This window comes from Lactuca virosa, chromosome 7 (genome assembly GCF_052849685.1).
Source record: "Lactuca virosa cultivar CGN04683 chromosome 7, Lactuca_virosa_CGN04683_v6, whole genome shotgun sequence".
NCBI lineage: Eukaryota > Viridiplantae > Streptophyta > Magnoliopsida > Asterales > Asteraceae > Lactuca > Lactuca virosa.
This window is the reverse complement of record NC_136432.1, coordinates 9,684,997-9,757,085: the sequence shown is the minus strand read 5'-3', so window position 1 is coordinate 9,757,085 and position 72,089 is coordinate 9,684,997. Positions and strand designations below refer to the sequence as shown.

General features: G+C 37.9%; 4 protein-coding genes and 1 non-coding gene across 6 annotated transcripts; 3 read left to right on the top strand and 2 right to left on the bottom strand.

Moving 5' to 3' along the window:
• The first annotated feature begins 2,152 nt into the window (after positions 1-2,152).
• TRNAG-GCC (transfer RNA glycine (anticodon GCC)) lies at positions 2,153-2,223 on the top strand. Its single transcript has one exon. It is a non-coding gene; the product is annotated as a tRNA-Gly (tRNA).
• An 851-nt stretch (positions 2,224-3,074) lies between these two features.
• On the bottom strand, positions 3,075-6,483 carry LOC145124626 (E3 ubiquitin-protein ligase At1g63170-like). The gene is made up of 5 exons (XM_079060034.1): positions 5,619-6,483; positions 5,396-5,515; positions 5,162-5,294; positions 3,758-3,922; positions 3,075-3,618 (listed from the first exon to the last, which is right to left on the bottom strand). The coding sequence occupies exons 1-5, from the start codon at positions 6,218-6,220 to the stop codon at positions 3,442-3,444; spliced, it is 1,197 nt and encodes a 398-aa protein (XP_078916160.1). The 5' UTR covers positions 6,221-6,483; the 3' UTR covers positions 3,075-3,441.
• A 46,717-nt stretch (positions 6,484-53,200) lies between these two features.
• Positions 53,201-55,873, top strand: LOC145124447 (Tetratricopeptide repeat (TPR)-like superfamily protein). Its single transcript, XM_079059767.1, has one exon. It carries the CDS (start codon positions 53,379-53,381, stop codon positions 55,812-55,814), a length of 2,436 nt encoding a protein of 811 aa, XP_078915893.1. The 5' UTR covers positions 53,201-53,378; the 3' UTR covers positions 55,815-55,873.
• Positions 55,874-56,485: 612 nt separating this feature from the next.
• Positions 56,486-60,611, bottom strand: LOC145124448 (shaggy-related protein kinase epsilon-like). 2 transcript variants are annotated; one of them, XM_079059769.1, is made up of 12 exons: positions 60,286-60,611; positions 59,192-59,380; positions 59,019-59,117; positions 58,609-58,941; positions 58,449-58,523; positions 58,306-58,362; positions 58,000-58,140; positions 57,832-57,882; positions 57,664-57,759; positions 57,466-57,549; positions 56,968-57,070; positions 56,486-56,874 (listed from the first exon to the last, which is right to left on the bottom strand). In XM_079059769.1, exons 1-12 carry the CDS (start codon positions 60,343-60,345, stop codon positions 56,807-56,809), a joined length of 1,356 nt encoding a protein of 451 aa, XP_078915895.1. In that variant the 5' UTR covers positions 60,346-60,611; the 3' UTR covers positions 56,486-56,806. The 2 variants fall into 2 exon arrangements, with proteins under 2 accessions (XP_078915895.1, XP_078915894.1); XM_079059768.1 differs by lacking the exon at positions 60,286-60,611 and adding an exon at positions 60,009-60,170.
• Positions 60,612-69,392: 8,781 nt separating this feature from the next.
• Positions 69,393-70,055, top strand: LOC145126388 (uncharacterized). The gene has a single exon (XM_079061766.1). The coding sequence runs from the start codon at positions 69,393-69,395 to the stop codon at positions 70,053-70,055; it is 663 nt and encodes a 220-aa protein (XP_078917892.1).
• Positions 70,056-72,089: the final 2,034 nt, after the last annotated feature.

The following is a 72,089-nucleotide window of genomic DNA, read 5'->3' as shown; positions in this document are numbered from 1 at the left end:
GCTGAAGCAATTTTCATTCATGTGGGGGATTGTTGGAAAATTAGTTTTATTAATTTCCAAAAATGGATTTTCTCCATTTCTTAGCACAAATTTTGGACTCTAAATATAATCAAAACGAGTTATTGATTATATATTCGTGTTCTCCTCCGTGATATCTTCGTTTTGGTATATCACACGTCCAAAATGGATTAAAAGTGAATGAGAACTTACTTGTCAAAGTAGGGCAATTGGAAGAGAAAATAAAGGAGTTAAGTGGGTTTTAAAACTCGTCCCACATTGGTGGGAGAATGAAAAGGAAATTGGTTTATAACTACAAAGACCAGCTACATTTGTAAGACTTATTAGAACCAATGCTCACTCTTGCGCGCGCACGTAGGGGGGGGTGCAAATGCGAGCCAAATTGGCTTCGGGCCACTGAACTTGTGTGCGGGCACGAATGCACCACCGGTCGACCAGAAAAGTTTAAGGACCTTTTTTTCCTTTTGATTAACAGTTACAAAAACGAATTACGAGCAATTAATCATCGGTTTTGATTTCTTGATTAATTTTCTTATTTAATTGTGACAGTTCGTTTTAATTACATCAGTTACACTGGGTAGTATATATACAACGCCTATGTGACTGATTCAATACACCGGATGAAACGAAATCACTCTCTTCCTCTCTTACGCTTCTACCTTTTTTGCATTTTTTTCATTTTGGTTAACAGTTACAAAAACAAATTAAGAGCAATTAATCATAGATTTCGGTTTTGATTTCTTGATTAATTTTCTTATTTAATTATGACAGTTACGATTTCGTTTTAATTACATCAGTTACATTGGTTAGTATATATACAACGCCCATGTGACTGATTCAATACATCAGATGAAACGAAATCACTCTTTTCCTCTCTTACTCTTTTGCTTCATCTTTTCTCTCGTGCTGCAACCAAGGTATAATCCGGGCCAAGTGACGGTTCGGGCAATCTAGAAGAATTGCTTTCTACTGTTGTATCCTGGGAAACAAACACCCATATATGGTGAATTTGTTTTAAGGAAACTGTGTTAAACATATGTCTCAGTCAAGAATTTTATGGTTTTGTTCATTCGTACAATTTATGGGTTATATTTTCCTAACAATATATTGTGAATACTGAAACATTTTAGATGACAAGAATTTCGTATATACCCTTATTAAACGATTAAATATCGTATTTGTCCGACTTAAACTTTAAATATCATATTTGTCCTTATATTAAGCTTTAAAATATCAAATTTGTCCAATTCTATTTTTTTAATAGTTTTTATTATTTAATAATTTTTTTCTATAGTTTTAAATCATTATAATTGTAAAAAACACTGTATGGACAATAATGTCCTTACCATCTAAATGACTTGGAAATGAAATAACACCATCGTAACATGTGACCTTCTTCCTTTCCCTCTTGCATCTTTCTTCTTGCAAACAACTATTCATAGTAGGTAATTGTAATTCCTCCATATTTCTATTTCGGCGGCAGTAACTCTAACTGTCCTAAGGTCCTCTCTCCATCCCATTTCATGCTTTTGATAATATTTTACTAAGCTAATAAGCAACAGGTAATTATGTTTACTATTTTTTTTTTTTGCGTTTGATCATAAACGAATGACGGGAGCTCATAAAACTTAGTGTAAAAGATTCTTGCGATTTAGAATGGAAGGGTGTTATGGACCATTTAGTTATTTTTTTTAGTTTTAATGGTTTAAAATTATAAAAAATGATTATTAAATAATAAAAATTATTAAAAAATTGATTGGGGCAAATTTGATATTTTAAAACATTAAAAATGACAAATATGATATTTAGAGTTTAGGTTTGATATATTAAGTTTTTTGCTAAAAATAAAAATGGATAATGATCATGGTGTTTTTTTTTAATATGAGTATTTTTTAGAAAAAAAAATGAATAAAACCAGCAATAGAGGTTATAATGGATGCGAAAAAAATATATCCAAACGATGAATTTTTTACAAAAAATAAAGTTAAATAGTTATTATGACAAGTGTTTTTTATGTTATCAGTTAATAATTATATGAAAATTTATTTGCTTTAAATTGTTTGAAATAAAATAATGATGTACTCCTATAATATACTGATAGTTTTAAAATATAACTTGAGGAAACAATTGTAAAGCACCAGTGGTCTAGTGGTAGAATAGTACCCTGCCACGGTACAGACCCGGGTTCGATTCCCGGCTGGTGCATATGAAGCAATGATGACAAGCCGCTTCTGATGGATGGTCCCATCAGTTTAACATGAATCTCATGTAAAGAGGCCCTTCTGAGTTTCATTTTTTTTTTTTTTTTTTATAATTTTATCAGCCTTTTTCTTTTCGATCCAACAAAAATCAAACCCAAAATTTTGATGTTGTTCCTTTTGCGTCCTATTGTTTAACAGAAGCAATGCTGTATAGTAAAATTTTATTCAAGAGGAACATACCATAATCGTGATAATCGTAATACAATTTACAAATATAATACATTTACAAATATAATATCATGTACATACCATAATCGTGATAATTGCTACTTACAGTTAAATTGTGAATACTTTTCTTTAGACTCATTCACTTGGAAATTATACAACTAATAACATAAACGTTCTTTTTGGAGTTGGACCCATTTTCAAATTTGAATCCCAAATGTTTCAAATATTTATTTAATTTTTCTTCCGATTTCTCTCTTATATTTTTTCCTACTTCAAAGTTCAAATCCTTGGATTGATTTTTTCTAATTCAGAACTTTATAAAGGTGATTCACGTCTTTGTCGATTTTACTTGTCGATATTAAAGACATTTTATTTTATAAAATAAAGTTTTTTTTTAATGTTTAAGATAACCGTTTACTTAATTATATATGTTCAATCCACTTTACGGTTGGTTTTTATCATATTTATGGTTGTTACTGTAATCAAATATACACACAAGATTTATACCAGGCATATGATCGGCTAATAAACATAGCCCAAATAGTCAATAATTGCGCCAACACAACACACTAGCAAATTAGCAAACAAGATAACTTAAAATAACACCCACTAAAAACATAAAGAAAATTTAAACTAGAAATGAAGAATCTTTATTGTAAATTGCAATCAAACGCTGTACTTTCTTCATCGAAATCCCAGAGTTTCTCCATATAGTAGACTACAACCAATATGCAAAAGCCACACTCAAGAACCTACACATAACAATGCATAGAGTACAACTCATAATGCACGTTGTACAAAGTACAAACACCATGGATGAACTAAACTACACCTTACAAGTTACAACATGCACATGTATGTCACTTTACATCTCCAAGTAAAATATGCCAAAATGGGAAGATTTTGTTGTATTAAAAATTTACACTAAATATGTATTTTATCACATACCAAAGAGATGGCTTTTAAGGATGAAGAAAAAGGTTTATTATATTTTTTATACTTCATCACTGCCACTTTGGTTAGTGTTTTTCAGTATGTTGAATTTGCAAAGAGGACAGGTGGCATTAATGTACAGCCATTTATCGATGCACGGGGCATGAAAATGGTGACAACACGGGAGCTCACGGAGTTCGGTTCCATCATCATACGAACAAAGGCAAATGCAACATTCCTGTTAAAACAAAACAAAAAAAGTTATAAATACCATACATAAAAAATTTTAAAAAAAAAGGATGGTGAACTGGACAGGCTTTGTAGGGCTATTTATGTCTTTTCACAGATAGTTTATCAGATTTGGGAAAGAAACTTACAGCATCTTCCTCAGATAAAGCGCGTTCAACGGGGGAATCGGTGTCACATTCTATCATGATTCCACCGTAACCTTTTTGAATCTCCCCATTTTGTTTCTCGAAATCATCGATTCTTTTGAATTTGTATTTAGGGAGTCGTTCAATGTCATCCTTGGTTGCACCCTCCTATTTCAAAATTCAAATAAATAAAATTACTTAGGGAAATATGAAATTTGTTTATTGTGTATTTATCACTTAGATTCATGGTAAGCTTCAATAACATACTTTTAAAGATACTATTATAAGTAGTTTTGCACTACTTTTAAGCCTGTTCACAAAAACACAAACTGTGTTTATGTTTTTTGTGCTTAAATTCATACTACATTTCAATAACATAACTATAATAAAGATATTGAAATTAATTTTGCACTATTTTATTAAGTTTGTTCATTGTGTGCAAACAATTCTACAAAAACATGAATGATTTGTTGTCACTTTACCATTCCAGTTTCTGTCCTTCTATCACAAATGAATATGCTTTTCAGTTATTTTTCGTGCTTAAATTCATAGTTAACTTCAATAACAATTAACATAGATTTAAAGATATTATGATTAGCTTCGCACAATTGTAAGTTAGTTTATTCTGTGAAAACAGTGCTACAAGTTTGTGACATATCACAAAGGAATATGTTTATCAGTTTTTGGTGCTTAAATTCATGGTAAATTTCAACAACATAATAAAGTTTACTATGTAGTATGTTTATCAGTTGTTTTTTTGTGCTTAAATTTATATTACACTTATAAAACATAGTTCTAAAGATATTAGTTTTGCACTTTTGCACTAACTTAAATTTGTTTATTGTGTGAAAGGAGTTCTACAATAACATGAATGACTTGCTACCAGTCGAACTTGTGACCTTTTATCATAAAGAAGAAAACTTATCACTTTTTTTGGTGCTTAACCTTTGAGTAAACTTCTTTAAAAATATTAAAACTAGTCTTGTACTATTTAAAGTTTGTTTGCTTAGTCAGAATGCGTGAAAACAGTGTTATAACAATTAACAACATGAAAAACTTGTCAATCGAGTTTGTGACTTATCACAAAGGAGTATGCTCATCGGTTCTTTTTGGGTTTAAATTCATAGTACATGTAATATAACATAATTTTATAGATACTGAAATTAGTTTTGCACTATTTCAAGTTTCTTTATTGTGTGAAAACAATGCCACAACAACATGAAAAGACTTGTTTCCAATTGAGTTTGTGAACTTCTATCAGAAAAAAGTATGGTTATCAGTTTTTTTGGTGCTTAAATTCATAGTAAACTTTATTAATATAACTCTAATGATATAACACTTATTCTTGTACTATTTTAAGTATGTTTATTGTGTGAAAACAGAAACAGCGCTACAACAAGAAATTACCTGATCAGCCACTGCATACAAGATGGCAATAATACAAGGTAGACAGCAGCAAACAGCAATTCCAACAACACATGCCACAGCAACGCAGATGACCACAAAAAACACATCAAATGCCAAGAATGTAATACACAACCTGAAAAAGAAGCCATGTATAAATCATCATGAAGAAAAAAAAAAACATTAATTTTCACATTGAACTTTATTTGGATGAAAAAGGATTAGGAAAAGGCAAACCAGTATAATTGAGGTGCATTCAGAGTAAGATGTTGACCACCGGAAGACACCCAATAGAATCCAACAATCCACCAAATGAACGAAAACATTGTATTAGCAGACTCCAAATGCTTTGCCACACTGCCACAGGTAAATACTTGAAGTGTTATGCTAGAAGTAACTCATAGAAAACTGGTGTTTGTGTTTCTTAAACACAATAGGAAAACTTGGTTGAAGATTGTACCTGGTATCATCATCATTCTGCAAACTATTTGATGGAAAATCTGCATTCTCCCCTTCATCGCTCCCTGAGCTCGAAGAGTTGGAACTCGAATTTGGAATTCGATTTCCGTTATTAACTTCCGATCTCAAATTGCCACCATAATCCGATGAACGTTGCTGGTATCTGTGCTTGTACTCAACACACACACAAATCATATGAAGCAAACACTGGCACGCGTATCCAACAATCCAAAGCCTCAAAGGCCTCTTTGGATTCTCCTTTCGGCTCATAATCAGTACAGAAATCGAAACAACAATAAACGCAAGGTTCCAAATTAGGTCTAGGATCACAATCGGGCGTGAGTAAGCCCAATCGGTCTGCCGTTCTTCGATTTGCTCAGCCGCCGATTCCCTCACACGCATCGACGGCTCACGGAGCATCCGTCGGCTACTTGCGCGGCGGAGGAATCTCGCGGCGCCACGGAGGGAGGGAGTGCCTCTGACGAATTGGCGGCTGCGGAAGATGCCGTCGGAAGTTGGGCTGAGCAACGGCGTCGAATCGATGGTGGTGGAGGTGTCTTCGGAGGAAGATGACGGAGATTGAGATGGCATCGTGGTCGACATGGTGAAATTGACAGAAAGGGTTATCGATTGGATCGATGGATCGAGTAACGGAGATTGTAGAAAAACCCCAGTTGTAGTTAGAAAGTTATCGATGAGGACAGTTGGTTGATGAAACGGACGGCCATGGATTGGGTTGTTGGGTGAAATGGGGCACGGCGGTTGATTGGAGAGTTGGAAGAATACCTCTCAATGTGTCATGGATTGGAGGTGCATCACAGTTTCGATATTCCAATAATCACTAAAAATTATTACAAGGAAATTGGTTTGTTAATCCTAAAAACTTATATATAGAAAATAAAATTGGTTTTTAATGACTTTAAGATAATAAATTTCGTCTACTGTATGTAGTCGGTTGCTTTTTTTTTTTTAATGGGATGATTAATTTATAAAGTAAGATAGTTTAAAGTTTTGTTTATATTTAATTTTTTTTTTTTTTTGTCTATATATTACCATTGAATTTGTTTAGACAGCTCATTTTACATTTTTATGATTGGTTTATATTTAATCTTTTAAGTTTTTTTTTATTATTATTCACATTACATCCTTATATACTTATTTAGATTTTTCACATTACATCCTTATGAATTCATCTTTTATGTTACCATTGAACAATATTTCTACTAAGTCCGTACGAAAGGAGTTTTAGTTTGAACGGTCCTATTAAATCTTTCATCTTTATTAAATTGTTATAACTCTTTCGTTTGAAGTTAGAATACCATGACTTTTTGTCAACACGTAGCTTGATGTGTGTACTTCATTTTAGACCATATAAACACTTTATTTTGTTAGGTATTGATTTAGTTATAGAACCTGTAACATATGGTATCAAACCTAAATTTATGTTGTTTCAACATTGAGTTTGCTGATTGTACTTCATTTTAGACTATATAAACACTTTATTTCTTTATAAATTAGGTTAGTTTTTGTTGGTTGATGTGGTATATTCTAATTATTTGGGTTCAAAGCAATAACTAGTTGTACAAACTCCATAAGAACATGTACCAGTTCCAATCGAGTATTTGACCGAAAACTGGACCGGCATCGACGTAGTTAACTAGTCCAATTATCGATTCTCATTATTGGTGTAAAACGGTCCAGTTCCAAATCGAGTTCAGATCGGTTCCTCACCCTAATTCCAACTAAGCATTATTGCATTCGTCAGCATTTACATGACCAACTACCTAATACTATGCATGCTCGTCAAATAGCGAGTCTGGTCCCAAAAAGATTGGACTATTTTGTTAGTGATATGCAGGGGCGGAACATGACCACTACAAGTACGGGGGCCGAAACCAGAACATTAAACGGAATTATATAAACAATTTTTTCGATTGGCTCTTAATAACATGTTAACTAAACTTAGGGATATTTCCATCCAAAAACATTGTTGATGGCTATTTGGGATATTGAAAGAAAGTTTGCATGTGTTTTCTTATAAAAACCTTTCAAGAGTTGCATTGCTTTTTTTTTTTAAATGTTTGTGCAATACATAACAAAATCAATTGACAATTAAAAGGTAGTAAATAAAGGTTACTAACAAATACATTTTGACAAGTAACTAAGGTTTTTAAGAAAATACAAGCTCCATCAACATAATTAAAAAAAATAAAATTTGTGACATGAGTTTCCAACTTATGCTCTAAACTTGTAATTATAACATATTATAATAAATTCTTTTATTTATTTGCTTCTATACGTTATACAACTTATTTTAGTGTTAAAAACACAATATGATTTTAATGGTTTCACTTTCTTACGAATAAATTTAATATGAATTTTAGTTATTTTTTTATTAATTTCAGAACTCTTTGTTACATTTAGTTACTAGATTAAAAAAAATTGTTTTTCAGCTCTTGCAGCCTTTCATCTTTTGTAGCCTTTTGAAGTTTTCAAGTATAGTATTTTCAAGTATAGTCTTAGGCCTCGTTTGATAGTTGCTGACCGAGAAAGTGCTATCTGAGAAAGGTCTGTCTGAGTAATAAATTCTGACTGAGTAAGAAACCATGTTGTTTGACTGTACATCTGACTGAATATGATGACCTATGCAAAATGACCATTTTACCCTTCTATTCTATACAACCATTTTAAATATTCGTTTTTATTAATTTACCATTATACCCTTATTATAATTTTAAGTTAATATTATATATATTCTTCAAAAACTTTCAAAATATGATAAAACACATGAAAGCATAGGTTGTATAATTAAATCCTATTAACGATTATATAATTAATTGTATAATTAAGTTAATAAATTTTAGTAAGCTAAAACCTGTAATTAATTATATAATTAAATCCTATTAACGATTTTACAAACACATGAAAGCATAGGTTGTACAAGAAACTTTTCCATGGATATAAAACGTATAAATTAAAATGAAAACCACTTCAGCAAAGCACAAAAATATGAAAATTTCATTGAGGCATTTTGACGAACACTTACAGTGCAACAATTCATATCAACCTTAAGGATGGGTATCTAAAAAAGGAACACTCCTGGTTCATTTTGTTTTGTTTCTTCAAGTGACAGACGATTAAAGTATCAATCAAAGGCTAGGAGAAACTTTTTTTAACAAGTAGGAAAAAAAAAGATGTAGGAAGAAAATCATAAGCTTTTTTTGCTTGATGGAGAAGACGAAGTCGAAGGAGAATCTGCGAATTTGATGGGAGTGTGATCGATTTAGAGGAAGAAAAATGGTGTGGCTTTTTGCAGAAAGCATACCTGATGAGAAGAGGCTGAAAGATGAGCGGTAGAACAAGGGCACAATTGGAAGAAGTTTTTCCCTTTTTCAGTCAGCTAATTCAAGATTTCTTACCGAGTCAAACGTTATTTTCCGAGTCAGACACCCAAAATTGGTTTACCAAACACTTTTAGCTGACCGAGTCAGCCAAAAATGTCTGACCCCGACTCGGTCATATGCAAATCAAACACAGCCTTATAGATATGTTCGATATCCCATTACAATATTATTTATTAGTAGTGAGAGAAAGAAAGATACAGAGAGGGGAGAAAGACAACGTACATCCTATGAGAGAGGAGACAAGAGAGAAAGTGGCAGCAGGCAGAGCTTCAAGATGAGGGGAGAAAGACAACGTACTCAGTAAACCGGTGACCGCCGGAGTGGAGAAAGGGCGTACAGAGAAGGAAATCGATCCGGCGACCAACAGAGAGGAGAGAAAGAAGATTTTGGTTTGAGAAATTCTTTCCGACGAACGGCGACCGACACATGGAGAAAAATTAGGAGATGAACTGCTCTACAACCGTGCTATTCTTCACGTAGGTTTGAGAAATTAGTTTTTGACGGTAGCATTGATTTTTTAGGGTTTACTGATTTCAAAAACTCAAAGTTTGATTTAAATGTAAATTAAGATTTTGGTTTTTCATAGAGTTTGATATTTAAATAGTTCCCTTAAATAGTTGAAAGAAATATAGTTTTGATTTAGTTACTGATTTTCCGATTTTATTGTAATTTTGTTAATGAGTTATATATATTCTACTGATTTGGTTGATAACTTACATATATATGCCGGTAAAGCTTAAAATCAAGGGGCCATTACTAATTTTTAGGAATATTTTGTTGCTAAATAACCATATACGTAGGTATTGGAACCCTTAAAACCAGGGGGGCCATGGCCCCCCCGACCCTTTAGAGCATCCGCCACTGATGATATGAATAAACAATTGGTGAAAGGGTTAATGATTTATAAGGGTAATATAGTTTAGGTTTGTTTACATTTAGTACCTTATGTATTTTTTTCCATCTATTATCGTTGAACTGTTTGTATTGTTTTATTTGTATTGTTCACATTACATCCTTATGACGGACTTAAACATATATCAACCGGTTATAAGGATGTAATATAAACAATCCAAACAAGTTCAGTGGTAATATGTGGATAAAAGGTAACTTAAACAACTAAATGTGAACAATGCCTAAAATATATTACACTTATAAGTCATTATCCTTTTTTGTATATGTGTATCATTATTGAAATTGTTTGTCGTGTTTAAAAACATCTTTATAACCGATTATTACAGACTTAGCCGCCTAGCCGGCAAACATCATTGTGCAGGTCAAAACACTTGAAAATACACATTCAATAACACACACTTAAGAAAATACACCCAAATTATTGTTAAAATCAAGGTTTAAAAAAAAAAAAAAAAACTAGTCTCGTAACACGTCATGTCATGCGTTACCATGCGTCATGCCTAACAACACCATCATAAGGCTTATTGAAACGGCGGAGTAGCGCCTCACGCCATGACGCCTTGTAGAACACTAATTACATGTCACAAAGATATAACTTAATGCAAACTTTTAAATTATATGACTAGGCGTATGAAACATTCCATAACGACTAAACGAGTGCATGATAAATAGTTTGAGGTCAAACCATAAAGCCATTAAAAATCAATATTAGTTTTTACATTATCATCAACAAAATTTCATTTTCAACTTTTATGTTTTAAAATAAACATTTTTTTATTTTTTGATGGACAATGATTACATTTTATGTGTTATCATAAATAATTTCATTTTAATGTTCTCATCATCAAACATTCAAACGAAAAAAAGATGAGGGCCATATTTTGGACTATTTTGATGAGATTTTATGTAGATGATGTGACTTCCAAATTTGATGGTTTCTTTTAGACTATTTAAAACTTTTGAAAACTACATGAGATACACATTTTTTCATTATAAATTTAAACTTTTTTTTTTTGTCTAAAATAATTAAGCAAATTGTTGAATGTCAAACCATTAAATGAATAAGTGGTATAATAATAAAATCATATATCTAGATAGTATACCGAAAACATGTGTTGAATATAAGAGGATACAAATACATTGTTAAATACCTCTTTACGTAAGGTATATTAGAATCGTTTTCATACGATGCTAAAACGTAGTTAAATATATCAATATTTATAATTGTACCTTCAGCTTTAATGCGTTGAGAATACCAACGTTCTATCGTCCCACAACAAACGTCAATGAGCGACCATATTAGTACATCCGGATCGATAACTTATACATGACATTGGGAAGATTAACAGTCAATATATTGAAACACATATTAGGGAATCATGCCCTTGCTTATTTTTTATTAACAATATTATGAAGCTAGTCACGTTAATTAGAAATTACACGTTTAAGGATAGATAAATTGTCATCAAATTTAGACATTGTGTATGAGTTGCATGCCTTCCAAAACAAACTTCCCGCCTAACAATTTCTTCCTCTCCTAGATCTTAAGTTCATAAGCAAATTCCGACAAAGAAACCCATAATATGCGTTTGGGAAGATATGTTTGATGGCAATATCATTGGAATTAGCTATTTGAGATATAATGACTAGATTTCAAGCATCCCAAAGGTGTTTCTTCAGCCTCATTAAGAACTAAGACCATTATTCACTACTTTGTGTTATTTGTACTCCATGTGCTAGGGGCATGAGTTGGTTGTTTTCGTCAATGGACACTACTAAAACATGATGCATGTGGACTATTACACAAATAGGAAAGTGCACTCAATCGTTTAAACACTAGAGCTCCGACGATTTCAGAATTCTCGTCGTTGAAATTTCCGGTAAGTGATTTCTCGTCTGTTCGCTCCAATTGGAGTTCATGTCTTGATTGAATGGGATTGAAAAATAAGGATGAAGGTTGGCAGTGGAAAATTGGGAGACATCAAATTTGATTTGATGAGCAGTGTGAGAAAAGCTCTGGTGTTGGATACATGAAATCGAATTTAAAGAATATCGATAATCTATATGTTAATGTGTATGTTACGAATTTCCCAGATACAATAACTGTGAATGATATTTGGCAACTTTGTGATCAACATGGTGCAGTGGTTGATGTGTATATTTCCCGGAAGCTCTTAAAGATTGGGAAACGATTTGTGTTTGTTAGATTCCTTAAGTAAAAGGAGTACAAACATGTTGTAGAAGATTTGAGGAAGAGTGTGAGGGGTGTTGACAATATCTGGGTGATAGTGGATCGTTTGAGGAAGAGTGCTCACTTCTTAGCCATTAGTGAGAACTCTTCTATAGAGAAGTTGGTCGAGATTTATGTTCGCGAGTTGGTGGCTCGGCATGGGGTGTCGACGTTTATTCTGTATGACCGGGATGTGCGCTTTACTTCCAGATTCTAGAAGAGATTTCATGAAGAGTTGGGTACCCGACTACACTTCAGTACCGCGTACCATCCATAGACGGACGGGAAGAGTGAGCGGACGATTTAGACGCTTGAGGATAGGTTGTGTGCTTGTGTTATTGATTTTGGTGGGAGTTGGGACTCCTATCTTCCGTTGGCTGAGTTCTCGTATAACAACACCCATCATGCTAGTATTGGTATGCCCCCGTTCGAGCTCCTTTATGGTCGGGTATGTCGGACTCCTATTTATTGGGGCGAGGTGGGACAGAGGTTCATGGGGAGCACGGAGGTCGTGCTCAGAATGACTGAGCTTATACAACAGGTTCGATAGAGGCTATTGACAGCGCAGAGCCTTCAGAAGAGTTATGCGGATCGTTGATGCTTTGAATTAGAGTTTCAGGTGGGGGATCTAGTGCTCCAGAGGGTTTAAGTTATCCTTTCGTGCATATTAAGACATCTAGATTGATAAAAATGCTTGTTTGATCTTCCTTTTTGACTCATGCATTAGTAAAGTAGATTAGAATGGATGAAATGATGCTTTGAGCCTCTCCTAGCCATGCAATGGCTTAAAGCCCACGACTTTATGGATTAAGAGGTTTTAAATTAGTCAGGTCTGTAGTTGGGATGGTTGTCTTAACGGATTAAGACGTCAAATGATAGATTGGGAGATTTGTGGAGTACACCGTGCGTACTCCTGACTATGCACAACGTAGTCTGATTTTCCCCCGATGCATGCTGATCCAGTTATACGCCCAGCGTAAAGTGTGGTACGCCCAGTGTACTCGTCGGATGTTGACTTTTGTTGACTTTGACCTTTGGTCAAACTTTAGGGTTTTTGGACCAAGGGAAGGGCAAAATGGTCCTTTTTCCCTTAGTAGGTTTGGTCGTGGGATTTGAACTCGTGAGTGGTTTTGGACCTTAATTATTAATTAAGGTTAATTATTTTGTGACTAGGCGGAGTCTAGATCAAGCAATTCGGGTGCTAGGTTTTTCGTGTCATTAGTATCAGGTGAGTCTCCTCACTCACTCTTACCTGTATGGTAGGCTTGTTGTATTATGATGACCAGCTGGGTCTAGCTATTATGTTATGTTATGATATGATAATTATATGTGACTGAGGCTGCTGATAACCAACCAGGGTTGCTGATAACCCTTCGAGCGTGTTGTTAGCTCACCGGGACTGCTGATAGCCCTAGGGTTGCAGATAACCCATAGTTGTTTATTTATGTTGTGTTATATGTGGTATCTTGGGGTACTCACTAAGCTTTGTGCTTACAGTTGTTGAATTATATGTGACATGTACTTCGCAGGACCGCGGGGAGGCGATGGGCTGATTGTACACACGCGCTGGGGAATTTACTACTAGGACATGTTTTTATGTACTCTGATAATTATGATACTTGTTGCTTTGGGATGATCCTGTATTTGATAACTTGGTTGTGAAACTATGTTTTTTTGGTAATTTAAAAATGAAAATTTTGGTCTAAAATTTGAGGTGTTACAATTTGGTATCAGAGTCCTGGTTTGAGAGATTTGGATAAACCTTTGGATGATTCCAAACTCAAACTAAGGGTTTGAACATTTTTAAGAACTTAACAAGAAACAAAGACTTTTACAAGAGGAAAAAACCCAGAGAAGCAGTGTGTACAATCGACCAGCGCTCGAGCGACAGTTTCCCAAAATACCTCAATTTACATTTTTAGTAGTGCAGAGCAGACATGTTTATATTATGAGCTGATAGGATTTCACGCTAGCCAGGGATAGGCTAAGGAATCTTGCAGATTTAGTTTGAAAGTTTTGCCTGATTTATGATGCCTTAGCCTAGGATTTCATCCCTTATGAGATCGAATTTGTCTTTATTATTTGTTTGGTGTGTGCTACATAATTGTACATAGTTAGGATTTTATCGCCTTAGAACGTCTTATTTAGCCTTTCTTCACGTTCCTTGTTTGGTTGTGTATTTGAGGTAGGATCATTTATTCAAATGTCTATCGATTCTAGTACTATGTACAATTGGCATACGCGAAGATCTCATGAGGCAGAGCAGTGCTAGGAGCAATCTACAGCTAGTGTCTAGACGTATGGTATTGGTTCTCATGAACCAGTAGGGCGAGTCCATAGTTGATTTGAGGAGGTAGAGTTCTTGGGGTCTCGAGGGTACGACCCGAGACAAATACGGATTGGTGTGGAATGTAGTATTGGGCCCGTAATACTAAAAGCACCGGATCCATAGGGGTGTGAGTGTTGGTATATGTGTTTTAGCCTGTTGTTGATAATTTTCTTATGCATTTAAGTATGGTGATTACCCGAGGTTCAGGCTCCAGCGACCCCGAGAGGCCAAGTGTCAGTGATGATGAGATCCGCAGGATTGTTGTCCCAGAGGTGGCCGCGGCAATTCGAGAAGCTATCCTAGAGATGTTTGGGCCTGTTAAGACCATGTTGATTGAGACCTTTGATAAGTGTTATGTCGTTGTCACTGAGGCTGCTGTTGTCGCAGCCACCGCATCTCTTGCTGTTACGAGACCGCAGGGGTGATTGGTTGTGGTATCGGGAGTTCACCAACACGAAGCCACCCGAGTTTTATGGGACCCAAGATCCTATTGCTGCTATGAGATGGATCTCTGACGTTGAGGAATATTTCTATACCTGCTCCTGTCCGGAGAATTTGAGGGTTCGATTCGCATTGAACCTGCTTCGCTTGGGAGCGAAGGACTGGTGGAAGTTTGTGACAGTTGACTACACGCTTGCAGATCATGTTGTGATGACTTGGGAGAGGTTTATTGTGATGTTAAGGGATGAGTTTGTACCCGCAGTTGAGCAGGAAAGGTTAGCCTACGAGTTCCTGTCTCTCAAGCAGAAGATAGAGACGGTGACTGAGATCACCGGGATGTTTCATGAGAGGGCTTTGTTCTGCCCTGAGCAGGTATCCACACAGCAGGCCTCCAACGACCTACCACTTCCTGATTCCATGCATGTCGTGGCCTTCCCACAGTCTTACAAACTAACCCACCCTGGTCTGATCCATATGAAGAAATCCGTGACCAATCATGGATTTGCTACACCCTCACCGCTGCACAGGGACCGACGAATGCTACGGACCAACCCGTAGTCTTACAACACGCCCACACTAATTGCCAACTAGTGAATGCTACAAGATACCATGCAGTCTTACAACACTCCTATCTTTCCATGGCCACCGCTCATCTATCAATCCATCCATACTCATCCTGAGTCGATAACGCAGTAGACCAATCACTCAACCTGGGGCCCGAGTCATGCTTGGAACCCCATCCTGGGTCCATCAAAATCTTGTTATCCATCACCAAGAAGACGAGAACCAACTGCTAGAAGTTCCTTGAACTCCCAACTCACACAATCCATGATCCAGACGACCACCTAGGTCGTCTTCCCTCCCAACGAGAGTGTGAAACCCGCCTAGTTTCACGACTGATTCGGATTTCGGAAACCTGAACAATTCTCCCCCACTTGAATTTGTCGAAGCTCTGCCATCACACAAAGTTTGAAGGATTCCCAATCCATCTTACCCCTTATGATTGCATCGCTGACACCCTGCGCTTACCAATTCTAGTGTTTCATCACTAGCCAAACCCAAAGACCGCACAACTCTTGAAGACCAGATGACACTCCCCGAAATCTTAGCAAATCCGATAATCTCAATCACTTCTCAGGATACCGCACCAAATCCTTAAGCCCCTAATGTTGGAGACTAAAACCATAACCCTTACTTTGAATTGGCAAATCTTTACCCTGACATCTCGTCCTCGAAAGAACCTCTAAATTCTAACCATCTACAATCCTTGGTGATAATAACATTCCCCTGGCACTTCCAATGACATAACGACTCATGCGACTGACACCACCATCTACTTGTTACCGCTCCTTCCCTAGAAATGATAGCGATTAAAGCCAAAGGTTCTCTCATGGACCACTGCCGGTCCAACCTGAACGAATGCTATCATGCCTGAACTCCGACTTTGATGATGAACTATTCCTGCTACTTGACCATAGATCTTCCAATCCATACCCTTAAACTGTACCCTCCAGAGGAACCGTGACAATCCACTAAACCATTAAATCCCACCCAGCAAGATACGACCCATCGATGACTCTTGGCATGCAAAATGGCATATGAAGATTCACAATACATAAATCAGGCAAAACAGAGAACTAACCAAAAGATATTACTTACCAATACCCAATAAGATTCCAAGGCAGATACAACACCGATCAAGAACAATTCCACTACCAAAATCAATACATAATTGGGGTTCAAATTACATACCAGAGATTTCTTACAGCTCAACCTTAACCTCCAGAGGAATAACTAGCGTTGGCACATGAACTCCCCCCCTCCCCCCCAGCCTCAAAAGTAGGACAACTAGACTGGAAATGACCTGGCTGGTGACAGTGAAAGCATATCTGCTCCTTCTTACAATCCCATTGCACATGCCCTCTTTCCCCACACTTGAAACACCTGAACTTGTGACAAGAAAATCCATGACTTCCCCCACATTTGACACACACCTCATGATTCTCCTGACTTCCAGTACCCAGGTCAACAACCTCAGTCTCCTCATCCTCTACTGAAAGAGCCCTTATCCTTTTTCCTTGTTGTATCCCCACAACCAGATTTCCCTCAGCCATCTCATTATCAGCGCCTCTCATAGTATGCAAAGCTGCAGTTTGCTCCTCGAGCCTGGCAATTACGCTGCCAATGATCCGATTTACGACACCAGACAATTCTTCTTGCAAAATCTGAAAAACCTCCACATAAATCATCTCCCGCATCTGGTCGACAGACCACACCGGCCTATCCTAGCCACTAGCTCCCAATCCTGATCCGGATCCCGCCTCCAATCGTCTCGTCATCACCATACTGAACATAAACCAGGAAGATATCAGATGAAACGTGTACCATACCAGGGGAGCCAACTTCCAACAAAGCCCTATGGGTTGTGACTTCCCTAACACGCATATGGGTCCTGTGCTTTCAGTGGTACGGGCCCATACTACCTTCCACATCTACCCGTATTTGTCTCAAGGATCATCAAAACAACCCTAACAATACATACTAGCATACACATATACGAAATCCTCGTATCCTATAGGAAGACTACACATCTCGGGACTGGACGGCTGGCCCCACACAACTCATCCTACCACTAATTGACACACGACCCTCCATTGGAGCCAGATAACTATTGCATGAATACAATCGCATGCCGCACAACTTAAATAATCTTAGACTAAAAGATTCAATCCTACAATGGTTGGACTCAGACAAGAGCTGCACAGCAGGACCAAATCCCTTATTCTAAGATCATTTAACCCATTTAGCGTATGACTTAGCGTATTCACTCAATAGTCAGTTCACACATGAAAGAGTCATACAACAATCAATCAAGTACTCTACAAGAGATAAGGCATCATATATCAGACAATTCTATCATGCAATTCCTGAAGATCCCTATCTTGCTACTAGCATGTTGTTCTAACATATCATAACATAACCTCAATTAACTGTGTGGTAATTTGGGCTCTACTTACTGGCTCCGGCTCATCGTACACACCGCATCCTCCTGGGTTATTTTGAAAACCATTTGAAAATTGTTTTTTTTAAATCTTTTTCCTTAGTTTGAGACTGGTTTGACATGAGTGTTCCTCCAATTCACTCAAACCAAGGCTCTAATACCAACCTGTAACATCCATAAAATTCATGAAAATTTTTAAGTTTTAAAACCAGCCCAAAAATCATAATTGTTTACAATATAGTTTCCAAACATGTTTAATATCAAAGTTTTCCCAAAATCATAAGTTCAAAACACGAGTAGGTGCACGATCAGCCTTCCCCTTCCCACGATCATCTGGGGTACCTGAAACATGACCCAAAACTGTAAGCTAACGCTTAGCGAGTTTCCCCCAAAGTACCAACATGCTAATAAATAATACATATACAAACAGAGCCTTCAGCATAACTGGACCGCCTTACAGGCCTTCAGCCTATCTCAACCGCTCACAGGACCTTCAACATGACTGAACCGCTGCGTCGGGCCTTCAGCCTATCTGGACCGTCCTCCGGGCCTTCGGTCTGACTGGACCGCCTCGCATGGCCTATAGTCTATCCGGTCCGCCCTGGGTGTGTTGGCCTTCAGCACAAAGCAGAACCGCCTCAACCCAACCACACATAACATGTCGACATATACATAACATATAAACATATAACCAGTCAACAGACAAACAGGCAGGTCTACAGATCACTATCTCATGCTAACATCCCATATACCATGATACCGATCTAACAGGTCACTACAACATAATAACATCCTATATACCAGGATACAGATCTAACCGATCACTACAACATAGCAACATCCTATATACCAGGATACAGATCTAATAGATCACTACAACATAACAACATACGGTAAACCAGAATATTAATCCAAAGGGCCGTCCTTGGAGCCTTCGACCCGTAAGTATGTTGGATTAGGTGTCTACCATAACTATAATTGGTATGTATTTGATTTGATAGTAGCATGGTCCTTTTGGGTTGCCTTCACCATAGCAACTCGACAGGATGACTTTTGGAGAAAGAGGTTAATAAATGATTTATTAATATATTATAAGAATAATATATTAAGTAGAAATCATATTATTTAATTAGTATTTAATTAGAAATTAATTTGGAATTAATTTTAGTATTAAAGGAACTGATTAAAAGAACAGGGATTGGTTTTGCAAATCAATGATAGTTGCAAAGTTGGGCTGATGGACTCCGTTAGAAGGGAGTGGACGAAATCTATAGGAGGCCCTATAGAATTTCGTCCAAGGCTTCTATTGTGGAAGTCGATGGACTGCTTAAGGCCTAAGCAAGGAAATTAGAGTTTCCACCTGAAAACCCTAGCAGCCTCAGCTATATAAAGACCCCCTAGCATATGAATTTCGGCACTATGCTTTCTTAGAGAACCCGATTTTTATAGTGTTTTACCTCCTCTCCCATTCATCCTTTGCTATTGGTGTTTGTGACTCCATTAGAGGTGAAACACTTGAGGCACTAAGCTTTCAAGAGTCAAGATCATCCAAGGAATTCTTGTTATTACTAGATAGCAAGCAAGGTAATCTTCTAACCCTAGTTTTCGTATGGATTTCGAAATTGTATGCTAGTATTAGGGTTATTGCTTTGGAATTTCTATTTGCATGTATAACTAGTGAAAAACTTAGATCCAAAGCAATTAGGGTTGCATGATCACATAGGATTGTAGATATGCTCAAAACCCATCAAAGTACAGTGAGGAAAACTCACCTCGCACTGCCGAATCTCACAGAAAGGATCTCTGGCCGCTGCCTCACTAAAATCTCCGCGCTACAAATCACCAAAATAATCATCCATCAATAATAACTAAGTCCAGACTCGCCTTAAGATTCCAAATTAGGGTAAAAGACCATTTTTACCCTCCCTCTAACATGGCCCAAGTCCCAAGCCCAATCCAAAAGTCCAAAATAACACCCAAGGCCCAATTACGACCCAATTTTCCAAATTAGGCCCAATCCCTTTCATGGGCCTTCACCCAATAGAGTCCATTTAAAATCTCTATAGCCTAACCATAACATTCTAATTACCCAAAGCAATCAAGCCCAAAATTAGACCAAAACCAAAGCCCAAAAACATGAAACCCAAGTCTGTTGAGTACGCGGGGCGTACTCAGCTTGTACGCTCAGCGTACAACTTAGAGGACTTGTATGCGCCACGTATAGGCTTGTACGCCCAACATACTCACCAAATTTGGCCAACTTTCCAAATTAGCTCTTAATCCAATAAGATTTCGATCCAAACCCAAATTTGACTTCCTTAAGGTGGTTAATCACATAAAGTTGCCAACTTTATGTGCATGCATGGCTAAATGGGGCGCTGGAGCTCAAACGAGCTTAATAATTAACTTAATACATGCATGGGACCAAAACCACCATAAAGTTTGCACCTTTATGCCCAAAGAACCCATAATATATCCAAATCTATAAGATTGAGCTCCAACAACGACCCTAACTCCCAATCACCAACCAAAAGGACCGAAATGACCAAAAATTATGCCAATAAGTAGATTTATGAAATGAAATGGCAAGGTTTGAACTTTATACCTTCCAAACCACCAAAAGAAGATGCTAATGTTGGATCTCAAAGCCTTCCTCCAAAAAATGTGTCTTCAAGCTTCTTCTTCTTCTCTTGCCCAAACCACCACAAACACTCTTCCAAGCTCCAAAACTCACTCAAGGCTCTCTAGGATTTTAATATAAGCTAAAGGGGATGGAGGCTGACCTAAAATATCTAGAGGAAGGATATAATGTTGCTTATATAGAGGTACAACCTCAAAATTAGGGTTTGTGTAACATCCCAAGTCCAGGTATACCTTGTAAACCTTGATCTTTTGAGCATTTGTTCATTTTGACCCTTTTGGAGAAAAGGTGGTAAATGAGTATGCGGGGCGTACTAGAGTGTATGCTCATCGTACTCATATGCGTGCATTTGACGCGGAGACCACCTAGTACGCTGGGCGTACTAAGCCCAGAGTGGAAACCCTAATTTGGGGTGTGACCCTATATAAAGGATATGATGGCCTCATTCATGGACACCATTCCCAGACACCAAACCCTCCTAACCCTAAATCTTCGTTCTTATAGCTTGTGAGTGCATTTGAGAGCTTGTGAGTGTAATCTTGTGTTCTTGAAGTGGAGAAGAAGCCTTGGAGAAGAAGGAGTGAGAGTCCAGGCTTTTGGATCTGAGCTTAGCTGTGTGGAAAGCTTCACATAGAGGTATAAAGCTTCAAGCTTTCTCACTCTTTTGATTTGTGCATTTTTATGGAGTATTTTAGGGTTTTGTCCCAAAATATGGAGACTTTATGAGTCAATGAGCTCCAGAGACCTTGATCTACCCCTTTTAGTGTATTTTGTGGAGTAAAGTCATAAAAATCCAATCTTGGACGTGAGAAGTGAGCCATGCATGAGATATGAGCTTCATTAGGAAAGAGGATGAGTGTTTTGAGTGTTTGTGACCTAATCAGCCATGAAAAGGCTTAAAGTCACTGACTTTATGGATTAAGAGATATTAGGGAGTCCAGATTTGTGATATGAGCCAAGGTCTTAACTGATTAAGACCAAATATGTGAGGAGAGTGAAACTGGGACGTACGTTGGGCGTAATCCCAATACGCGCATCGTAGGGGTCGAGCATCCCCTATGCCTGCATGGCAGCCGAGTACGACCAACGTAGAGAGTTGGTACGCGCAGCGTACTCCCTGCCGTTGACTTGCGGTTGACTTTTAGGGTTTGGTCAATTTGTGGACTATAAGGCCATAGAGGGGTAAAATGGTCTTTTTTCCCCTTCTGTGAGTTTGTAGAAGGGTTAGTCTAGCTTCAGTGAGAGCCTTATAAATTAGGGATTATTATTGTTGTGTTAGGCCGAGGCTAGACCGGTGATTTGAGTTCGAGATTATCCAAGTTCTTACGAGGTGAGTCTTCTCACTATACCTACCTTGAGTGGTAATATATGTGTGACCGGAGGGTCTTATGTGCATATATTGTGTATTGAGATATCCTGCTTATTTGTCTTTGTGATATGTATGTTGTGTATTATATTAAATTACTGAGTTGAGGGACCGGAGGGTCCATCTGAGTTGTGGGACCAGAGGGTCCCACTGAGACACATTTGACCAGAGGGTCTTATCTAAGTATAGCCATGAGAGGCTGATGAGATATGAGTGGTATCTTGGGGAACTCCCTAAGCTTTGTGCTTACCGTGTTATGTGTTATGTGTTTCAGGTACTTCTCAGGATCACGGGAAGGCGCCGGCTTGATTGTACACACGTCAGAGATTTGAGTCATGTTTTGAGAGGATCCTGGATTGGTTATATATTCAGTTTTTGGGATATGTGTTTGATGATTTGATACTATAATACTTTTGGAAATGTTTGAATTGAGAAAAATGTGTTTTAAAATTTTGAAAAAATTTTGGTTTGAAAATTTACGATGTTAGAAGTTGGTATCAAAGCCTTGGTTTGAGGGATTCGGATGCACCTTCGGGTATGTCTGGACTCAAACTGAGGATTTGAGAAAAAATTTCAAAAGAAATGAATTTTTCTAAAAGTGAAAGAGTTTTAAGAGAAATCGAGATGGAGCAGTGTGTACAATCAGCCAGAGCCCGAACGATGATTTCCCAAAATACCCTTACTTAGTGTGTGATGAGATAATTATGAAATGATAGTGATGCATGCTAGAGAATGAGCTAGGCATTTCATATCTTAGGGCTAGGGTTGCCTGATTTGTGATGCCTTAGCTTAGGAGTCGTTGTTACCTGTTATGTGCTATGAGTATGTGCTAATGAGAGTAGTGAGCAGGAACACTTAAAGAGAGAATTCTGAGATGAGAGTAGTTTGATATTCGAGAGAGATAGTGTACTTGGGAATTAGAATCCTAGGAGGAGGACTTGGGGTGACTACAGGCCGGGTGTGGAAGGTAGTATTCGGCCCGTACTACTGAAAACACCAGATCTGTATGCAACCCAAGTAAGAATCCTTAGGAAGCTAAGGAACAAGTAGGGATGGGTGATCGAGTGCGAGTATGCTTGAGCGAGTCTCTGATGATTTTGTGTTGTGTTTCATAGGCGTCATGGTGGGTACACGCCACAACCCTGGAGGCAGTGGGACTAGTGACGATGAGATTCGGAGGATGATTCATGAGGAGGTGACCGCAGCCATCTGAACAGAGATTCCCGAGATGTTTGGGTCTATCAAGACCACCCTGATTGAGACATTTGATGAGCGATACGCTGCTGTCACTGAGGCTGTTGTTGCTCCCGCCACTGCAGCTGCCGCAACTGCTAGGCCACAGGGAGGTGACTCGTTGTTGTTCCGGGAGTTCAGCAACACGAAACCACCAGAGTTTGATGGGACACAGCATCCGATTGCTGCGATGAGGTGGATCTCTGATATTGAGGGGTGTTTTTACATATGTTCATGCCCATATCACTTGAGAGTTCGGTTTGCACTGAACTAGCTTCGCTTGGGGGCGAAGGACTGGTGGAAGTTTGTGACAGCCAACTTTACCTTTGCAGATCATGCTGCAGTGACATGGGAGAGGTTTGTTCAGTTGTTCCGAGACGAGTATGTTCCCCCGGTGGAGAGGGAACGTTTTGCACAGGAGTTTCTGTCTCTCAAGCAGAAGACAGAGTCAGTGACTGAGATTTCGAGGATGTTTCACGAGAGGGCGATATTTTCCCCTGAGCACGTGTCCACTAAGCAGGCACGTGTGAGCTGATATTTGAGCATACTGAGGAGGGATATACGAGAGTTCATGGCGAACACATCGTACAGGAAATTGGCCGAGCTTCAGGCCAATGCCAGGAGGAGGGAGATTGAGCTTGAGCTGCAGACCAGGGAGGAGGAGAAGTCCCGGGGTAGGGACCGGAGACTATTACAGTCGCAGCCGGCAACGAAGCGGGCTAAGCCCGCTGATACCAGAGCTGGGGGCCAGAAGGGCCGCACTTGTGGCAAGTGCGGTAAGAGCCATGAGGGTTCGTGTCATGCGGTAATTTGCTACAAATATGTCAAGGAGGGGCACATGGCGAAGGATTGCCCCAAGGGGTTGTCGGTTTGCTTCCATTGCAACCAGACCGGCCACCGGAAGGTCGAGTGCCCTCATCTCGTGCAGGGGTCAGCACAGGGATCCGCATCTGCTTCTTTGCGTGCTATTGAGAGTCGGCCAGCTAAGGCCGAGGCACCGAGGGTTCGTGGGAGAGCCTTTCAGCTGACAGCAGAGGAGGTCCGCGCAGAACCTGACGTTGTGGCCGGTATGTATTCTTATTATTATTCTTTTGAGATATTTTGTGCTTATACTGTGTTGTGTATAGGTACTTTTCTTGTGAGTTATGTACCTGCTTTGGTGTTATTTGACTCGGGTGCGAGTCGATCTTTTGTATCCATAGCTTTTAGTCGCCACATCAGTATTCGACGTGAGGCGTTAAGTCGACCTCTGAGGGTTTCTATAGCCGACGAGCATGCGGTTTTTGCTACTGACGTGATCCGTGAGTGTACACTGGAGATTTTTGGTGTTAAGTTTCCGATAGACCTAGTACCGATCGCTATGGGTGATGTCTGTATCATAGTGGGCATGGATTGGTTGCGTCGATTTGGAGCTATGATAGACTGCAAGCGTCAATTAGTGACTATATGAGATCCTAGTGGGGGAGTACTTACGGTGTATGGCGAGGGTACTAGGTCTGGATAAGCTTTCTGCTCTGCTGCCCGAGCGAGACAGAGTTTACAGCAGGGTTGTATGGGTTTTCTGGCGTACGTGATGGATACACGGGTTACTGCAGGGAGACCGAGTTCTATCTCTAAGGTTTCGATAGTATGTGAGTTTGAAGATGTTTTCCCCGAGGAGTTGTCGGGTGTGCCTCCCGAGAGGCAGGTGGAGTTTCAAATTGATTTGATTCCGGGTGCGGCGCCTATTACCAAGGCACCCTATCGCCTTGCACCACCAGAGATGCAGGAGTTATCCTCTCAGCTCCAGGAGCCGCTGGGAAAAGGGTTCATTAGACCGAATAGCTCACCGTGGGGAGCTCCGATCCTTTTTGTCAAGAAAAAGGATGGTTCACACCGGATGTGCATTGATTACCGGGAGTTGAACAAGTTGACGGTCAAATACCGTTATCCACTTCTGAGGATCGACGATTTATTCGATCAGTTGCAGGGGGCATCTTAGTTCTCCAAGATTGATCTGAGGTCCGAATATCATCAGATGAGAGTTTGCGAGGAGGATATTCCGAAGACGACCTTTAGGACTCGTTATGTGTCGCACCCCCAAACCAAGGATGGCGGAAACGTCCGGGGGTGGAGGACTTCATGTATAGTATCATAACCACAATGGCACTAGTAATCCAAGCAAACACAACCAACATATATATAATTGAAAGAGTTACATCATTGTATGAATTACATGTTTCCAAATCAATTACAATCTGTTGACAAAATATGAAATGTTTGACGCCTTAACGTCCCATCCTCAAAATGCACTTGGTTACCTGTTTAGTGATTTCCTGAGAATACAAGTTGTTTGAAAAAGTGTCAACACAAAGGTTGGTGAGTTCATAAGCTTTTGTTTTCTATTGATAAAAGCCTTTCTCTTGTAAATGTAATGTTTGTTCCAGAAAAATCCGATATTTTCCTTAAAATGTGTAATGTAGTCTTATATCCAAAGACCGAAATGTATACGCAACCTTTCTTACTTATAGAAAATAATGTAAGTTTAAATCGACATAAACGCGTTTGATTTCAATGAAATCCCCGTAAATTCCTATGTTTGTTAATACTTTCTGTGAGTTATTATAACCATGCTATGACCTAGTTGGCCTGAAACGACGTTCTTCAGGCGTCGGATATGTTATGACATTTGTCACCCCAGACCTGCCGGTCTAACTGTTGCATGCAGTTAAGGTGTGAGTTTGTCAGACCCAATATAGATCTATATACAACTATCACGCTCTCCCTCCAGGAGACTCTGGTTACAATACAGGACTTATTTGTAAACTGAAGCGAATGTCTCACAAAGTCATTAACGGAATTATGTGTTGTGTAATGAAAATCCTCTTTGTATAAATGTACCCTTTTGAAATGTATGTATTATGTAATGTATCATAAACTATACCTATTATAGGTTATCAAAACAAGGGTAGTAGTAGTAATGTATGTAAACTATACTTAACATAGTTTATCCAAATGTTTGTATGTAATGGATGTACTTTGATTATAACAATTTGTTATTTCTATGCTTTATCTAGCAAAATCCATTTGTTAACTGTTGTATGTCCTTATACTAAGACAACTGTCATATAATGCAATAACATATAATCACATAAAGATATACACCTTGCTCAACATGTTACAAGGTGTAATGAAATTGATAGCATTTTTCTGTTGTTAGCAATTTCTATTACTGTTCTTAGAAAATTTGTAGAAAAATCATCAAAGGTCCAAATCAGAATCCGTAAATTCTGAGAGTTTGGAAAATGAGTCTAGTTTGTTCATAAATTTTCTCACGATTTTTAGTGACCTCCAACTTAGGTGAAAACGTCCATAACCACAGACTGATCCGGATTGGTTCTTGAAATGATAGGCAGTTTTGTAAAAATCACCATAAATTGTAGAAAAATCTCATGGAGATGTGCAAGTAGCCATTTTAAAGCTAAGAACTTGGAATACTTGCAACTTGTACAGTTTTGAAAACAAAAATGTTTAAGTTGACCAAAACAGTCCGTGAATGGAGTCCAACTTTTCTGATGAAAGCTGTTAGAAGAATTTAGTTGTGTTCTTGGTGTTTTAACTTGTATTCCCCCCCTTAAAACATAAGAAAACATGAAAATGTAGGGGTATGAACTCACCTTATGTGATTTCAGTAGATGAATGTTGGAGAAGGGAAGTGTTCAACTCAAGAACACTTGAAGATGCCCTGAAGATTTTCGAGAATCTAACATCAAAGAAATGGAGTTTGTGTAAGCAATCGATGATTGGAGTAGAATGAAGTGTAATAATCACAAGGAGGGTGAATTATACTTACCAAGAGTAGAATAAAGCTTGATGATCAGCCTTGGAGTCTCGAAATAGAGAGAAAAAGTTTGAGAGAAAAGTTGTGTTTGATTTTTGGTGAAATGAGAGCAAGTGAGTGAAAATAAGGAGAGAGGTTGATTTGTTCCAGCTCTTAGAACGTGGGAGGGGCTGAAAATTGAGTGGGAAGGTACAAGGAAGTGACTAGGTATGGTGGGGAGGTGTGTGGGTTAGTCATGGAGTGGGTGTGGTGGTTGCTTGTGTCATAAATCAAAGATAAGTCAACACTCCACCTTAATTACTCCAGCCACTAAATCTTGGATAAGATTTGCATTAAAACGTGCTTAATTAAGACATATGGGTCTTAATTTGTTAAAATAAAGTTTTGGGTGGAAATCCCCCGTTAAAATAATTAAAGACGGGCTTAAAACCGAGTCGGGGTTGAAAACCGGGTAGAAAATGGCAAAATCCGAAGTCAGGAGGGTGACCTCGGCCTTAACAGCCTTAGATCCGAGGTGGGGCTTGGTCGCGGATGCGGATTCAATTAGAAAAGAAGGCTGCAGTCGGTGGCTGCGGCTGTTGGCTGCGGTCGGTGGCTGCGGCTGCTGGCTGCGGTCGGTGGCTGCGGCTGCTGGCTGCAGTCCAAGGAGGGTTTGGCCCCTATAGGGGGACTTCGGCCTCAAAAGGGGTTTTGGGTCTTTCGGGGTATTTTTCCCGTTCTAACCCCGTTTTAAGCGATTTTTGATCCGGTTATGGGTCAGGATGACCCGAATGGTTTCAAAAAGTTACGGGAACTTTTGAGAGATATTTGGGAGAGATTTCAAATAGAAGGAGATAGAGTGAAAACGATTGAGGGAGGTTTCGTTTGTGACCTTTTTGAGTGTCCGGCTTCGCAATGCAAGGTCCGTAAACCCCGTTAAGTCATGTTTTAGTGTCCTACACACTCCCGATGAGTGTGCAATAGTGTTTTATCTCTTTGGTTCATTGTTTAGCATTATCAAGGCTAAGAAAAATTAAACACACGAATTTTCCAAATGATGTTTTCTCATTAAAATAGCGAGTTGTTTAGTAATTACATAGAGTAAACCCTAACATACAAGGGTCAACTGAGTTGACCGGTTTGACTTGTTGACTTTGTTTGACTTTGACTTGACCGAAAATTGACGATTGTCACATTATGGGCACTACGAGTTCGTGGTGATGCCCTTCGGGCTCACCAACGCACCGGCGGCGTTCATCGACCTCATGAACCGGGTATGCAGGCCCATGTTGGATTGATCGGTGATCGTGTTCATCGATGATATTCTTGTGTACTCGAGGTCCAGGGAGCACCACGAGGAGCATCTTAGAGAGGTTTTGGGAGTTTTGAGATCAGAGAGGCTATATGCCAAATTCTCCAAGTGTGATTTCTGCTTACGAGAGGTCCAATTCCTAGGGCATCTCGTTAATCAGAATGGGATATTGGTCAACCCGACCAAGATTGAGGCAGTTATGCGATGGAAGGTGCCGAGATCCCCATCCGAGATCAGGAGTTTTCTGGGATTGGCCGGCTATTATCGTAGATTTATCAGAGATTTCTCCAAGATTGTCGTCCCCCTCACCAGGTTGACCCGGAAGGGCGTTACTTTTACTTGGGGTCCCGAGCAGCAGACCTCATTTGAGACTCTTCGCCAGAGATTATGCGAAGCCCCGGTGTTAGCCCTTCCTGAGGGAGTGGAGGACTTTGTGGTTTTTTGTGATGCATCTATATCCGGGTTGGGTGTGACGCTGATGCAGATAGGGCACGTGATAACATACACATCTAGGCAGTTGAAGCCTCATGAGACGAGATATCCCACCCACGATATGGAGCTGGGGGCGGTGGTGTTCGCCCTCAAGATCTGGCGCCACTATCTGTACGGGGTCCGGTGTACCATATACACAGACCGCAAGAGCCTGAAGTATCTCATGGATCAGCCCAACTTAAACATGAGACAGAGGAGATGGTTGGATGTGGTGAAAGACTACGACTTTGAGATCATGTATCATCCGAGCAAGGATAATGTGGTAGCTGACGCCCTGAGCCGCAGAGCAGAGAGCGCTCCGATCCGGGATGTATGTATAAGGATGACGGTGATGACACCAGTCTTAGATATCATCCGAGAGGCTCAGGTGGAGGCTGTGAAACCGGAGAATCGCAAGAGAGAGCGTGTGATTGGGCAGGTTTCTGAGTTTGTGACGGACAGTCGTGGGCTTATGACTTTCCGAGGGCGGATTTGGGTGCCCTTTACGGGCAGAGCTCGGCGTATACTGATGGAGGAGGCACATAGATCGAGATTCTCGATCCATCACGGGGCTACTAAGATGTATTTGGACCTGAAGAGAGATTACTGGTGGCCCTGTATGAAGCGGGATGTCGCTTGGGTAGTTGAGAGGTGCTTGACCTGCCGTCGGGTCAAGGCAGAGCACCAGCGCCCACATGGTCCATTGCAGCCTCTGGAGATTCCCCAGTGGAAGTGGGAACAGATCTCTATGGACTTTATCACCAAGTTACCGAGGACTGTGCGTGGATTTGATGCGATTTGGGTGATTGTGGACCGGCTGACGAAGAGTGCTCACATCCTTGCTATTAGTGAGAGTTCTTCTGCAGAGAAATTGGCCGAGATTTATGTGAGAGAGGTGGTATCTCGGCATAGTGTTCTGATCTCGATAGTGTCAGATCGAGACATGCGCTTTACTTCCAGATTCTGGAAGAAATTTCACGAGGAGTTGGGCACGCGCTTGCATTTTAGTACTGCGTACCACCCGCATACGGACGGGCAGAGCGAGCAGACGATTCAGACGCTTGAGGACATGCTGTGTGCCTATGTCATGGACTTCGGAGGAAGTTGGGACACCTACTTACCTGTGGCTGAGTTTTCCTACAACAACAGCCACCATTCGAGTATTGACATGCCTCCCTTTGAGCTTTTGTATGGGAGGAGGTGTCGGACTCCTATTTGTTGGGGAGAGGTGGGACGGAGAGTGATGGGTGGCACTGAGATAGTGCTAAAGACGAATGAGCAGATTCAACAGGTTAGATAGAGACTACTGACGGCCCAGAGTCGCAAGAAAAGTTATGCAGACAGGCGACGATCCAAGCTAGAATTCCAGGTCGGAGATTTTGTCCTCCTGAAGGTATCCCCATGGAAAGGGATGATCCGATTCAGGAAGCGGGGCAAACTGGGGCCCCGATACATCGGTCCTTTTAGAGTGAGCACCAGGGTAGGCAGAGTAGCCTACCGGTTGGAGCTACCTGCAGAGTTGAGTCAGATTCATAACACCTTCCACGTGTCCCAGTTGAGGAAGTGTGTAGCCGACGAGACGGCTGTGGTACCATTAGAGGACATTCAGGTGGATGCGAGCCTGAATTTTATTGAGAGACCGATTGCGATTTTGGATCGGAAGGTGAAGGTTCTGAGAATCAAGGAGGTGCCCCTAGTTCAGGTCCAGTTGCAGCATCGGAAGGGGTCCGAGTCGACTCGGGAGCTGGAGTCGGAGATGCGGGAGCAACATCCAGAGTTATTTGCGGAGCATGACTTCGAGGGCGAAGTCTGATTCTAGTGGGGGAGAATTGTAACATCCCAAGTCAAGGTATACCTTGTAAACCTTGATCTTTTGAGCATTTGTTCATTTTGACCCTTTTGGAGAAAAGGTGGTAAATGAGTACGCGGGGCGTACTAGAGTGTACGCTCGGCGTACTCATATGCGTGCATTTGACGCGGAGACCACCTAGTATGCTGGGCATACCAGAGGGTACGCTAGGCGTACTAGGCCCAGAGTGGAAACCCTAATTTGGGGTGTGACCCTATATAAAGGATATGATGGCCTCATTCCTGGCCACCATTCCCAGACACCAAACCCTCCTAACCCTAAATCTTCGTTCTTATAGCTTGTGAGTGCATTTGAGAGCTTGTGAGTGTAATCTGATGTTCTTAAAGTGGAGAAGAAGCCTTGGAGAAGAAGGAGTGAGAGTCCAGGCTTTTGGATCTGAGCTTAGTTGTGTGGAAAGCTTCACATAGAGGTATAAAGCTTCAAGCTTTCTCACTCTTTTGATTTGCGCATTTTTATGGAGTATTTTAGGGTTTGTCCCAAAAGATGGAGACTTTATGAGTCAATGAGCTCCAGAGACCTTGATCTACCTCTTTTAGTGTATTTTGTGGAGTAAAGTCATAAAAATCCAATCTTGGACGTGAGAAGTGAGCCATGCATAAGATTTGAGCTTCATGAGGAAAGAGGATGAGTGTTTTGAGTGTTTGTGACCTAATCAGCCATGCAAAGGCTTAAAGTCACTGACTTTATGGATTAATAGGTATTAGGGAGTCCAGATTTGTGATATGAGCCAAGGTCTTAACTGATTAAGACCAAATATGTGAGGAGAGTGAAACTGGGACGTATGTTGGGCGTAATCCCAGTACGCGCAGCGTAGGGTTCGAGCATCCCCGATGCATGCATGGCAGCCGAGTACGCCCAACGTAGAGAGTTGGTACGCGCAGCGTACTCCCTGCCGTTGAATTGCGGTTGACTTTTAGGTTTTGGTCAATTTGTGGACTATAAGGCCATAGAGGGGTAAAATGGTCTTTTTCCCCTTCTGTGAGTTTGTAGAAGGGTTAGTCTAGCTTTAGTGAGAGCCTTATTAATTAGGGATTATTATTGTTGTGTTAAGCCGAGGCTAGACCGGTGATTCGAGTTCGAGATTATCCAAGTTCTTACGAGGTGAGTCTTCTCACTATACCTACCTTGAGTGGTAATCAATGTGTGACCGGAGGGTCTTATGTGCATATACTGTGTATTGAGATATCTTGCTTATTTGTCTTTATGATATGTATGTTGTGTATTATATTGAGTTATTGAGTTGAGGGACCGGAGGGTCCATCTGAGTTGTGGGACCAGAGGATCCCACTGAGACACATTTGACGAGAGAGTCTTATCTGAGTATAGCCATGAGAGGCTGATGAGATATGAGTGGTATCTTGGGGAACTCACTAAGCTTTTTGCTTACCGTGTTATGTGTTATGTGTTTCAGGTACTTCTCAGGATCACGGGAAGGCGCCGGCTTGATTGTACACACGTCAGAGATTTAAGTCATGTTTTGAGAGGATCCTGGATTGGTTATATATTCAGTTTTTGGGATATGTGTTTGATGATTTGATACTATAATACTTTTGGAAATGTTTGAATTGAGAAAAATGTGTTTTAAAATTTTGAAAAAATTCGGTTTGAAAATTTACGATGTTACAGTTTGATGCTGAAGGGAGTACGCCCCGCGTACCCCTTATTACGCTTGGTGTACTCAAGGAGGACCCGCGGCCAAGTTACTCGGTACCCCCCGCCTACACGACTAGTACGCCCCACGTACTAGATAATCCTCCACTACACTTAACTTCATTTAGCCATAACTAATTCGTCTTAAGTCTGTTTCCAACGAACTTCTAACCACTCCCCCTTGCCTTAAAACTTCCCAGACAAATACTCAAAATTCATAAAGGCCCGAACTGTCAAAATTATGACTATACCCTTGAGCTCCAGAACACGAACGAACACGTGGATCACTCAAACTACATTATCCCCACCCAAAGGGGCCTAATTCTCTTTTCCCCAAGGCCCAAACCCTTATGATAACCGACAATTAGGCCACAACCCGAATAATTAAAACGATTCAAAACCGGGTGTTACAGCAACTTGTAACATCCATACAATTCATGAAAAAATTAAACTTTTAAAACAACCCACAAAAGATCATTGTTTATAATTTAGTTTTCAAAACAAGTTTAATATAAGAGTTTTCCTAAAATCATGAATCAAAACACGAGGAGGTGCACGATCATGCCATCACCTTCCCGCGATCATCTGAGGTACCAGAAACATAACCAAAAACTGTAAGCCAATGCTTCGTAACCATTTCGTCGATGATGCTTGGGAGTTTGTCAATGCAGATAAAACGTATAATTTCGTAGGCCATGTCTAACATTTTCGCAAGTGATTATTTCATAGTTGTCATTTTTTGTCGACGTTTGACCATTTAACTTGTTTTTTGTCCACATTCAGTCATTATAACCGGCTACTCCTGGTTAAACCGGAAAAATGACTTAATATGGTAATATATTTTCTAGTTTGTACACATTTAGTCCTTAATGTTTTTGTACACATTTAGTCCTTATGACTTATTTCTTTAGATTTTGCTCACGACATCCTGCATGAGACAATCATTAACGATGTTTTCTCATACGTGGTTTGTCCTTCACTTATATCTGTAACCTAATTCACGAATCGGTCAAATAATGTTGGTGCCCTAGTTTTCTCCAAGCAGAAGATGTATTCGGCTTCGGTTTCATCTATCTCCATAGCAGACAACGAGATTATTTGTGATTGCATCCACCCAACTCGAATTTTCACTTCCAAGACAAAAAACACTTTAGCAAAAAGGTTCATCTATCTCTATAGCAGACAACAAGATTCTTTGTGATTGCTTCCTCCCAACATGAATTTGCACTTCCAAGACAAAGAATATCGTTTTCTCCTATGGAGATAGATGAAACTGAAGTCAAAGACATCTCCTGCTTGGAGAAATCTAGGGTACTAACATTATTCGATCGCTTCATGAGTTAGATTCTTGATATAAGTGAATGAAGAGTCACGTATGAGAATACCTCATTAATGATTTTCTCACGTAGGATGTCGTGAGCAAAATCTAAAGACATTGGTCATAAGGACTAAATTTGTACAAAAACATTAATGACTAAATGTGTACAAACTGAAAATTATATTACCCTATTATGTAGTTTTTTTTCGGCTTAACATGGAGTAACCGGTTATAAGGACTAAATGTGTACAAAAAAACAAGTTAAATGGTAAAATGTGGAAAAAAAAAACTCAGTGATCAAATATGTACAAATAAAAAAATATATTACATTTCTAAGTCATTATACCTTTTTTTAAATAGGCAATAATTTTCTAAATTAAAAAAAAAACTTATTACGTTTAGATATATTTTTTGTCTCAATATTTAAGGGCATAACGAGCGACATATATCGCCGCTAAAGGTATCAAGTGTAACACCCATAAAAAATCATGCCAAATTTGAACCTTTTTTAAATATTCAAAATCATTAAATCATTACAACTTGTTTTCAAAATGTTTAATATCAGAGTTTTCATAGAAACATAAACAAAACATGAGGAGATGTACGATCCCGCCTTCGCCTTGCCGCGATCCCCTGATGTACCTGAAACAATAAACTGAAACTGTAAGCCCGAAAGCTTAGTAAGTTCCCCCAAAATACCGATACACTGCACATACCACATATACAAATAACAGCATGTACTGGGTCCACAACTTTACAGACTGGATTACCCCTGGGCCCACAGTGTGAGTCTGGATTGCCTTCCGGGCCCACAGCTCACATCTGGATTGCCACCGATCCCACAGTACCAGTCTCCCTTAACTCGTATTTGGAATGCTCCCGAGCCCTCAGTACGAGTCTGGCATGCCCTACCTAGCCCTCAGCTCGTATCTGGAATGCTCCCGGGTTTGTTGGTTACCGCATGGAGCAATATCACCTCAACCCACCCCACATAATATGTCGATATATAACACAACTAATTCACATACAGATGATCACATAATACTACAGGTTGTCCTACAGATCTACCTAACTGGCATAACAACTAGCATGAAACACTACATCATACTCAACATACTACCACTGCCAGGATATCATATCCAATGGGCCGACTTTGGTGCCTTAGACCCCTTAGTATAGTAAGGATAACTCACCTCGCAAGTAGTGTCGAAGTACCGAAAACCTCTGATCGCTGTCTCACCGGAAATCCCGAACTATCACATAATAAATGTCAAGTTAATACCCAAAATAACCTTCTTGACTAAGTGTCCACACAACTCATTAAATCTATTCTCTTTATTGGGCCAAGGCCCAATACCAAGTCCTTAACTTGGAGGTCCATATATATAAAGCCCATTATTAGCCCAATTTACTAAATTGGGCCCAACTTCCTAATTGGGCCTAATCCCATGATCTAATATCACTACTTGGCCCAAAATATCTTATTCATAAAGTCCAGCAAAAGCCCAAATCCAATTACTCCATAAACAACCCAAAACCCGAAGTCCATTTGTCAAAGGCCTAACAGAGGACATACGCGGGGCGTACTCATCCAGATGTTGACCACCATCGGGGTGGTTGACCCAGTACGCTGGGCGTACTGGATTTACGCTGGGCGTACTCGACGGTTTGCCAAAACCTTATTAAGTGCTTAATGGCTTAAGCACTTAAGCCTAAACTTCAGATCCAGAGACCTAACATGCCTAGGATCCATAAAGTCATGAACTTTATCACTTTGGACGTCCAAAAAGCTCTTAATGCTTGGTCTTAATCCATTAAGACCTTATTTTTCCATGCATGGGACACATACAGCTAATGGGACCTCATTTTTATCACTCAAGGTCCCTTCAAGAGTCTAGAAGGACAACCCTATTTGTCCAAATCACATCATGCACCACCTTATGGATTTTTGGGACAAGAAATGCTTCTATTAAAGTAAAATGGTGAGATCTATACATATATGCATAAAGTTTGGAACTTTATACTTTCTGGAGCTTCTTGGGCACAAGCTAACTTCAGATCTACAAGCTTTATCTCTTTCTATAACTCTTTGATGCAATAACTTCCTCTTAAAGCACTCAAGAACACACTCAATACGCTTAAACACACAAAGGAAAGGCTATGGTTTGGGGAAGACGAGTATAATTTATGGAGGCTGAGGTAAGGGAGGTTTTGGTGCTCATAATGTTGCTTATATAGGCCCCAAACCCTAAATATTAGGGTTTTACCCTGACATTAGTACGCCCAGCGTTCTAAGGCTGACCTTAGTACGCTTAGCGTACTCTTATGTACGCGCAACGTACTCCCTCTTGGCCCAAGTTTGCAAACTTGGCCCTTAAACTTATCTTGGCTCTTCACTTCCAACCCCAAGGACTATAAATGACAAGGTAATGATAGAAGAGGATTCGGGAATACCTGCCAAATCTCGGTATGTTACAATTCTCCCCCACTTGACTTAGAATTTTCCCTCGAAGTCTGCTGCGACAAATAGATCCGGGTAATGCTCCCGCATCTCGGACTCGGGCTCCCAAGTCCACTCGGATCCTCTCCGATGCTCCCACTGTACCTTTACCAAAGGTATCTCCTTGTTCTGCAGAACCTTCATCTTCCTCTCCAGAATGGCAACGGACCTCTCTACATAATTCAGGCACTCATCGACCTAAATATCATTCAACGATACTACTGCCTCCTGATCCATGATGCATTTTCGCAATTGCGAAACGTGAAAAGTGTTGTGTATCTAAAAGAGCTCCTCCGGAAGATCCAATCTGTATGCAACCTTGCCAACCCTAGCGATAACCCGAAATGGTACGATGTATCGTGGACCCAACTTTCCCCTCTTCCTGAAGCGAATCACACCCTTCCAGGGTGAAACCTTCAGTAACACCATGTCACCTACCTGGAACTCCAACTCAGATCGGCGTCTGTCGGCGTAACTCTTCTGCCGACTCTGAGCGGTCTGCAGTCGCTGTCTAATCTGCTGAATCTTCTCGGTAGTTTGCAAGACTACCTCTGTCCGTCCCATCACTCTGTGACCAACCTCACCCCAACAAATCGGGGTGCGACATCTCCGCTCGTACAACATCTCAAAAGGCAGGGCTCCAATGCTGGAATGGTAGCTGTTGTTGTAGGCGAACTCCGCAAGTGGTAGGTGGGTATCCTAGCTCCCACCGTAATCGATGACACAAGACCTCAACATGTCCTCGAGGGTCTGTATGGTCCGCTCGCTCTGACCGTCGGTCTGCGGATGATATGATGTGTTAAAGTGCAGCCGCGTGCCCAGTTCCTCGTGGAACTTCTGCCAGAAACGGGAGGTAAATCTAACATCTCGATCGGAGACAATGGAGACTGGAACTTCGTGGCGAGCAACGATCTCGCGGACATACACGTCGGCCAACTTCTCGGCCGATGAACTCTCCCGTATGTCCAAGAAATGGGCACTCTTGGTCAATCGATCCACGATGACCCATATAGCATTCAAAACCCCTTCGCTGTCCTCAGCAACTTGGTAATAAAGTCCATCGTGATCTGTTCCCATTTCCACATGGGAATCTCCAGGGGCTGCAGCTTGCCATGCGGCCTCTGATGCTCGGCCTTGACCATCCTACAGGTTAAGCACCTCTCGACGTACCAAGCGATTTCTCGCTTCGTGCACGACCACCAGTAACTTAAACTCAAGTCCCGGTACATCTTGGTGGCCCCCGGGTGAATAGAAAAGTGAGACTTGTGAGCCTCCTCCATAACTGTCTGTCTGACCCCACCAGACATCGGAACCCATACCCGACCGCATCGGGTCAACAATCCCCGACTATCCTGCACAAACTGGGCGTTCTCGCCCTGATCCTCTCCAGTTTCCAGTTCTCCGGTTGCATGCCCTCAACCTGAGCATCTCTGGTCAAACTCACAAGCGGAGAATCCACCGCTATCCTCATACATACCGCTGGGGTGGAAGACCCAGCGGACTTGCGGATCAGAGCGTCCAGCACCACATTCGCTTTACCGGGGTGGTAAAGGATCTCGCAATCTTAGTCCTTGACTACATCCAACCACCTGCACTGCCTCATGTTCACGTTCGGCTGATCCATGATGTGTCTCGGGCTCTTGTGATTCGTGTATATGGTACAACGGACCCCATAGAGGTAATGTCTCCAAATATTGAGAGCGAATACCACCACTCCCAACTCCAAATCATGTGTAGGGTATCTCGTCTCGTGCGGCTTCAGTTGCCGCGATGCGTAGGCTATCACCCGTCCTCTCTACATGAGGATCGCCCCTAGTCCTGTGATGGATGCATCATAGAACACCACAAAATCATCGACTCCCTCTGGAAGAGTCAATACTGGAGCCTCGCACAACTGCTGTCGGAGGGTCTCAAACGCCCTCTACTGCTCAGGGCCCCACCGAAAATCCACCCCCTTCCTCGTCAGACGAGTGAGGGGTACTGCAATCTTGGAGAAATCCCATATGAATCTCCGGTAGTACCCTGCTAATCCCAGAAAACTCCTGATGGCTGAGCGAGATTTCGAAACCTCCCACTGCATGATTGCCTCGATTTTGGCCGGGTCGACCAAAATCCCCTCCTGGTTAACGAGATGTCCGAGGAACTGGATCTCTCGTAACCAAAACTCACACTTCGAGAACTTGACATACAGTCGTTCCCGTCTCAGAACTCCCAGTAACTCCCTGAGGTGCTCCTCGTGCTGCTCTCGGGTCTTGGAATATACCAAGATATCATCTATAAACACGATGACCGAGCGGTCAAGCATCGGTCTGCAAACCCGATTCATCAGGTCCATAAATACTGCTAGCGCGTTGGTGAGCCCAAACGGCATTACCACGAACTCGTAATGTCCATAACGAGTCCGAAACACGGTCTTCTCCATGTTCTCCTCTCTGACCCGGACCTGATGATACCCAGACCTCAAGTATATCTTAGAAAACCAAGATGCACCCTGCAACAGATCAAAGAGATCATCTATTCTCCGGAGTGGATAACGGTTCTTCACCGTCAACTTGTTCAACTCCCTATAATCGATGCACATCCGGTGCGAACCATCCTTCTTCCTGACGAAGAGGATCAGTGCTCCCCATGGAGAATTGCTCGGTCGAATGAACTGCTTGCCCAACAGTTCCTGGAACTGTGATGACAGCTCCTGCATCTCGGGTGGCGCCAGTCGGTACGACGCCTTGGCGATAGGGGCCGCACTCGGCACCAGGTCGATCCGGAACTTGACCTGCCTCTCTGGAGGTATCCCAGGTAGCTCCTCCGGGAACACGTCAACAAACTCGCTAACCACTGGAACCTGTGAAACTAGAGTCTGATCCCTGACCCGCGTATCCACCACATACGCTAGATAACCCGCACACCCGTGCTGAACATACTGTCGAGCCCTGGCAGCTGAACAAAACCCTGATCCCACTCTGGTGCCCTCGCCATATACAATCAGTTCTCCCCCACTTGGGGTTCGAACCACTACCCGCTGACCCTCGCAATTAATCATGGCACCGAATCGACTGAGCCAATCCATCCCCACAATCACGCATGCATCCCTCATGGGAATCAGAATCAAGTCTATCGGGAAAGATACCCCGAAGATCTCCATCTGACATCCTCGGTAGACCGAAGAAGCAGAAACCCCGTGTTCGTTGGTGATAGAGACTCGCAACGGACACTCTAGCTCGCCTACTGACATACTGAACTCCCTACTAAATGTCTGAGATACAAATGACCGACTCGCCCCGAGTCAAATAAAACCAATGTAGGCAAGGAGTTCACTAAAAATGTACCTAACCACAGGTACAACAGATAAGTATAAAACATATATAATAAAAGGAATATATGATAGAAACATACCAGCAACCACGTCTGGCGCTTCCCTAGCCTCCTCGACTGTAAGCTGGAAGGCACGCCCCCGAGCCTTCGGAGGCTCTGCCTTAACTGGCCTCCCATCTGAAATCCTCAATGTAGCTGGAGCGGGAGCCTGTGCCGGCTTAGCAGCAAGCAACGGACAGTTGGTCTTCAAGTGGCCAACCTGATCACAGTGATAGCATAACCTCATACTCGGAACCGTGGCGACAATCCTTCACATAATGCCCCTCCTTTCTACACATGTGGCACCCACTACCAGCTCGACAAGCCCCAGAATGACCCTTGCCACACTTTCCATAAGTGCGGCTCTGCTGACCCCCGGTCCAAGAATCAGCGGTCTTAGACCGCTTCGGCGCCGACTGTGACTACGCCTGGGCCTGTCGCTGCTCCCTCGACTGCAACTCAATCTCCAACTCACGTCGCCTAGCGGCCTCCTGTAAATCCAGTAGAGTATCACATCGTTGTGTGGCAACAAACTGACGAATGACAGTCTTGAGCATGCTCAGATAACATGTCATCTGGGCCTGCTCAGAAGCAAACTCCAGGCAGAACATCGCCCTCTCAGTGAACATGCGGGTGATCTTCGTCACCGACTCTCCATCCTGTCTCAAACTCAAAAACTCCTGAGCCAACCGTTCCCGCTCAACCCGCGGAATGTATCGAGCGTGGAACATATCCCGGAACTGCTCCCAAGTAACAGCAGCTCTCTGATCATCAGTGTACGACCCTGTCGTCAATCTCCACCAGTCATTGGCCCCTAGCCTCAGCAGTTTCAGGGCACATTTGACCCTCTGGTTAGTAGGACACGAGCAAGTAAAGAAACACCCCTCCACATCAGAAATACACCTCATGGCTTTGATGGGGTCCTGAGTCCCATCAAAAGTAGGGGGCTTCGTGTTATCGAAGTCCCTGTATTGAAAAGCCCGACTGGCTCCTCCTCCTCCTGCCGCTGTTACAGCTGATGTAGCTGCAGCGGCAACCGTCTCTGCAAGGGCTGCGTAACGCTCGTCGAAGTACTCGACCATGGCGGTCTTAATAGACCCAAACATCTCCGGTAGCTGTTCCCGGAACATAGCGGCAACCTCATCATACAGGATCTCTTGAATCCTGGCATCTAGCTCCTTTGTCCCCATCTGCACCACATTCTCGGGTGTTGTTGGCCCCTCCTGGCCTCCGTCTCCTGATCCTGATCCTGACCCGGATCCAGTCACAAAGCGTCTCGTAACCACCATACTGAAAATATAACAGAAAGATATCAGACAATCTGCATAATAGCTGGGAACCAACTCCCGACTAAACCCTAGGGGTTGTGACTTCCTTGCTATGTGTATGGGTCTTGTGCTTTCAGTAGTACGTGTCCATACTACCTTCCACACCTACCCATATTTGTCTCAATTATCACCACAACACCCTAACAATATACATGCATATGGTGGTCGCTCAACCTCACTCCTAGAGGAAGGCTAACTATCCCACAACTGACCTACCGGCCTCACACAACCTACCCATCCATGAAACTTCCACCAACCCTGTAGCACTAGTGTATGCTAGCCATACATAACGCTGGACCCTATAGACTTTCGAATATCCAATCCTACCCTAAGCCCCCAATCAACAAGGACAGAACATAAGGCCAAATCAAACATTATCAGGCTATAAGATCTTAATTATGTATAATTGTGATGCATACACTAGGCAACTACAGTAATGATGTCCATTCCATATAGAGAAAACCCTAGGCTATCAGGCATCATGTAGTCAGGCAATTCTTGTTGGATTAGTGTCTAAGTCCATAACTATTTTGGTATGTACTTGACCCGATTGTGAGCATGGTCCTTTTGGGTTGCCTTCACACGGGTGACTAGACAGGATGACAGTTGAGGAGAGAGGTTGAATAGGGCATAAATATGATTTATTTATTATATTATATGATTAATATAATAATTTGGAATCATATTATTAATTCGTATTTAATCAGAAATTAATTAGGAATTAATTTCGGGATTAAAGGAATTAATTAAAAGTACAGGGGCTGTTTTGTAATTATTTGATAGTTGAGACTTTGGGCTATTGGATCACCTTTATTAAGGCTTGAACGAAAATCCTAGAAGGATCTAGGAGTTTTCGTCCAAGGGCTTAAGGAAAGGAGTCCATGGACTTGCTTAGGCCCTAAGCTAAGGGATTAGGGTTTCCACCTTGAAACCCTAGCTAGCCTCCAGTATAAATAGCACCCTAAGGCACTAGAATTCGTTGAACCCTGGGGAAACCCTAAAAGGGACGAATTTTAGGGCAAGATACCCTTTTCTCCTCTCTCCCATATTCATCCTTTCACCTAGTGTGTTTGTGAGCCATTAGAGGTACTACACTTGTGGTACTTGCTTTCAAAAGCTAAGGAAATTCAAGGAACTAGTTGTTATTGCTATATAACAACAAAAGGTATGTATTCTATTCTCCTATGTAGATTTCGAAAATTAGAGGAGCATTCCAGGTTTCTTTTTGTGTTCATAAAGTTGTATGACTAATAGTGAAAACATAGATTCAATTAGGGTTGCATGCACACATAGGATTGTTTGTATAAAACCTATCAGTGGTATCAGAGACTTAGGTTTTTGTTTTCAATTAGATTTGATGCAAATGTATGAATATGACAATTAGGGTTTATGGCTAATAAACCCTGGAGGCTTGATTTTCGAAATTAGGGTTTCTAAACCCTAGATTTCGAAATTTTGGTAGGGTTTCCTAAACCCTTTCCTTTGGCCCCAAGATTTCGATTTTAGGGTTGTCTAACCCTAGAATTTCGAAATTTGCCTTGTCCCCTAGATAGGATTCCCAAATTTTAGGGATTTGGATAATGCCATATCTTATAATTATCCTTGATTCCTTAAATAGATAATTAAAGATCTTATGGATTATCTCATTCCATAAATTTTCAAATCTTAGGGGATATAGGATTAGATTAAATTAATTGTCTAATTTAATAGATAATCCTACAAGATTTAATAATTTTAAATTAATTGTTTAATTTTGGATAATTATTAAATCAATAATTTTTAATATTTAAGAGTTTAAAATTAAAAAGTTTTAATTTTTCGAAAAAGTTAAATATGATTAAAACCCTAGTATTTTGAAAAGTTCAAATTACACCCTTATGGTTTTATTAATTAATTAAAGTGTATAATTAAAGGAGAGTTAATAATTCCATAAAGTTTTGGTTTAAATTTAATTAAATTAAAAGTATAATTTATTAAATTAGACCACCTAGTATTTTAAAAGTATAAAATACACCCTATACTATATATAACATTAAAAGTCTAAAATTATATATATGTATGAGTAAACAGTCAGTCTTACCGTTAGTAGGTCTCATTCACGAAGCTGGTCTATAAGGGGTGTTTAAGGAAATTGCCTATAAGGGGTGTTTAAGGAAATTGCCTATAAAATGGGTATCCACTCTTACCCACCGCACTCTTGACTAGTGGAGGGTCGTTAGCCGAACGGGTAGGATAGGACGAAACCTTGCATTATAATTATAATGAAGTACAAAGTAACAACATGCTTTTACAAATTCCCAAATTCTAGTTACTTTAGGCAAAATGTGAAATTGTATGCTAATCCATGGAATTACACTTCGTACTTTTGTCGAAACGTTAGTGGAGCGTGTGTGGTTAACCGGCACACTAATTTGGGTTTGGCATTGGTGGCGAAGGGTGATTCGATGTCTGTCATAGATCACTGGAGCGTGTGTGGTTAACCGGCACATTGATTAGGTGAGCATGACATTGAGTGCACCAAGTACATTCGCATGGTTATTCACACCTTATTTGTGATCCTCGGCATCCCAGTCACAAATAGAAGGGCATAATCGAGATAAAACATGCCATTGAAAAGTTCAATGAATCTCAAAAGATCTAGGAGTTTCAATTCATTTAAAACTTAAATTTCTTTTTCGCTTTTCATGGTGGAAATTGGTAAATCGTCATTTACCTACCTTCAAATATTCTGCAACTAGATTACGGCATCCCTCTTCTAGGTTGTAGAATGTTGTGTTGGATCCTAGCCTTGATGTTTCATTTGGGTGTTACATCAAGGATTCTTATCAACTAACTTGAATATTCTCCCGTTTTGTAGATGTCTAAATCTTACAATGGTCTTCCCAAGTCCCTTGGAACAAGCTTTCCAAATGAAGATGACGTTCCTCGATACGATCAAGGAAATGAGAGTCATGCTTCACTTCCTCCACCTCCTCCAATTATTCTCCCTAACCCACAAGTTCAAAGGCTTGAAAAGTTCAAGCTCACTCAAGCCCTTTTGGCAAGTAAACACGAAGATAGGAAACCTGTGTGTGCACACGTCTTAGAGATGAAGTCACACATTGATGGGTTAAGAATGATGGGTGTCGATATCTCAGAAATGTTGGCTGTTGACTGGGTTCTTCAGTCACTTCCTGAATCATATAGTAAGTTCGTTAGAGAGTACTATATGATGGACCATGACGTGACCCTCATTGATTTGACCTATTTGCTTATAGCTGCTGAATCAGAAATGATTTGGCGTGCTAATCGAGCAAATTTGTATGGCAAATCAAACTCCCAAACTTCAATGGACATTGATAATAGTGACACTGGAAATCCAGAAAAGGTAAATTCTGAGATAGTTCCTTGTGCCATTCCAAAAGAGTCCATCTGCTTCTAATGCCAAGAGAAGGGGCATTGGAGACGAAGCTGCCCTGTTTACCTGAGAGATCTAAGAGATGGGAGAGTCAAGACGTATGGCTCTACTTCAAGTAAAATCCAATAACTAACTCTATAAGTTCCTATTCTTTGATTTTCAATACGTGATGTGATAAGATTACATTTTGATGTTTTGCAGGATCGAAGAAAAGAGAGGAAGCTTAAGGAAGAAGCGTGCTGAATCTGATCATGAAGAAATGGATTTCGATCGCATGGATTCGAATATCAGATTTTTGAGCTGCTACTCTAGAGTTAGGATAGATTGATGAGAAATATGTAATAGCATAGTTTTTCAGTTGAATTGCATTGTAAGGACAGATTTTTCCGCAATAAAATAAATTTTGATTTTATCTTATTTATTTATCCTTGCAATGGTGTGTATGAAAAATTGATGTTTAATTGTTTCTATTATTAGCAATAATGGATTTGATTCTTAATTATGTTATTTGTGGAAATGTCGAGAATTTGCCAAATAAAGGAAGATTCTCATCGCCCAAGTTTCAATTGGACAGAAACTTGGAATCATACAACTTGGTTGCGTGATGAATGAGAAACTTCATATTTGGAAATTAGACTATTTTTTGACAAAGTTTCAAGAGAAGGACTAGGAGATCGAGTACACTAGGTTGTGCGTTGATCAAGTCCACCACAAGAGTGATAAAGATATTCGTCATGATCTACTAAAGTTTAGTAAATATGGTTATACTTATAAGATTAAGTATAATTCTGAGTTGATTAAAAGAGTTTCAATCAATAGCAGAACGAATAAGAAGAATTAAGTAGGCAGAAAGATAAAAGTTTCTTCATTCTAAGAAGAAGGGAGAGTACCTTTTATTGTGTTTTATGATAAGTCTTAATGATTAAGAACTATTTCTCAATTGGTCCTCTAAGTGAGTCTTAGTGCATTTGTATGTCTAAAAAGAGGAATCGAGAATTATGGAAATAGTTAAATCAATAAGTCAATCATACTTCGTCCCAATATCAAGTCTTAAGAGTCATACTCCAAGATTATGACTTGAGTGACAAGTCTTAAGTAGGTTTATAACACTCGTCAAATGTGGAATTTGGAAAAGTTTTCTTATTCTTGCACATTTGAAATTGGTAAGTTGTGATGTCTTGGATAAGACAAAGACCAACCAGGACCAATTGTGTGAAGTGTTAAACTTGACAGAAGGCTACACTAACTCTTGAATATTTGTTTGTCAAGAAATGTTTCTTGACAAGAGAATCTTATATGTCAAGGAGTCAGTGGGAGTCTTAATGGTCTTGAAAAGTTTCAAGAACAAATCAAGAGTAAACCTAGTTAATCATCACTAGCGCACGACTTGAGGTTTATAACCTATCGTGTTGACATTATCTTGTTTCTACGCCATTCCAGTTGAGTTAATTGTGCATGTGAGTTCTATGAGTTCTCATTTGAATGCATAAAGACAAAGCACCTTGATCAATGGAAAGTACATTGATATGTAGGGGTGAGTTGCTTGGAAGACATGGTGGGCATTCGTGCTACCATGAGGCAAGGAATCAAGTTTGAACGAGTTCAGTCCATATGAGATTGGATTTGTCACGAACCTTGTCTTACGATTATTGTTATGACAAATTCAAATGGATAGGAACACATACACTTTAAAATCTAAGTGTCATAAGGTCTCCCTCCTTCATGAAAATGATTGTGAGGAAATGCTTTCACTAAGAGAGATTTTAAGAAGATAGCAATTGTGATAATTGTATTCTCAAATTCGATTATGATTACGGCATCCCTCTTCATAGTTCGAATTGTGAGATTTGGCAATTAGTCTGAACATCTGGAACTTAGTAACATAAATTCTGAATTGCTTAGACACACATGTGAGCTATCTAAGGAAACGTGTATGAGCTTAAAAAGCTTAGATAAAGGCTTATCAAAGCATTAGGTATTAGAAATATGAACTTAAGGAATTCAATAAGCATTGTTTTCTATAAGTTCAAGTGTTTTTCTGAATACATGTCAAAGCTAGTGGGAGCATAAGTGTTATGCTTGTATGGAAATAATCATTGTGTTAGTGGGAGCATGATTATTATTTCAAGTATTGCGAGTTAGCAATATTAATTATAGAAAACAAAGATTAACTTTGCAAAGTTGTAGGGGTTGAAAAGTTGTTTTGCTATAATTAAGGGAGAGAATATTATACTTCGTTTCAAATCTAAAAGCTTAGATCAAGAAATGTTAATAAAATTTAGTCAAGGATACATAGCACGTTCTCAAAATTCAATTATGATTACGGCATCCCTCTTCATAGTTCGAATTGTGAGAACATGGCTAACAAAATATTATGGCAAAAGACTGATAAAGTATCATGTCTTTTTGTGAGACATTATGCATCGTGTCCAATACGCTTCGGGTATAGGATCGATTGCATATGCTGTAATATTTGACCATTCTAAAATTTTCCAAATGCCTAGGGCATTAAGAGGGAAAAAGGGACTAGAATCGGCTTTGACTAAAATAATTAAACAACTATCAAAGGACGATCTGAGGTTCACTGAGGATTTGTCGCTTGTGAGTAGTTGGAAGTATAGTACTGGATGGACTATATTGACATTATTATGAATAGATAAGATTCTATTAAGAATGAGTTGTCATATGGAAAATATGGAAATGTTTCCATTAATGGGAGTTGGATATTAAGAAATATGTCTAGATTAGAAACTTGTATGCGAGAAGGATGTTCAAAGGAATGTACTTTGAATGTGAGACTTCACGTCTATGGAATTGTCTTGTAACAATTTCCGATAGAATACCTTGTAATTTCATTAGCCGGGTCTTGGTGACTTTTGTGCTATGACATTACGAAAGAATCATTGCATAAAATGTTAGAATCTGACATATTCTAAAAGTGGCAAGAATTTGGTATTCTTATACTAATAATAAGGATTGGGGATTGTGAAATGAGTTTCATTGGAAAAGTTTTTCAATTGATCTATTTCACAAAGTATGGACCATAGGAAACCAAAGTGTGCATGCTTGGAGCATGGGACAATTGTGGTTATAATTCGAGTAATAAGTTGATTTTCTGAAACAGTAAGTAATGAATAATGAGTAATCAATATGGTGTTTAAATAAAAGTGTTTTTATTTACGCTCAAAAGTTTTGGGGCTATATAGGATTAATATTATTATTGCGTTTCACTTTGCATGTTTTGACTTCCAGAATAACTGGGTTATTCGAACCTCCATAGTCGGTCATACGTTGGAAGTAGGTATGAAGGAAGACTGTCATGAATCTGTCTGCAGATTGTCTAAAGTGTTTAGACATAGCACAAGTTTGCTGCAGAGTTCATGAGTGCTTTGGTAAGATTAAAGTATTGGATTAAACCCACGCTCACTTGAGTCACTTCATGGATTTATCATGGGTGATTAGTGAGACGATAACATTGTATATTCTTGAAACCGAGACGTGTGAGTTGTTATTTGCTGGTCGGTTGCACATTAATGATAAGTAAACGCACCAGTAACTTGGTGTTATAAAACTTATTGTTGTGTGTGATTCGATTAGTAGGTGCAAGCAAGCATTTGAGTCAAAGTTTATCCATTCCTTTTACCCAAAGTGGGATAAAAGCGATATCTGTGGGCCCCTCGATGATTTAGTGATGACACTCTAAGCGCTTGGCCAAGCCGGGACTAAGTTGATGTGTTCAATTGTAGTCTGTTGTCAGTCGTCATAAATCAGATGTCGGGAAACAATACATAGACAGAGAGAATGATTTAAATCCATGTCTCGCGTCTATACGATATCTTGAGAATGGAGGAATATACGATCCCTTATCTAAAGGACAAGTTACTGATCAGAGTTGACAGCGGCTTTTGAAAGCTATGATTGCTGATCAGGTTCTGAAGTCATACGCATAATAGTTATTAGACTTATCCAAGTGGGAGATTGTTGGATTAGTGTCTAAGTCCATAACTATTTTGGTATGTACTTGACCCGATTGTGAGCATGGTCCTTTTGGGTTGCCTTCACACGGGTGACTAGACAGGATGACAGTTGAGGAGAGAGGTTGAATAGGGCATAAATATGATTTATTTATTATATTATATGATTAATATAATAATTTGGAATCATATTATTAATTAGTATTTAATCAGAAATTAATTAGGAATTAATTTCGGGATTAAAGGAATTAATTAAAAGTACAGGGGTTGTTTTGTAATTATTTGATAGTTGAGACTTTAGGCTATTGGATCACCTTTATTAAGGATTGAACGAAAATCCTAGAAGGATCTAGGAGTTTTCGTCCAAGGGCTTAAGGAAAGGAATCCATGGACTTGCTTAGGCCCTAAGCTAAGGGATTAGGGTTTCCACCTTGAAACCCTAGCTAGCCTCCAGTATAAATAGCACCCTAAGGCACTAGAATTCGTTGAACCCTGGGGAAACCCTAAAAGGGACGAATTTTAGGGCAAGATACCCTTCTCTCCTCTCTCCCATATTCATCCTTTCACCTAGTGTGTTTGTGAGCCATTAGAGGTACTACACTTGTGGTACTTGCTTTCAAGAGCTAAGGAAATTCAAGGAACTAGTTGTTATTGCTATATAACAACAAAAGGTATGTATTCTATTCTCCTATGTAGATTTCGAAAATTAGAGGAGCATTCCAGGTTTCTTTTTGTGTTCATAAAGTTGTATGTCTAATAGTGAAAACATAGATCCAATTAGGGTTGCATGCACACATAGGATTGTTTGTATAAAACCTATCAATTCTATCATGCAATTCTTGAAGTTCCCTAGCCTAGTACTAGCATGTTGTCCTAACATATCACAATATCAAATAACTGTATGGTATTTTCGGATCTACTTACTGGCTTCGGCTGAACGTACACCTTGCATCCTCCTTTGATATTTTGAAAACCTTTTTGAAAATCATTTTGAAAGTCTTTTCCTTGGTTTGAGACTGGATTCACACAAGTGTTCCTCCAATTCACTCAAACCAAGGCTCTGATTCCAACTTGTAACACCCATAAAAAATCACTGTCTCACCGGAAATCCCAAACTATCACATAATAAATGTCAAGTTAATACCCAAAATAACCTTCTTGACTAAGTGTCCACACAACTCATTAAATCCATTCTCTTTATTGGGTCAAGGCCCAATACCAAGTCCTTAACTTGGAGGTCCATATATATAAAGCCCATTATTGGCCAAATTTTCTAAATTGGGCCCAACTTCCTAATTGGGCCTAATCCCATGATCCAATATCACTACTTGGCCCAAAATATTTTATTCATAAAGTCCAGCAAAAGCCCAAATCCAATTAGTCCATAAACAACCCAAAACCCGAAGTCCATTTGTCAAAGGCCCACAGAGGACGTACGTGGGGCGTACTCATCCAAATGTTGACCACCATCGGGGTGGTTGACCCAGTACGCTGTGCATACTGTATTTACGGTGGGCGTACTGGATTTACGATGGGCGTACTCGACGGTTTGCCAAAACCTTATTAAGTGCTTAATGGCTTAAGCACTTAAGCCCAAACTTCAGATCTAAAGACCTAACATGCCTAGGATCCATAAAATCATGAAATTTATCACTTTGGACGTCCATAAAGCTCTTAATGCTTGGTCTTAATCCATTAAGAACTTATTTTTCCATGCATGGGACACATACAGCTAATGGGACCTCATTTTTATCACTCAAGGTCCCTTCAAGAGTCTAGAAGGATAGCCCTTTTGTCCAAATCACATCATGCACCACCTTATGGCTTTTTGGGACAAGAAATGCTTCTATTAAAGTAAAATGGTGAGATCTATACATATATGCATAGAGTTTGGAACTTTATACCTTCATGAGCTTCTTGGGCACAAGCTAACTTCAAATCTACAAGCTTGATCTATTTCTCCAACTCTTTGATGCAATAACTTCCTCTTAAAGCACTCAAGAACACACTCAATAAGCTGAAACACACAAAGGAAAGGCTAGGGTTTGGGGAAGACGAGTATAATCTGTGGAGGCTGAGGTAAGGGAGGTTTTGGTGCTCATAATGTTGCTTATATAAGCCCCAAACCCTAAATATTATGGTTTCACCCTGACATTCGTACGCCCAGCGTACTAAGGCGGACCTTAGTACGCTTAGCGTACTCTTATGTACGCGCGTACTCCCTCTTGGCCCAAGTTTGCAAACTTGGCCCTTAAACTTATATTGGCTCTTCACTTCCAACCCCAATGACTATAAATGACAAGGTAATGATAGAAGAGGGTTCGAGAATACCTGCCAAATCTCGGGATGTTACATCAAGAGTTGTCGCAGTTACCTTTACAGATGACATGTCGCACCTAATATGTCATTGATAATGCTTTGTTTGAACTATCTCATCTTTATATCTTTTGATATAGTTTGAAACAGATGTTTTGTATATTATGCGTACAAATAGTGTTGTGTTTACAACACTTCGTCGAAAATAGCATAATAGTTTGTAATATATATATATATATATATATATATATATATATATATATATATATATATATATATATATATATATATTCTTTCTCTTACCCCATTCGGAAGGATCTCATCTCATAATTATCCATGACTGTTTATGTCTCTAGCATGACCACTTGATGAAATGTGGAGGGAAGTGGGGTAAATGGCTATATATATATATATATATATATATATATATATATATATATATATATATATATATATATATATATATATATATAACCAAGATAAAATAAGATGAAATTTTTTGGTAGGAATGTAACAAATTTCTTGTATACATATTTTTTAGAAACAAACAAAATGAATCATTAGATGATTTAAGAGTAAGATGATTCACAATATTTTTTTTTTCGAAAAAACACCTTCATGATTCATTTTTAAATAAATCAAGAACAGATTCATTTTTATGACAATTTTAGTGAATATCAACAAAATCATCGTAAATATGAATCATCGAGATGTTTTTTTTTTCTGGTATTGCTCCAATTATAGGTTCCATATATCCCTTGTGAACACTACTAATCACTTCATCGACCATCTCCATCTTCTTTGTTCAAATTAGGGTTCTTGATTTCAGTTTTTCATTTGTTGTTTTTTTGTTTAATTTTCCAGGTGAGTTTCAAATTAGGGTTCTTTATTTCATTCTTGTTACATTGGTATGCCTGAGTGTAAGCTTGGACTGAATGATAGAGTAATATTGGAGGCACAAGGACGAACTACAAAGGGAAAAACCATTGACTTGGATGACATTAAGTTCCACCAGTAATTTTTCATTTTCTTTTAAATCTTATATCACATATATTATATATATAGATAGTTTTTCATTTTCATTGACTTGGATGACATTAAGTTCCACCAGAACAATATCATTTGTGCCTCCTGATGGAGCATTTGACCTGATGACATATCGACTTAGCACTCAGGTGAAGCCTTTGATATGGGTGGAAGCTCAAATTGAAAGGCATTCAAGAAGCCGAATGGAAATTATGGTAAAAGTTAGGAGTCAATTCAAGGAGCTTAAGTTCTTGTTGCAAAGGTTTGATCATCTCCATAGCTTGTCTTTTTTCTGATTCTTTTGACAGGAAATGATTAATTTGTTTTTCATTCGAATTATTTTTTTCTGATTTAACACTTAATTTATGTAGACAGTGCAGGTTCTTGACAATGCTGAATTCTGAAAAGGTATCAAGTATGTTTATGTAGATGATTCAATGGATGATATTGGTGAGATTCCAATTCTATTGGAATGGAATCACGAATTCCAATTCTGTTGGAATAGAATGACGAATTCCAATTCTGTTGGAATCACAAAAGTTGATGCTTGAAGAACAGACCACAAAATTGAAACGGACCACATTATTCTTTTAGAATGTATTAGTCGTTGTTAGATTTTAATGTTTTCTTTCCCGTTTTGATTGTTTTTTAGTTTTATTCTTTAACAATAAATGTAATCTTAACAATTGTTACCCATATTCTATAAGAAATAATGTATTTTTTGTTTTTATTCTTCAATTGATTGTTCAAGAATTTGTTATTCTACAAAAAGTTTTTAAATTCATGATCAAGAAATAGGTTCAAGAATATTTTTATTATTTATGGTTCAAGAATATTTTTATTTTTGAATATACTCATAAACATATTATGTCAGAATGTCTGAATTAAAAGAATTATAATTCGTAAAATCGGATTTTTAAAATTAATAGAATTTATGATCCCTTAAAAAATGCAATTTTCCTTTATTAAATCTATATTAATTGACTAAATTACCCTTGTAATTAATTAAGATGTTATTTTCAATTGTATTTAATTCAATAATATATATTAATCACTTTCTTAAAATAAGTAAATTTGATTGGTCCACATTTATGTATACAATAACACAATAATTACTTTGAATAGAATAACCTAAGCCTATATATATATATATATATATATATATATATATATATATATATATATATATATATATATATATATAATATGTGGCTTGATAAAGGATGTCTAATTATAACTATAAATAGAAACATAAAACATGAATAAAGAAACCTTAGTTAAAAGTTTATCTTATGGATTAGGATTAAATGCATGAACTACTCTACATCTTTGTGTGGTACATTCTATTATGTAATATTTCTTACAAACACAAAAAGAAAAAACAAAATAATGATTAAAATCAAAATTATTAATCAACGTAATTGCTACTAATAGACAAAATAACTAAGGGATGAATATAAAAAGGATAATAACTTGAAAGGATTACGAATTTTTAATTTTGTTTACATTTAGTCATTGAATATTTTTTTGTGTTTAATTTATTACTAATTACTTGAAATTGTTCATATTTACCTCTATGACCGATTGTAACCGATCATAAAGATAAAATATGAATAATTTCAAATAATTTAGGAATAAGTTAAAATAGAAAAAAATAATGACTAAATATTAACAAATCCAAAGTTCTTTGCTTTTCAAAGTGATTATCCCCATTTATATTTACATAACAACTTTTTTTTGTTGACAAACCGATTTTAAGCGTTTTTGCGAAACAATTCTTCTTTGACTATTCAAGATTTCGATTTGTGTTCTTTCTGTGCGGGGGAATTTTATCCAAAAGATTTAAATTTGGAGCGGCGTCATCTGTTATTTTCAAGTATAAACTCATATACATGTTTATTCCACACAAAGCTTGGTATCATCGACATGTTTGTGTAGAATCCGCGCGGAGCTTTTACAAAGCTGCTGCTTCACGCATAACCATAACAGAACCTGTTTACTACTGGAATCAGAAGCTAAATGAGCTTTGGAAATCAGGTCGAATCAATGAAGCACGACACCTGTTCGATGAAATGCCTGAGAAAGATGAGTTTACTTGGAATACCATGATTGCTGGTTACGGAAATTCTGGGAAGGTAAGTGAGGCACAAAAGTTATTCCATGATACTCCAAATAAGAGTTCCGTTACATGGTCTTCACTAATTTCCTGTTATTGTAATTTGGGATACGAATATGAATCAATGAGTCTGTTTTCCCAAATGCAATGTTTAGGGTATAAACCGAGCCAGTTTACATTAGGGAGTGTTCTTAGAATGTGTTCGATATACCGATTGTTATCAAGAGGGGAGCAGGTTCACGGGTATGCAATCAAGACTCAGTTTGATGCAAATGTTTTTGTTGTTACTGGACTTGTTGACATGTATGCACAATGCAGACAGATGTCTAAAGCTAAATATTTGTTCAAATCGATGACTTATGGAAAGAATCATGTCACATGGACTGCAATGATCACTGGATTTTCACGAAACCAAGATCAAATAGGAGCTATTGAGTGTTTTCGTGATATGAGAGCTGAAGGAGTTGAAGCAAATCAGTATACTTTTCCTAGTGTTTTAACCGCTTGTGGTGATAGCTTGGCTTTTAAATTCGGTTTACAGGTCCATGGTTGCATTGTGAAGGGTGGTTTTAGTGGTAATGTGTTTGTAGAAAGTGCATTAGTAAACATGTATGCAAAATGTGGGAGTTTTGATAATGCTAGAATCGCATTAGAATCAATGGAGGTTGATGATGTTGTTTCTTTGAACGCCATGATTTCGGGCTGTGTAAGGCAAGGTTTTAAACAAGATGCGCTTCTTTTATTCAAGAAAATGCACACCAAGAACATGAAAATCGATGATTTCACTTATCCATCTGTACTAAACTGTTTTGCTTCCTTACTCGACCCCAATACTTCAAATTCTTCAAAATCCATACATTGTTTGGCTATGAAAACGGGATTTGAAGGATACATTCTCATAGGCAATGCTCTTGTTGACATGTATGCGAAACAAGGCGAGTTACAATGTGCACACAATGTGTTTGATAAAATGCCTGAAAGGGATGTGGTCTCATGGACTTCATTGATGACTGGCTATGCTTGCAATAATACCCATGAAGAATCTCTAAAATTATTCTGTGAAATGAGAATTTCCGGGATCAAACCGGATCAAGTTGTAATAGCCAACATCTTGAGTTCATGTGCAGAATTAACTGTTCTTGATTTCGGACAACAAGTTCAAGCCGATTTCATCAAATCAGGTTTTCATTCATCTTTATCAGTCGATAACTCTCTTGTTTCATTCTACACAGACTGTGGTTCCATAGAAGAAGCCAACAAAGTCTTCAATTCAATGAATACAAAAAACGTGATAACATGGACTGCGATAATCAAGGGGTATGCTAAAAATGGTAAATCAACCGAATCTTTAAAGTTCTACAATGAAATGATAAAAAATGGAATAAAACCAGATTTCATAACTTTCATTGAGATACTATTCGCATGTAGTCATGCCGGATTCGTGGATCAAGCCCGCGAATACTTCGACTCGATGATGAAAATTTACCAAATTACCCCCGGACCGGATCACTATGCGTGTATGATCGATCTACTAAGTCGATCCGGGAAGATAGACGAGGCTGAAAAGCTTTTAAATGAAATGGTAATCGAGCCCGATGCAACGGTTTTAAAAGCATTGCTTTCGGGGTGTAGGGTCCACGGAAAACTCGAGCTTGCGGAAAAGACGGCGAATACCCTTTTTGAATTGGCACCTCACGATGCTGTCCCGTACATTGTGCTTTCTAATTTGTACTCTTCAATGGGTAAATGGGAAGAATCCGCAAGGATTCGGAGGTTGATGAAAGCTAGAGGGGTAAATAAGGAACCGGGGAAAAGTTGGATGGAAATTAATAGTAAAGTTTATACATTTATGTCGGAAGATAGAAGGCATGAAAAGTGGGATGCTATTTATGGAAAGATTGATGAGGTTATGATGGCGATTAAAGAAGCGGGTTATGTTGCGGATATGAATTTTGCATTGCATAATATTGATGAAGAAGGTAAACAATTGGGTCTTACTTATCATAGTGAGAAGTTGGCTGTGGCTTTTGGGCTTTTGGAGTTGCCACATGAAAGGGAGATAAGGATTTTTAAGAATTTGCGGGTTTGTGGTGATTGTCATACTGCCATGAAGTTTATATCCAGTGTTTATGGGCGGGTTATAATTCTTAGGGATTCGAATCGGTTTCATCATTTTAAAGATGGAGTTTGTTCTTGTGGAGATTATTGGTAAGCAAAGATGAAGTTTGTATTGTAGCAATCTTTTTATAAAAATTCATTTGATTGATTTAATGGATATTGTTGGTTTAACATAATGTTGACTTAATTGTGTAAATAACCGTTGGAATACATTTTTTGTTTATCATCTAAAAAGAGATCAATTCATGCTGATTCATCCTAAGTAGGTTTAGACTCAGACCTAAAGCAAATTTACTAGCTATATTTTTATTTTGCTATACATTACAACTTAAAAGAAACTTGAAAAAAATATAACATAAAACTATAATTAAGTTACAATTTTTTATGTTTTCATCTTTCGTTATTCAGGTATGGATGATTACACTCGATTGAAAACCGATATTCTTGTTTGATATTTTTTAGAGTTGGATATACTCATATACATACGTATTTGATTAATTTGATACTTGTATATTTAGACCTTCTCTAATTCGTATTCATTAATAACTTATTAAATAAAATGTAGGTTGAGATTTAATGATTAATTTGGATGTGACGTGTCAAAAGAGAGCAACTTTAAACAGAAAGGAAAAAAAAAAGACAAAATCCAATGTTACAAGATTTATTTGCATGTTTGTGCAGTCTCAAGAATAATTACTATATAACCATTAGCATGAGCAAAAGGATGAAGGAACACACATAACATAAGATAATGAAACTAAGAAATAAAAAAATGAAATTGATTAGAAATAAATTCTTCATGTTGTAAGCAACCAACCCATCATGAATCGAACTTTAGCTACACCATATCGTTGTTGTTAAGAGTCATATATAAATATATTTATATAAACCAGACCCGACCTGACCTGACCTCCATTTGCACCCTTTGATCGAGGCCGATAACTTGATTAGATATTGTGTTGTAGTGTAGCAGCAAAAGACAGAAAGAGAAAAGTATAATTAATTAATGACTATGTTTTTTTTTATGGGCAATTAGTATGTATTCAAAAACCCAATTTTTTTTTGGAACGCCTTTTTATCACATTTTTATTTTCTCGCATGTGCATGTTCGGGTATCAACCGTTGAAGTAGTTCGGGTGATGCGTGAGCAAGCTCTGTAAATCAAACATTTATATATATAAGTATTTGTAAGTATAATTTGTAAAAATTTAAATAAAAAATAAAAAATATATATTGTATTTTTGTACCTTGTGGTGTGAAGTTAAAAAGGGGAGGGAGAGGATCGCCATTTGGTAGAGTCGTGGTCGGATCCCTTAAGTTGTCAAAGAACGGGTGAGTGCACGCCTCCAACTGTACACAAAACAAAACAAAACGCATATAAGTATCCCTTGTTTTTCTCAACATTTAGAGTAATTTACAATTTTGGTCCTCGAGTATAAATGATTTTTGTAATTTTGGTTTCAATAACAAAAAGCTCTCCTAATTTTGGTCCTTAATTTGTCCCTAAGTATAACTAAATTTCACAATTTGGGCTTAAAAAGTATCCTCTTGCAATTTTTACCCTTATTTAAGGTTCTTATCAAGTAAAATGAAGTTGATTTTAAATAGAAAATCAAACTTGCAAGATAAAACCTTTTAGGACCAAAAAAAAAAAAGACAGCTACACTGAGAGACCAAAAAAGTAATACTCTAATACTTTAGGTAACTTTTTGTCCCAACCAAGTCCAAAACTAGATTTGACTTACAGCTGTACAACGCAGCTTTGGTGAGTATTGTAGCAGGCGAGAGACAAGATCGACTGCTTCGGATGGCATGCGCTTGTAAAATATCTGATAAAAAGCATCCCCAAAAAAGTAAATTTTTTTGTAAAATATAAAAACAAGTATTAATGTTAATATGATTTGATTGATTGTTTAGTATAAAGATTATATCTATGAACAAACCTTATGCCATGGGTGAGCCTTGATTTGTGGGAATTTGAACTCGGTGTAGTGAGGATTCATACACTTGATTTCCTCACGTGTTGGGGTTCCCAAAATCTTTAAAAAAAAATGGTTGTTAAAAATGAGTTTCAAATATAAAATTTATTAGACAGAAGAGATGTTTGGTACCTTGATTATCTCTACCAGCTGATCCACACCACTTTCACCAGGGAAAAGAGGCTGCAATGCATATTTTGATTTATTTGTATGTATTAGAACAAGTGTGTGATAGTGGAATTTAGTGAATTAGAAATAATAATATGATATAAAAACATCAAATAACTTGTTAAGTGGCACCTGTCCGAGGAGCAGCTCAGCCAAAACACAACCAGCAGACCACATGTCAATTGCATTGGTGTATTCTGTTGCTCCAAAGATCAATTCTGGAGCCCTGTAATATCTTGAGCAAATGTATGAAATATTTGGTTCACCAGGTACCTACATTCCCACAATAAAATCTCAATACCTCACATCATCATCATCATCATCATCATCATCATCATAATATTAAATGGAATGGAACGGGTGACGGAATTGCCCAATCCATTCCTGATTCCATGGTAATAAACTAACTACCCAAGAGAAGAGACTTTGTAAACTTACCAACATTTTTGCACTCCCGAAATCACATAGTTTCAGCTGATGAGTTTGTGGATTAACCTGGAAAAAGCAAAAGGGTTATATGATTATTATTATTCACAAACTTAACAGGTGATCAATGTAAACAAGCAAGTTTCCATTCTTACCAATAAGTTTTGTGGCTTAATATCACGATGGCATACACCAATCACATTATGAATGTAGTTAAGCGAACGACAGATCTGATCAACAAAGACATATATAAAATGAGATTACAAGATTAATTAAGGTAATCAAAAGAAGAGATTAGTAAGAGAGTGAGCTGACCTGATATGTGTACAATTGTACATACAACATAGGCATGTGTTGATTCATCCTAACATAATGCCTTGACATCCTGTAGACTGTTTCAGGTACATATTCCAATACAACATTCAAATACACTTCATTTTTGTCGGTTGTTGAATAGAAACAATTTTTCAGTGGAACAACGTTGGGATGTTCCAATAAACGCATGATTTGTAGCTCTCTGTTCTTGTATCTTTTATCCTGTAGCACTTTCTTTATAGCAACAGCTTCCCCTGTTTCAAGACATTTGGCTTGAAAGACCACACCAAATGAACCGGTACCCACAACCCTCTCCGCTATGTAAGACAAAGTCTGCACGCACCATCACAAAAAATAAAATTATATCATAAGCCATACTGTTTAAATTCAGATGTAAATCAGGTAGGTACCTGTTTTGGTTTTCCATTTCGACCACCAATTGAAGTGACAATGATTTGACCTGTTTCAGTACCATTACCATTACCATTTACAAGAGTCGCCTCGAAATCCTGCTCACAAATCACCATTCATGAGTATCAACATGTCATAGTCAACAGTAGAATATTATGATTGTATTTATTACCTTGTCATCAGCATTATCTTCCATAATTTTCATTCCATTTATTTCTTTTGGGAGCTTGTCATAGTCAGATTTTCCAGGTCTAGCAAATGATGCGCTGGCAGACATCTTTACAGATCTAGCACTCCCAGGCTGCTCTAAACTCCCAAAATCTGACTCACCCTTCACCCTTTTAAAGTTAGGATCTCCACCCTACAAAACCACCAACATCAACTTCAATCAATAAGATCATATTAGTAATACGTATATTCAATAAAGGAAAGCATCTGTATGATGTATCTCAGAAATAATAATAATATGCCCAATGATTTTGACATCCTCCTAATCAAACAATAATGATGTTGTTGATGATTATTATTAATAATATGATACTATTTTATTACTATTATATTGATAGCCAGCGAGAACACACAACAGCTCAAACTGAGTCAAAAGAACACAATAAACAAATAAGCTTTTTCCGTGAAACTACTTCAATATGACTGAAAATGAATGGATCAAAAAACAACACAATCAAGAAAATTTAGCTTTTATCAAAAAAAAAAAAAAAAAAAAAAAAAAAAAAAAAAACGAAATTTATTGGAAAAGGATCTTGAAAACAGATAAATCTAGAAAATATTTAGCTTTCATCAATCTAGCAAATTGTTTAAACTTTCCCCGAATAAATGGATAAAATAAAAACTAATGGATCTTCAAAACCTTTTTATCTTCATTGATCAAAACCAAAGGAACTAAAATATTTTTGAAACGTTTAGTTTCCAATAATAAAAAGGTAAAAACAAGGCATAATCGAAACTTTCTCCATCTTTTAAAAACTTACATCTAAGTAATCGAAGTCAAGCAAAACGATAAAACGTGTAGTAACCGAAACGGAAAAGCCACCAGATTCAATGATCTCCCGAAAATGAAAGACATTCATTATCATTTCCATGAAAATTAGTTGAATGTGATTCAACAATTGGATTCAGAGAACAACACGAACAAATGATATTTCAAAAAGAAAACATTAGCTTCCATCGATCGAAAAGCAAAAAAGCCAAGATAACACGAAATTCTTCAATTCTGATAAAATTCACATCAAGTCATTAGAAACTTACGGTATCCGAAACAGAAGTACGACCAGAGGCGATACTCTTCAAACGACGCATCACATTCATTATGCTTGATTAAATCGTAACCCTAAATTCTCCCTTCTCTCTGGATCTCACAACACTTATCCAATTATCCAAACCCTTCTTCAACAAAACAAAACCAAAATCAACTAATGGAGGAGGAATCTGCGACACAACACGCAATCCTCCTCCACCTTCCTATTCTTCTCTCTGAATGTATTGCTCTCCCTCTCTCTCTTTTTCTCTCTCTAAAAACAATCCCTTTCTCTCTCTATATCTCTCTTAAAATTCTCCATCTCTATCTTTCTCTCTCTCTAAAACTGTTTTTCCTGGTCAAAGGTCAAACCTGAGAAAGCCCAATCATTCATTCTTTGCCTCATTTCGTACACCAGTCAAACTTTCATTCTCAACCATCCATGTCATCATAACTTCATGATCTACGGCTGACAAACCACGCAACTCTGTATACTAAACGACAACTTTTTCACTCTAATTACGGAACTACCCTTCTTAAAAGATGCTTCCAGATAAAAGATTGATAATTTTAAAATATTGTACAGCTATTAATGCGTGTTTTACAAGTGAATTTGGAGTGTCAGTTTGGATTACAAAAGTTTTTTTCTGGACAATGAATTTATTTAAATTAGATGATTCGCCGAACTACAATTTTGTCCACAAACTTTTTTGTTGGCAGTTTGAAAAGCCGAGAGATTTGAACCTAGCAACATAGTCCATATATTATTGCAACATAACAACATAGTCCATATATTATTGGGATATTAACAAAAATGACAACCTCTAAACATATATCACAAAAAAACATATTTTTTTGCGTATTGAAAAAATGTTCACATGACCCGAGATTCAGAGAATCCTACCGATTTATGTGTTTGCCCTTATTGAATGGAGTTTGACATGTGGAACCCACCACATTCCGGAAAAACATTCTCGATTTCATGAAGACGAAACAAATAATAGATTTCCATTTCGCTAAGCATGCTCTTAATCATACTAGTTTTGCGTATTTTGTTGTATGTTTATACTTTATTAACTGATATTATCATGAATTTAATGGAAAGTTACATGACATTGTTTGAAGTTCTCATAAAGAGTGTTACTAAAGTCCTAAGTCCCGAATACACTTTGGTATTACCTATAACACAATAGGTAATGTATTTTTTAATAGTAGTATGTCATTTTCTTATGATGCTATTCATATATTTCATTTTCTTTATTCATACCATTTACTCATATCCGAACGATATAATTTGATATAAGAACCTGTCATCCCATATATATATATATATATATAAAAGAACCTAAGAACATATACAATGTTAGCTTTTATACAAGTTTTTTAATATTTTAAAAAGCTTGTTATGTTTGAAAAATAAGACTTTTTCTAAAGATCAATTCAAACACTTATTATCCACTAACCTTTTAATTTTCTTTCATATCTTCTTTAATGCATGTGTTTTGTTTGTCATATTTGATTCATACATTAATTAACATTATATTTTATACCCCAATAATATTTAGATATTAGTTTTTTATTCTATTAGTTAATCAACTGATTTAAAAAAATAATAATAAATATACTTTATAAAAGAAGTTATATAATTTAAAAGTAGTTGTAAAAAATATCAAAATTAGTGTAATCGAGAGTTATAGATGTTCAAAGTTATATAAGTAACTTTATTCTTCTCTAGATGATTAATATTTAGATATGTGATAATTGTTGTATTTGTTTATAGTAGAATATAATATTTGATTTGCTATGAATTGATACTATATTCGTTGAGTAATTAGTGTAATTGAGAATTATAGTTGTTTAAACGGGTATTTTTATTCGCACCTTGTGATCTTATAAAAATCAAAACCACATTGAAAGATGTAATAAATAAAAAAGGTCTAATAACAATTATTTTATGTTTTTTATTATTCCATATTAATTTATATATATATATATATATATATATATATATATATATATATATATCCCCTATCCTAATAAATAAGTATAATATGTCCACATGTCACTCTCCCAACCCCCCTAAATCGTGTTTTCCCGCTTCTTTTCTTCATCTACATTTACGTATCTGCCCTCCGAAAAAATTTGCACCGATCAAATCAAATACATTCAACAAACGGAAATATAGATGAAAGATTTCCAAATAATAATTGAAAATAATATGCAGAAATCGTAAATTCAAATTTCAAATTCGTTCATATCCAATCCAATAAAATGTGGAAAGTTGTTTATTCTAATTGGAAATTAATTAATTTTCAGTCATTAAATCCCAAAAAATCTGCACCAAATAAATGCATACCGAAATATATACCACTATACCATCTTTACGCTTCTATTTTGTTCACGATTATGCTTTAGAGAATTCATTACAAAGGGTATGCTTCTTCAGTTCTTCATTACTGTATCTTCTCAGTTTTATTTCTTTTAACATAATTTATTTAATAAATCAAGTTGCTAACATAAGTTCTTCAATCCTTCCTGTCTGTACCAGTTATAATTTCCTTGATTTTGTGATCGTTTACTGCATATTCATCCTCCACGACAGGAACAACTACACAAGGTTAGCAATCTGAAAGCCTGTTCAGTCTTTCTTTTACAGGACAATCTGAATTCATGCATTTGTACAAATTCGATAACTGCATATATTTTTCAGAGTTTTCATGTTTATGTACTTAATTCTTCCTCTTTAAGAACTGTACAGTGTTAATCTTCTATTCTTTCCTCTTAAAAAAAATATAAAATTATCGTTTTTAAGGTTGATTCTAATTTTAATCTACGTACGGACCAATTTAGTATGTATTATTTTTCCTGTTTATGTTTTTTACATTTGACAATCAATTAGTACACAAAAATGACCAATTATGTTGAAACATTTCCCATAGGGACAATTTATTCACGTTAACAGTTCAAACATTGATATTTTTTTAAATCCTGTTTTAGTATGTATTTGTATATATATTCGATAATTGCATATATTACTTTACAAAAATGCAAATATTTTTTTACAAAAATTTGTATAGGGATCAATAATGTAACACTATTAATTTAGATATGCTATATTTGTACTACATAGAAATCATTTTAGTATGTATTATTTTAACTATTTAAGTTTTTTACGTTTGATAATGTTGTATTACACTAAAATGACCAATTATCTAAAAACATTTGATCCAGTGACCATTTTTGTAACTTTTCCAAAAAACTGTTATGTGTAAAGAAATTTTCAAATACTGTTTTTTTTATTATCTTATTTGCTATATTATTATATATATATATTAAGTTTATGAAAGATTGTAACAATATTCGTTCCCTTATTTTGTCAAAATCGGTCCCTCAAGTTAGTTCGTGGGTTATTTTAACGCTACCATGGTTACCGCTTCAGGCGGCCTCTCAGAAATATCTTCCATCCTTTCAGAACTCTCTCTATTCCTCCGGTATAGTCTACTATCCACAGAAACCCACCGCCTCATACCCCCTCCTTTCTACCGTATTGTCTACGCTCAAGAAATCTTGGGCGTTTCTTGCCCTCCACCTGCTCTAGGCTCTCTTCTTCTCCTCAGAATCGTCGACCTCCACCAGCTCCTACCGTAGATTTGTGTAAACGAAGGTACTTATTCAATCCCGCCGCCTCTCTTATCAGATATCTTCCGTTTCCGACTCCACTCCACCGTCTTCCTTTTATCTCCCACCGCTTCTTCATCTCCATCCTTCTACAGGGTTTCTGTTAGCAGATCCTCTATTCGCACACCGATGAGAAGCACGAACGCAACAGATCAGGGAGGTGGGGAGGATGGTTCGATGGTCGCAAATCAGGGAGGTGGGGAGCACCTGCTCTAGGCTCTCTTCTTCTCCTCAGACGTTCGTCCCCTTTATGGTGTAGTCTTCGTCTGGTAGAGAGAGGGAAAAAGAGAAACACGAATGGAAATAGATAACGGGCTGGATTGGGAAATCTCCACCGACTCTTAGCTTGATCGGAGAAGAAGGACGAAGGCTTCAGCAGGAGCTGTCGTCAACTGTGATGGAAGAAAGGGGCTGCTCCGGTAGCGGATCGCGAAGGGGAGGAGGGAAAAACTGTTGGTCCCGTGGTGGTTCTGTGATGTTCAATCGAAGAAGAAGAAAACAAAATCAGCAACAGTAAGGGTTGGATGGAGGCTCGCCACAACCGGTTAGTTCATCGGTCCTTCTTCTTATCCACTTCGTGGTGTTAGATGACGCAAAGATGAATAAATGTAGATGACGAACGTCTTAACGAACCCTAATTCAAGGTAATTTCTTTATCCGTTTTCATTTTTCTTTTCTGAAAATTATGGAATTCGACTTCATTGTTTCCTGTTTCTTTGTCTTTATTATTGGTAAGATTCACTTCCTGTGAAGATTAAATTCTCAGCCACAGATGATTGCAACCAAGGTTCTAAATGGCGTGAGGCGTGGCGTGGCGGCAAGGTCAAGCCTCAAGCTTAACGAGCCATGGCGAGTTATGGCGTTTTTCAAGGCGTGATGTAAGGCGGCGATTTTGTATTAATTTATAATTATATTACCACATAAATATAAATTTATATTAAGTATTACTACTTTTTAGAAGTGTTATATCAATAACTAATAATAAAAAGTTAACAAAAAACACAATACTTGTATCCCCGATTAGAAAATACATAACAAATAGCAAAAAAACGTGTCTCATACGAAAAAACACGCGCCATAACACGCCATGGCACGCCATATCACGCCTTGCTACGCGCCACGCCTAACAGCAACGTTATGAAGCTTTTCGTAACGGCGAAGCCACGCTTCACGCCATGGCACGCCTTGGCGCGCGCCATGGCGCGCCTTTTAGAACACTGATTGCAACTATATCTCATTAATGTCAGTATTCAATTAATTCACTTAAGGTAATTGAATTTATATATATTATTATTTTGGGTACGGTTTTTACTTTCTCAGGTTTCTTTTCATAGCAGATCGACAGTTCCTTCGATTTAGGGTTTTATTGAAGTTTAATTATGTTGAACACAATTTCAGGTATGTGTTCTATCGATAACCGATTCTTTGTTTTCATTTGATTTCAATTAAATAATGACATTCATGAAATTCATCTTATGGGTTTTGAAATTCATTTTGATTGATAAATCAACAGCTTAGCACAAACAATCATCAATTTGTTAAAAGTCAAGATTGTTACTCATTTTTTCTGTGGATAAAACCAGGTGCAAGGAAGTTGATGAATTCACAGTTATGGCACGACTGTGAGCAAGTAAGTTTCTTTCACGGTATCTTTGTAAAGAAAAAATTACAAGTGATTCTATCCATTAATAGAATTCGTACTTTTTTTACTGTTTCATTCAAGCTTGCAGCATGATGTGAACCTGATGAAGTTTTTCACGAAGCTCACAATCCATGTTTCCGATGGTAGGAACTAAAAGCTGGGAACAAGAGAAAAAATCAGGAAAAAAATATGAGAAAAAAATAGATGGTGGGTGGGTAAAAACAGGAAGGCCCTTTTCTGATTGGAATCTGACTTAAAAGCTTTAGAACCCGGGTAAAAACACTAGGCATGTTTACAATATGTTGCTTTTGATTTTTTTTCTGCTTTTACATATTGAATTGTTAATAACATTTGGCATCATCCTTGCAGGTAAATGTATTTTATTTGGATAGAGTGTTGTGATAAAAGTATCATCATCATATTGAAAGAAATAGCGAGTTACATTCGATTACTTTCACTTCTTGATCTTCATATTTTAAAATTTTATCTTAATTTTTAAATGGAATATTGGTTTTGTTCTTATAAAAGCTGACTGTACATGTATATGTTGCTATTTGGTTCAGTTCGTCCAAGCAGAAATTGGTCAATTCTTTTATGCTCCAAAGTCCAAAAGTAAAGACCATAAAGGAGTTGCGACCGGTATGGACATGGCATAGGATAAATGAGGTAAAGACCATAAAGGAGTCCAAAAGCATTCTAATTTTTTTTTAAATTATTCATAAATTATAATCACTAATTGAATCGACCTGATGGTTGATAGTTGCAACAATTAATTGCAGGAAGGATTTCAGCTTTATTCCTTATCTTTTTACCGATATTTCTTCCATCTTCCACCGCCATCCATATCTCTCACTGCCTCTCTCCACCGCCTATGGTTTTAAGTTTAAACTGGGGTTAGATGGTCAACTTCTACCTTCTGCTTCCTTCTAAACTTCTTACGCTCCTCCAAAGTCCAAACCACCGCCTTTACCAGATTATCTGCTTCCGATTTTGATAGAGAACAAATAATCCACTAATCCTTTTTCCTTACGTCGACTCTGCTTCTTTCCCGTTCTCCTCAACCATGGTAACCGCCCCCACCTCATCCGGAATAACCCACCGCCTCATCTCGATTCTTCCAGATTATCCTTTTGTCAACTCGCTCTCTGCAGTCTCCGGGAACCCTAAATTCATCTCTACCGGAACCGGCGTCCGCCACCCGTACGATTCCTTATCTGCCACAACATCTGTATTTTCTGTATTTCTCCAACTGTGTACGTCTTCTCTCCATGTGCCTCTTCACTGATTTGGTATATCTCCTTCTGTATCTTCTATTTACACGGATTGCTTGCTTCCCGACCCTCAAATAAACGTGGGGTCGTCGATTTCCGTCAAATGACCCAGGTTCCCCTGGCTCTTCCACCGTCCGGGCTCCCTTTCCTCCCTATGCTCCCCCGGCGCATGCCTACCACGCTTCGCATGTTTATTTCAAAGGTTAGGGTTTACAGTTATCTTGCTCTGCTTTGTAGGGGGAGATGATGATGATGTCAACATGCTATTTGATGGGATTTCATCTGTATTTGATTCTTTGGAATCTAAAGAAAATACAAATACAGACATGGAAGAAGAAGCTTATGAGGCAACTATTAAAAAAGAATCAAGGAAGAAACGCAAGAACTCTGAGCAAATGGTGAATGTATTTTGATGTTGTGTGGTGCAGCCAATTCAAATGTTGTGAAGCTGAGCTGTGAAAAACTTCGACTTTTTTTTTCCAGGTTACCCACCTTGATTGTAGCTAATGTTAGCATAAAGAAAACTGCCTATATCCAGTTGCTTCCCATGAATGTATGCCTATTTCCTGTATAGTTTATAAAACTATTTATTTTGTCGATGCAGAAGCAGTTCATGGAGCTGCTACTGTTGCTGAAGCTGAAGGTGGAAACAAAATTTAAGCGTCTCAGGAACAAAGACTCAAAGTTGTTTTTTACTTTGAAACAGTTTGACACCAAACATCGTACATTATTAACCGGAACCCCTCTCCAGGTTTGTTATAGTGTTTAAGTGTATAATGTACTTTACTTTTTTTTATATATATTTAATCTGAATTGAAGATGGCTTTCAGAACATCTTGGATGAGCTTTTCATGCTCATACATTTCCTTGATGCTTTGCTGGGAAGGTTTGTATTATTGCAACCCCTTACCATAAGCTATGTCTAATATTATATAAGGAAAAGTACACAATCCTTAAACATCATCTTCTGTTACTATAATTTTTATGCACTTTGCAAGTTTGGAGGAGTTTTAAGAAGAGTTTAAGGATATCAATATAGAAGAGCAACTTTGAAGGCTCCATAAGAGTTTAGCCTCCCATCTTATAAAGGGTGTTGGAGATGGAGAGTTAATAAGGTAAAAAAACTAAGTGGTTATTATTGTTTTCGTTCTTATAAAAATATAAGCTTTTCTTAATTTTCTTAATTTTATGGAATTAGCTTCAACAACCATGTCATGCTGGTTCATTTTCTTAATTTTATTTCTATCGGTCTTGCAGGCTCTTGAACATAGACCTCAATCCCCCAATCTACAGACTACAAGTATCCCCTTAATTGTGATTACTTCCTGTAAATACCAACTCTAATCTTTAAATATGTTAAGTGTGCAGGTACCATACCTACTTATTTCATTTAGTCCAATAACGAGCTAAGTGCAATATATAAAAATATAGTTCTCTAATCTTTTCCAATACATGGACCAATTTTGTAATGTTTTTCTACAGAAGGACCAATTATGTAAACATTTTCTGCAGCAAAGACCATTTTGTTATGTTTTTATGCCACAGAGAGAAATTCGGTTATGTTTCTCTACCACAGTTGTCATTTGTGTGATATTTTTGTGTACATGGACTATTTCTGTAATATTTTTATGTAAACAGACCATTTTTGTAATATTTTTCTACAAACAGACCATTTTGGTAATGTTTTTTTTTATCATAGGAACCAACTCTGTAATCTTTTTTTCAAAAGTGACCATTATATAAAATAATTCTTCCACAAGGACCACTTAAGTAATCAATTTCTGCTTACATTTCCATCATCCGATTGATGGCAAATTACACAGAATAGCAACATACTTTAATTTCGATACCAATTTATGCAACGTACTTCCTTATTTGTCTCAGAAAACAAACACATTCTGCCCCGCGCAACGCGCGGGTAACCCCTCTAGTTTGTACTATGATCGTATGTTTATTGCATTAACAAATTAGCAATATAACATTTTCCTAAACATCATGAGTGCTGTTGAAGAAAATAAAGGAGGTGTCTTCTTCGTTTACGGTTATGGTGGAACGGGTAAACCTTTTTTTATGGAAGACGATATCTTCAGCAATTAGATCTGATGGTAATATTGTTTTAAATGTTGCTTCAAGCGGTATTGCGTCCTTATTATTGCCCGGTGGTAGAACAACACACTCTCGATTTATAATTTCATTTGAACTTACATATGATTCTTTTTGTAAAATAAATCCAGATGGTGAGTTGGCTAGCTTAATAAGAAAAACCTCTTTAATAATTTGGGATGAAGCACATATGGTCCATAAGCATGCATTTGAAGCTTTAGATCGAACTTTCAAAGATTTATTAAGGTGCGGAAATTCAAGCATCTCAAATATTCCATTTGGAGGGAAAGTTATTGTCTTTGGAGGAGATTTCAGACAGATTCTACCTGTTGTTCCGGGTGGTAGTAGACAGAACATTGTAAATGCTTCTTTGAGTTCTTCATATTTATGGTAACATTGCAAAGTCCATAGATTAACAAAAAACATGAGGCTAACTGTTGGAAGGGATCAATCTGGTATAGAAAAAATAAGAGATTTTGCAAATTGGCTATTGGATATAGGAGAAGGCAAACTTGGTGGTCCGAACGATGATGAAACGATTATCGATATTCCAGATGATATTGTCATTAATGATTCACATGATCCTATAGGTTCCTTAATTGAGTTTGTATATCCTTCAATTTTAGAGAACTATAGCAATATAAATTATTTCCAAGAAAGAGCGATACTTGCTCCAAAAATTGAAGTTGTTCAGGAAATAAACGACCGTTTGCTTAAGAAGTTTCCAGGAGATGAAGTTGAATATTTAAGTTCAGACAGCATATGTGAATCTGAATTTGTCCATGATCAGTTTGATGCAAATTTATACTCTCCTGGTGTATTAAATGGTCTCAAAGTATCCGGTTTACCAAATCATAAGTTAGTTTTAAAAATTGGTGTTCCAGTAACGTTACTAAGAAATGTTGATCAGAAAAACGGCTTATGTAATGGCACAAGACTACAGGTGATATCATTGGGCAAACGTGTTATTGAGGCACGTATAATAGCTGGAACTAATATTGGAAACCGGACTTTTATTCCAAGAATGTCTTTAACTCCATCAGAAAAAAAATTCCCTTCAAATTCACAAGAAGACAGTTTCCTTTAGCCGTATGTTTTGCGATGACTATTAATAAAAGTCAAGGACAATCGTTATCAAAGGTTGGTTTGTTTCTCAAAGATCCAGTTTTTTCACATGGACAATTGTATGTTGCCTTATCTAGAGTTCAAAGCAGAGAGGGATTAAAATTATTAATTTTAGATAAAGATGGCAAAGTCACAAATAAAACTTCCAATGTTGTTTATAAGGAAGTTTTTCGAAATTTATAGCCAACTTTTTTTTGTAGCATATTTTATTCATTTTTAGCAAATCACACTTAATCCATCATATTACTTTATTTATTTATAATTACATATTGTTTTTTTTATGTTAATTTCATTACACACATTGGTAATGCATCATCTGCATATGTTCAACGAGAATCATGCACCAAAAATAAGGGTTTTCAAAAATCTCTATTTCTAATTAAATACTTACCATTTACTGTGTAATTAAATACTTAAAAATCAAAAAGTTATTGAAAACTACAATATTACAATTCATAAGTTTTCTAAATTAATGAAATATTATTTTATTAAATAAATAATTTTTAAATTCAATTGAAAATCAACACCCGTGGGTTCCACGGGTTTTAACCTAGTATATATATATATATATATATATATATATATATATATATATATATATATATATATATATATATATGGGGATAGGGAATATACATTACAGTCTCACCTAAGCTTAGGTACTAAACCTATAAAATATGTTGTTTTAGCTTAGTAAATATGTCCGATTTGGTTTTCACTTGGTAAATATATCATCATCGATAACATTTCTTTCCTCCATTATCATTTTTCCATCCCTAATTTTTTTCCTCCATTATCATTTATTACTTCACCCCAGTGAACATTACTTTTTTCTGTTGTCACGAAGATCTAAGATAATCAATATTCTTGCTTCCTTATCAAAACTATTGCGTCGATCTTGAATCTACATCTTCAATTTTTAATCGTGAATCCCCTAACCGCAATCTTTATATAGTAAAACAACGTATTTTCATGAGGTTTAGTACCTAAGCTTAGGTGGGACTGTAATGTATATTCACTTTTCCATATATATATATATATATATATATATATATATGAATGACTATTTGAGAACTCATAGTTCCCGAGAACCCGAAAACTAAAAGTGAAACGTTGGATCAATTGTTTGGATGGCTTATATGATCGGTGGCATGATTTGAAAATATTACTAATTTTAGTGACATATCGGGTTTTTTTAAAATTAATCACGGGGTATATTTGGTGGAAAAAGTGTTATATGTTGAAAAAGATCAATTTATAGAAATTCCATAAATTACGTTCTCTCTCTCTCTCTCTCTCTCTCTCTCTCACACACACACACATATTATCCTCTTACCTCTGCATCGATCTCCTCCCTTGTTTTTCCATACACCACCTCTACCTCAGTCTCGATCAACGACAACTCCAATCTAAGGGTGAGCAAAAACCGAACTGACTAAAGAAAAACCGACAAAACCGCAATAAACCGCAATCGAAAAACCGAAACCGATGCAAAAATCAAAGGTGCGGATTTAATTTTTGCAAAAACCGAAAGTCAACGGTGCGGTGCAGTTTCTATCCAAAAAACCGGTCCACCAAAACCGAACCGCACCGCAAGTGTGTATAGTAATAAATCAGTCAATGTATATTATATACATGCTATTTAAAATACTTATAAACGATAATATATTTATTATATGTTTATTTTGTGTTTGTGTAAGACTATATGGGGTGCAAAAGAAATGTTCTATTGTTAGCCAAACGTACTAATCGATTACATTAAATAAGCTTGTAACAAATTAAGTTAAAATCAACCAACTTTCAGTTATTAATTTATTTGTGAGAGTAATCACATGTTGCATTTTAAGCGACTTACAATTTTTGATTATATATTTTTGTTTTAAGCTGAAAATGAATGGTTTAAAAAAAGCAGCACAATACAAGCTTACATGACATGGTTTTCAATTCTTACAGTTTTAAAAAACCGCACCAAAAACATAAAAAACTGCACCAAATT

What these genes read in the sequence shown, in the direction of transcription:
- LOC145126388 (XM_079061766.1), top strand. Translation starts at nt 69,393, where the DNA reads ATGAGGCTAACTGTTGGAAGGGATCAATCTGGTATAGAAAAAATAAGA.
- LOC145124448 (XM_079059768.1), bottom strand. Translation starts at nt 60,119, where the DNA reads ATGGAAATGATAATGAATGTCTTTCATTTTCGGGAGATCATTGAATCT. An exon ending in TACAATTGTACACATATCAG is followed by an intron (nt 58,524 to 58,608) that starts GTCAGCTCACTC and finishes TTTGTTGATCAG; the next exon opens with ATCTGTCGTTCGCTTAACTA. An exon ending in CTGAGCTGCTCCTCGGACAG is followed by an intron (nt 57,883 to 57,999) that starts GTGCCACTTAAC and finishes TATGCATTGCAG; the next exon opens with CCTCTTTTCCCTGGTGAAAG.
- LOC145124626 (XM_079060034.1), bottom strand. Translation starts at nt 6,220, where the DNA reads ATGTCGACCACGATGCCATCTCAATCTCCGTCATCTTCCTCCGAAGAC. An exon ending in AATGCACCTCAATTATACTG is followed by an intron (nt 5,295 to 5,395) that starts GTTTGCCTTTTC and finishes CTTCTTTTTCAG; the next exon opens with GTTGTGTATTACATTCTTGG. An exon ending in TGTATGCAGTGGCTGATCAG is followed by an intron (nt 3,923 to 5,161) that starts GTAATTTCTTGT and finishes ATTTTGAAATAG; the next exon opens with GAGGGTGCAACCAAGGATGA.
- LOC145124447 (XM_079059767.1), top strand. Translation starts at nt 53,379, where the DNA reads ATGTTTATTCCACACAAAGCTTGGTATCATCGACATGTTTGTGTAGAA.